The following is a 72,089-nucleotide window of genomic DNA, read 5'->3' on the forward strand; positions in this document are numbered from 1 at the left end:
AAGGATCATCATTATTTATATCAGAAACAAATAAGTAAGTAAGTAAGTAAGCTTTATTCGATTTCAAAATGCATAAAATCATAAAAGCAACAGGTTAATTTCATATACACAGCATATATCCCACACATGTACAATAAAAGAACTCAAAGCATGCTATCTTAAACGTTAATTAAGCTTTTCCTTTTAAAAAAAATGCTTTTTAAAAAGCCTGTCATTACGGCCGCACAGTGTACATCATTTAAAGATAATAAAAACAACAGTGCCGGGCGGCATTGGCGCCAAATGCCTTGTTTTTTTAAAAGTGGTTTGATCCACCTAGACCTTTCTTCATCATAAAATGTACAAAAGCAGATCACATGCAGTGTGGATTGCTTGGATAAGTTATCGCACGGGCACTTACAAAGGGTTCTGCTCCAATCATTCGGTGTTGGGAATGTAATTAAACGAAAAAAGACATCAAACCTAAATCTTGTCAATAAATAACGGTCAAAGCCCTCCAGACACCAATTTAAATATGGCTGAATTGAATAAGAGACTAGGGTAAGTTGATGTTGTATTACAGTTTTTTTTGGTAATTCTACTGCTAGTCTGAGAGCTTCTAGGTGATGCCAGCACAGCAGTTTAAAGTCCTTCCTTGATATAGTGCACATCGAATCAGGGCAGTTAAAAAACTCCGGCCTTCCTAGGTCCATGGTGAATTTACAAATGTAGGATAACCAGGGTATCTTGGTGGCCTTTTCCAATCTCAGGCAGTCAATGATAATGTCACTGTTGAGCATAAGATCCGGTGATGCCCAAACTCTATGCCATAACAATAGAGGTTGCATACTGATAAGATCACTCACATATCGAATGCCCAACTCTGAGTGACAGTTAAACACAGATGAACTTTGGGGGCATGCCAAGATAAATCTCAAAAAAGCATTCTCTACCTTCTGAATAGGGGAGGAATCAGATATACCCCACACTCCTGCCCCGTAAGTGGCTGTACTAATGCACTTCCACTGGTAAATCTTTAACAGAATTTCGGGGGGTCTTTTACCCATTTTATTAGAGAAACACATCAGTGCTGCCGTAGCTCTTTTAAACATCATTGCCCTGTTTCTTATGGCGGGCCCCAGGACCCAGTTTCTTCTAAAACAATACCAAAATAGGAGAAGGTTTTTGTTGTGGCAATTTTTCCCTTCCCAGCAAATAACCGGCACTCTTTCTTCTTATGTCTACCACAGGTCATAACAAAAGTTTTGGTTACATTAAGTTTTAGACCCCTGTTATCCATAAAATTTAAGTAGGTGTCTAATGCCGTTTGTAAGCCTCTCTGTGTACGTGCCATAATCACGGCATCGTCCGTATACAATAGGGACACAATTTGTTTATGATTAACCTGGGGTGAATCACGAACTTCAGCCACCAATTCCTTTTCCAAATCATTTGTATATATATTAAAAAGAAAAGGGGCGAGTACACATCCTTGCCTTACTCCCCGCATCACATTAAATGATTTAGTGCATTCCCCATTGTTGCCATATCTCACTTTCGCCCTTGCTCCTACATAGAGTTGCCTTAGGGAGGAGATTAGCACCTCATCCACCTTCAGGTCCCTTAAAATCTGCCATAAACGGCAGTGGATTACACAATCAAATGCAGAGCTTAGGTCAGCAAACACTGCATATAGAATGCCAAGCTTAGCCTGGGTGTATTTCCCTAAAAGCATTGTGAAATTTAAGACCTGTTCGATGGTACCCCGTCCCTCCCGGAAACCATATTGTACGGGGGATAAGATATTAGCGTCTTCTGCCCATTGTTGCAGGCGATTCAAGATTACCCTCCCTGTAACCTTCATGAAGGAATCCAGGAGGGATATAGGACGATAACAGGAAGGGTTTTCCTGGTCCCCTTTTTTGAATATCGGGATGATTATTGAATCTGACCAAGTATTAATAAAACCCAGTTCACAACTTGCCCGAAGGACACGTGTAAGTAGCGGGGCCCATAACTCGATCGAATATTTAAATAAATCTATCGGAACGCCATCCGCTCCTGGGGCTTTATTTCCCTTACTCTGTGTAATGGCCTCTAATATTTCCATAACTGTAATCTCTAAATCAATTGGGACAAATTTTTCCCGATGCCCATACGTTTTTTTTCCCATGACTGCAATTTTGCTTACCCCACCTGGGTTATATACTTCCGCAAAGAAGTCGATCCAGGTATCTTCTGATATTGCCACCTCCATTCTCGCCTTCTCTGCAATAGAAAAAAACGGTGCCTTAACTGCTTCCCAAAAAGAGGAACTATCCCTTTTCAACGATGCCTCGTACAAATTCCCCCACGAGGTCTTTCTTGCTAAGTTGTACTCATGCCTGCATTTTTTTATTTCATCCTGATTTCTCGGATTTTTATGCAAGGCCCCCATTAATTGAGCATGAGTCTTCGTGCAGGTTGTATCAAACCAACCATTTTTACAAGGTTTCTTGCCTCTAATATGGCGCTCTAAATTAGCTTGAATAATCCTTGTAATATCACCAAAGGAATCTAATACTTCAGGGTGTGTAGCCTCTTCCTGGAGGCATTTGGTGATAGATGCTAGGGCTTGGTTTATAATTTTTACACTAGTTATCTCCGGGTTGCAATTTGACCATCTAAGAGCATAACCGTTTTGTCTATTCACTGTGCAGTTAGTGGACCATGCCAACCTTTCTACCAGTGTACTTTCTTTGCTTTTAGGAAGTTGAATACAAAAGCTCAATGGGAAGTGATCGCTTATTCCTATCATATGGGTTACAAAGTCGGTTAGCCAAGTTGCGTGAGTATTTGAGATGGTAATAAAATCGATCAGTGTACTATACCCTCTCCCCGAATATGTTGGGCTGAACTCCACTATAGGTGTGCATAACATATTAGCAAATCCCAGGTCATATGAGGCCATCATCTCATTAAAGGAATCGCCGCCCATATTGTGAGAAAAATGGGGTTGAGGCTCAGAATTGTCGGCCAATTGATCTCCACATCCACTATGGATCTGTTTACAGAGGCTATGGTTAAAGTCACCTCCCCAAATAAGGATAGAATCCCTCCCCTGTTTGTCCATCAAGATCCTTACCTCCTTATTAAGGGTATTAACCATGTCACCTACTAAGGCCTTATCTAAGTTGTTATACATATTAATAATGATTATCTCGACCTCGGGGGACACCTGTATTAGAATAATTTGATAATTATTACATGACCTCACCATTTTCAATGATACTACCCCCAATAGGTTAGTTACATACACACTAATCCCCCCCTTGCTTCTCCCATGGCTAGATGAACCAGCTGGTACATGATACGTTTTAAAACCATCTATATAGATTTCCTCGGTGGTCCAAGTCTCTTGCAGGCATAGTATATCTACATCTTTGATAAAATCTACCCAAATTGGGTTATTTATCTTAGAACGAAGCCCCGCGATATTCCAGAATGTAACTCTCAGACCTTTCATAGTAAGTGCCCCTGACAGGGCATTTGGAGAATTTCCAGGGCTAAGATTGCAAGCGCGGGTCGAAATTGCAGTACTATTATGAAAGGAGTTACGCCCCTCTAAACAAACATTATTTTCCTCATAATGGTAGGGGTACAACGCAGTATCTTGCAATGTAATAAAGTCATGGGGCACAGTACCAGTCCCTAGGCTCACAATCAGATCTATTTTTGATACACTAGGATCCCCCCTCATTACTTGTGAGGGCTTAGATGAACTGTTTATGGGGATAGATCTAACACTTGGTAGTTCATTAGCTATTTTACAATTATCCGGCCGTACTTCAGCGCTTCTTATTTTGGGAGCAGAGGTAATGAGTCATCTGTTTGTGTCTAGGCCAGAGAGGGGTTCAAATACATTGTGTAGTGGAATGTCCCAATACGCATTCCGATTATTGGGATGATATCTGTTGCCATAGGGGAGGAGAAACCTGTTAGTGCACTGAGGTGGGAAAGGAGGGGGAAACCTATTTACATGCTGGCTTGGACCAGAGTGGCGCGAATTACAATAAGGAAATTGCAAAGAATCGTAGTGAGCCTGTGTTGGTAGATGATTAGGGGGCATCATCAAAGCCTCAGGATAAAAATAGCTGAGGTTGCGAGAAGATACGCTGCCCTCGCCTCTCCCTGGGAACCAGTCACTAATAAACGTAACTACTCTATGGTCCCTGAAATTTACTAGCACCACGTCCCCCTCTATATCTTTAGGTCGAGGGCCAACCCAGTTACACCGCCTTACCGATATTATATCACGATGTAAATGAGGTGGGAGTGGTCTATTGTTTCGCAGCCAGTAAATGACTTTATTTTTTACGCTAATATAGGATTCTGTAATTCCTGCTGGCAAGACCGGAACCCCTGTTAAGATGATAACGTAGTTAGAAGATTCTGGTGGTAAATCTACGTTAATACTAGAATTTGATTTTGCTTTGTTCATTTTAGATGGCTGCGCTACAAGATTTCTGATGACAGGAACTTTCGGGGGACCTAACTTAGGTCTCTCTTTATGTAGATCTTGTAAGGCCATCGGTCTGGAGGAGTTAGTATTAGTAGTCGGTTTTTTAGGTAAAGGGTTATCCTCTTTAGACATTTTTTTTATATGAGGTTGTCCACTTGGGGCCTAGATGTTATATGTATCGGATGTTTAATTGCTGGACAGGTTTCCCCTGGCTTTGATTGTTTTTGGGCCTCCTTAATATTGGAAGCAGCCAAAATGCAATCCATTTTTTCCCCCAACCTCTTAACTCTCTCGATAAGAGGCAACAATAACGATTTTAGTAGGTTTTCAATCCCCTCCATTATCCCTTTTCCCGACAGGGGTTCTGGAAACATACTTGTTTTTGTTATAGGGCCCATTAGTGTTTTCTTCCCTAGTTTTTTGTTTGGGTCCACAGGTGGTAGAGATGTATTTAAAATATTTCCGCCTTCTCTAACCCCTCCCTTCCTTCTCCTTTTTTTAGGTGGAGAACGGTGTAATCCCTGGTGCCTCTTATTATGTGACTTTTCAGTGGGTACATCAACTACTGTCGATAATTGCAATCCCGTATCTACTACAGCCTCCTCTAATAAGTTGGGTAAGGGGAACGGGAACGAGGCGTCTATATTAGGCTGAGTCTGGGAGTTTACTTCAAGAACTGTTGGGGTATTTAGATCTAATAAAAGGTTCATTGCGGTATGCCGCCCATTGATAGAATCTTCAGGATTAATATCGGTGACCGATCTTAATGGTGACCCATCCTGAAAAATTAGAGGCATACTTTCCGTACTGAAAAGCTCCGCATCTGCATCTGCTGACATGTTGTTAAGTATTTGTGGAGTTTGTACATCCTTCTGGACCAAAATTGGGGGCTTATTTTTAAGTAATTCGATAGAGAAACGGCGCTCAGCACGTTTCTCAGCCAGCGCAATCTCTCTATCTACGTCACTTGTGGCTCTGGCGAAATACTTATCTAGGGGCCCAAGTATAGATACCCCAACGCTAGAGGGTAGGGAATTAGGAATGCTAGTAGACATCCTAGATCATAAAAACAATAACAATAAAGATATAATCAAATCAAATATGGGCACCACTTACAGATATTGCTAAACAACCCCGAAGAACAATCACTAACAGGTAAGAGAAAGTGGGGATCAGCCCTAATAAGCTTACTGTCATAAGATCCTCGATACACAATGGGGTATGAAGCTAGACGTTAGAGGGAGGGCCCAACCCAGCCTCCTCTTGCCTCAGACGGCCCGCCCTTTGCCCGGGCTTAGCCCGGCTTGCCCGTGCGCGTCCCGCGATGCGCGTAAGTGGGCAATCCTTAATACGCCTAGAGGAGGGGCGGGAAGAGTCCCAGGTGCGCTTGATCACTACCGCGCACTACCGCACCCTCGCACAACCAGGAACTTCCAGGCAGAGTCAGTATTTACAAATCTCAGTGGGCTTGGCAGGTCTTCAGTCACCACGCTAAACACAGAATGTCCCAACAGCAAACGGCTACGAGCGGCTCCCGCAAAGCGGGGGCCGCGAGCCGAGAGATGGAGCCGGGAGGAGGGGGGCGGGAAGAGTCCCAGGTGCGCTCGATCACTACCGCGCACTACCGCCTGGGACTCGCAGTCCTGCACCCTCGCAGAACCTGGAACTTCCAGGCAGAGTCAGTATTTACAAATCTCATTGAGCTTGGCAGGTCTTCAGTCACCACGCTAAACACAGAATGTCCCAACAGCAAACGGCTACAAGCGGCTCCCGCAAAGCGGGGGCCGCGAGCCGAGATATGGAGCCGGGAGGAGGGGGGCGGGAAGAGTCCCAGGTGCGCTCGATCACTACCGCACACTACCGCCTGGGACTCGCAGTCCCGCACCCTCACAGAACCAGGAACTTCCAGGCAGAGTCAGTATTTACAAATCTCAGTGGGCTTGGCAGGTCTTCAGTCACCATGCTAAACACAGAATGTCCCAACAGCAAATGGCTACGAGCGGCTCCCGCGAAGCGGGGGCCGCGAGCCGAGATATGGAGCCGGGAGGAGGGGGGCGGGAAGAGTCCCAGGTGCGCTCGATCACTACCGCCTGGGACTCGCAGTCCCGCACCCTCGCAGAGCCAGGAACTTCCAGGCAGAGTCAGTATTTACAAATCTCAGTGGGCTTGGCAGGTCTTCAGTCACCACGCTAAACACAGAATGTCCCAACAGCAAACGGCTACGAGCGGCACCCAAATAACAAATAATGAAGCTTTAAACATTTTTTACATTATCATGCATATTATATTACGCAGTCTTACCTTTTAAGTAATTTAGATACATTACTCAGTAGAACTATTTTAGAGTGGTACTCTCCTAAACAGCATTACAAACTTCAATATTACCTACTATAAAGAAGAAGAAAAACTGTTATTTAATGATAATATATTACAGAAATTATAATTTTATATTTTTCAGCACTCAACATAAATTTAGAATTACATAACAATCAGATTCCACTTAACTTCACCATACACAGTGGTTTCAATGTAGTATCATTGAACAGTGGAGAAAAAAACAATCAAATTGATTGTAGAAACAAAGATCAGCATAGAGTATCATTTCTAATATGTGTACTATGTGTTGTCCTATCTACACTTTGTTAATTACTTCCTTCATCTACATTAACTCTATTATTTATTTCAAATACATTTTCCAAAATGTAGACTCTCATTTACATCTGGTACAATATAGATAACAAATATATGAAGTATTTCCTTTTTTAACACATTTTTCCATATGCAATATCAATTTGTGTAAATAATATTCCAAACACTAATTATAAATAGTAATAGTTTGCACTCCTGTCTACTTTCTTTTCACATGTTCCCAATAGGCCGAATGATGTAGTCAAAACCTTGGCTTCAAAAATAACACTTTTTTGTTTGCAATTTTCTTCCATTTGCTCTACAAAGTTGTAGCATTAAAATGAGATATTTTCCAAATCTTTCTATATGTAATGTAGACAACATCTCTGATCTACAATGCGAATATCTCATGTCCTGATTAGCTGTGTTTATCAATTTCTTAAAAAGTATTGAATTACAGTCTGGTATTGTCAAGTATATGAATTGTTCTGTTTGTATTTCAGTGGTAGAAGTAAATGAACACACTTCACATTTATGATCCCATCTGTAACTTAGTCCAAAATGTTTTCAATCTGTATTCCTTGATCATCTAACACTCCAAGCATAAGCATTAGACATTCTTGTGCATCTTGTTGTATATTGACAGTAAATGTCAAAGAACCAGTACATATATCTAAAAGATGCAGAACACCAGAAGCAGTATACATTCTTTTTCTATCAGTTACCAACTGTTGAAAAACATGACGTAGTAAAGAACAGAATATTTTTTCACATTTTCTCATGATTTCATGATGAAGATCTTGTAGATAAAACAGAACATTCAGAATCACATTAGCATAACAGTTCATACCTGAATTTTTTTCCAACTGGTATCCTACAACAGTTTCTGTTTTCTTTTTCTTTATGCTATCAAATTTCTCATCATTTGTTTTCTTTTTTTTTAACATCAATTGCGTCTTTGACATATTTCTGTTTTGGACACACTTCACGTTTCTCATATATGGGATATTCACCTAAATCAGGAGTATAAAGTCTTCTTAAATGGTTGTACTCTCTTACACAATTTGCATCAGCACTAATCCTATCCTCATCAAAATCCATTAAAAACAAACCAGACAATGTTCTTACTTGAGACAATGCAACCTATGCCATTCCCTTTTTGAACACTGTACTTCCGATATTTGCAAAAAAAGTGTCTATATTTAAACCTTGAAATTTATGAATAGTTTGTCTATATGCTAAAGACGGAGGAAACTGTTTTCTGTGAACATACAAATCTTTTACAAGCAAAAAACGTACAACACAACACCCAATCTGTCTTACCTCTTTAATCTGATCAAATTTTATATTCAAAAATTCTATTCTATCTCTGTTCTGAAATTTTATAAAATCAACAACTTTTCCCATTGCTCCACTTACTAATCCATCTTCTACTTTCAAATTACGCCGTAAAATTACCCAACAGTTCATACATACATGTAAAGTCTTTTCTAAGCCTGCAGTTCAAGATACAGACTTTTCCAAAGAATCCAATTGAACCTGAAGTTTCTCTGTAAGAAAAATAGTCTCTCCCTGGTGTTCAATTTTATCAATAGCTTGAATTTCCACTATTTCTTCTTTTTCCAGCTTGAGAAGTTGGTGATTAAATATAGAACAATGTAGCAGTGTAGTCATTAAGCAAACTATAGATTGCTTTTCTCCAAGCATATTGCACATTACTTTAGCTGCTGTGTTTCCAGCTGTAAACAAGTTCCTTAGTAATCAGATTTCAAAAGCTTGTTTATCATGTTTTGTTAGGACACCAATTCTTATGTCTTGAAGAATATTACATAATCGTCATCACTTGCTTGTCGCATATTCTTAACAAATTCTTTATATTCAAAATGTAACCAAATGTTCACATTTCAAATACTTCCTAAAGATGTCCTAGTGTTTTCATAGAGAAGTGTTTTAAAAACAGGTTTTCATTTTACTGTAGTGAGTTGTAGTAGATCTCCAAATACAATTGAATGTTTTCCTCCTAACAGATCATCGTAATCTGTTTTTAAAATCTGTTGCATTCTTAAATGTAAAAGGCAAGCATTAAGTTTGAGACCATGCTCACCTCATCAATGATTTAAAGTTTCATTTTCTTCAGAACTATTGAGACTTCATAATAAGCTTCTCCAGATAGCTTCTGATATTGCAATTTATCATCATGTTCAACTGGTAGTATTAGTAATTGATGCAAAGTAATCCCTTTAATGTGGTGTGATACTAATCCAGTTGGGGCTGTTATAACACAGGATAAATGTGAATATGTGCTTTTGTGTAGATAACTGATCACAACTTTAATTAAGAAACTTTTTCCAGTTCCAGCTTGACCACTGATGTACATTATAATAGGTTTAAATGATGAACATTGGCATTCTTTTTTGTGTGCAGCAAATCATGTATTTTTTGTTTGACTTTTAGATATATTTCTTTCTGTTCAATATTTAGTGGTTCTTCTAACTTTTCCAACTGAATAATATTCTGTCTTACTTGTTGCATTGCAGTTTCTACCTCATTCATGGATATTGCGGCTTCATTTTTGCCAATTGGTTGTCCCAGTGGATCTTGGTTCAGTGAACCAGAACTTTGACTATCTTGAGAACTTTCTCTAGCTGTTTCAGCTGCAATGATAGTTTCTTATTCAATATCATCATTTAACATTTGTAGATATATAGGGAAAATTGTTCACTGAATTCTATCTTTACTGGCATTAAAAGAATCTTCATAACAGTTGAAATCTCCAAGTAATTTCATTTCACTATGCCAAGGTTTGCAGTTGCAGCAGTGCTAAATAGAAATATTCCCTCTTATCTGGACTTTCAGAACAGAGTTTTCTGTGATTAATAAGATTTCCTTTTGCATGTTTTACCAAACTTCCATCACATCCGATTACTGCATATTTTTCTTCATTTATATTTTCTGTTACTTTTCTTTTAAAGTTGTCATGTTGAAGTATTTCATACAGAGATAGGTTTTCGTGATGTGGACTCCTTTTGGGATAGTATGTACTCTTCATTTATATTTTAACAATATCTGTACTTTCTGGTTAAATCTGTGCTAATTATTCGATTTCTTGTAATGTTTTCAATACTCTATTTCGTGTGGAGGCAAGACCTAAACTTACCCAAATGATTACTCTTGACATTGAATATAAACTGGCAGAGCTCGAACCGAACACTCATAGGATCCAATTTCTCGATGGTAAAGCATTTTCAAGCTAAAACTGTACAATTTCTTGCTAAGACTCTTCTCGTGAAATTTCTTCCCAAATTCCTTTCATCTCTGTCTTTTCAGATTTGGTTACATATGATGTAACAAAGCAAGGAACAGCAATTGAATTATCTTCAACATTTCGAATATCCATGTTTGCATTCAACATTTCCAAAATAACTGGATTGTAGTCATTAATATACTTTGAATCTTCGGTTCTTTTTAAGTTGTACATTCATGGGAGTTCCCTTTGCAGCCTTCATTTGAAATAATTCAATAATATTTCCTATCACTTCTTTTGAATGTAGAGGATGTATAGTATAAAGTTCATAAACCTCTTCTCTCCTAGACTTGTTCACTTTTTCTATTTGGCCACTTGAAATTTCTGTTTCATCTTCTAAGCATATTACCTGTTCATCAACATTTACATACTACTAATAAATATTATTCTGTGCCAGATTTAATGTAGGCTTTTGAAGTTTATTAACATCTACAAATTTATTTTTTGACTCTTTCTTGGTGCATCATTAACTAGAATAACTACTTCCTCCTTTTCCTCCCTGTCTACATCAACAGTTTCAATATTTGTTTTAAAACCTAAGATAAGTACACAGCTCTTCCTTTCAGACCTCTTTGTAAATCTGTGGGGGCAGCTTACCTGTTCTAGGATCTATACGAACTATAGCCTGAAATGGGTGCACAGATTGAATAAGAATGGACACATATACATTGAAATCAGTCAGTTCCAGACAAATAGCTACCAAATCTAAGTTGTTATGTACTGCTCTAGCTGGTACTTTGTTCTCTTCTAATTTGTTGTAACAATATTTACAAATACATTGATCAGTAGCCAATTCAAACCGACCGTCTACCAATAAATAAGCACCAAATTGCTGCCACGTCATTGTTTTCCTTTTCACTTTTTAAATATAAATCAACATTTCTAGTTTGACTTGCATAGTAGGTTTGTCTATAACAAATACAAACGTAGTTTGGTTTTTCAGATGAAACTGTTTTAAACTTTGTAGTTTCTTATGCAAACTCATCAATACTAATCTCTTTTACCTGTTCTTCAACACTTACACTTATCAAGCTCTCAATTTCTCTGCACTCCTCTTGTGAAACAAAAGAACAAAACTGTATATCATCACAAACTTTTTGTACATCTGATACTGAACCATGTAAAAGAGCTGTGTTTATTTCAATTAAACATAATGCAGAACTATTTGCAAAGTAGAGGTTCCTTACCAACTTCAGCATTTTTGAGTGGTGTACTGCTAACATTCTTAAATGATGAAAAGTACTTTGACACACTTTTCTTGAAAGACTAGCCAGAGAATGACCCTGCAAGTTAGTATATTTTCTTACTTTACATGGATCCAATCCTTGTAACATCTCTGTTTAAGACTTTTTTTGGCATATCTTTGTAAAAAAATCATAATATGTCAATAGATTCCTGTAGAATACTACAAATACTACTACAATCCCACCTATATACTGGAGATTGTGTACGCTTCCCCTGAACTTCTTCAGCTATTACTTCTTCTAACAATCATTTTTGCTTTTGGAATGGTACAACCAACTTTCATCTCATAGCATCGACTACCAGTATCAACTGTATGAACTACTGTGTTCTGTTGAAAATATATTTCTTAATTAAAGAAAGGCTCAGTACTAGAAGTGTGCTTCCATTCACCAGTACAAGTTTTACTTCTATTAACCTGTCTTTTTCTTTTGCTTTTCTCCTTCATAAAGTGCATTGTTTTATTCAACGTTTTCATTCTCTTCAATACTAATATAAATAGTTTTTCTTTCAATTCAAAAGCAGTATCTACTACACTTTCAATGTTTTTCTTCTTCTTATACCCTACTGATCTTCTTTTACACTTTTTACAATCTTTTAATACATTTTGAATTACTCTATTTGGAAACATTCATACACATATCTCTTTAAATATATTTTTTTTTGTGACGTGTTGTTTTTCCAAAAATGTATGTTTTTTCCATTACATGTGTTTGTTTCCTTGTGCTTTGTTGTAAAAAATGTATTTTTACTTACATTACTATTGTCTTTCTTTAATCCCTCTGCAACTCTTTTAAGAAATTGTTTAGTACTCTTACCAGAACAGACTTGATCCTGAGAAACATTTTGGTCTTTTTGTAGTCCACTCTTTTTACTTTTTAGTTTAAGTACTTCAGTTTTCTTTGTTGTCTTCTCTTTTCATGTTTTCTTGCCATCTTCAATCTCTAATCCAAGTAAAATATTTTTCTAAAAAAGAAAGAATCGTTTCAATAGTTTTGTACATCATGTCAACATTAATTGTAACTAAAAACAATTAATTACAATTACATTGCTATTCTCTTTATAAATAATAAAGAAAGGTACTGAAAAAACAAAAGTAGTATAAAAAAAGCAACAGAGATAAGACGGGTGCAGAAAGATGCAACATAAATGTAGAAAGAAGCAACAGAAGTAAAGAAACAGTCAATAAAAGTGCAGAAAGAAGAAAGAGAACTCCAGAAATGCAAAACAGCAATATTTGCAATATTACTATTATAAGTCTCACCATGTTCCTAAATATATGCATACATGCATCTCTACCTTTTGCTGCTGGTATTACACATAAGAGAAACATAGAGGTCTATACCTGTGTTACACACATCTAGAAACTTAAAAGGCACCACACAAATGAGAATATATGTGCAAGTACACATACCTCAGTCACAAGACCATGCAGACATCAAGACGTCACAGATTGCACTACCCATTTCAAGCAGACAGGTAAAATTATGCAGCGTATTTCAAGTGTACCTTTCCACAGAAGCAAACAAAGTAGCCTAATTAGTAATTCCTCTACCAACATGTCTTAAACCTCCGTTTTGAGATGCAGCTTCACCATTCTGCAACCCCCTAGGGTGTTGACACTAGCCAAAAATGAAGCCACAACCCTTCCCATATGTCTGTTGAAAGTCTCACCATATTTCTGAAAGCAGTATGCATGTGTCTATACCGTTCGCTAGTGGTATCATAGATAAAAGAAACATACAAATAGATGTATACCTGTGTTTTATATGTCTAGCATCTTCAAATGCATAACACATGTGAAAATACATGTACAAGTAGAGACATACCTCAAGCAGTAGACCATGAAGTCCCTTAAACTTGACAAACTGCATTTCCCGTTTCAACCACACACCTAAAATTATGCAGCGTACTTCAAGTGTACCCTTCTATAGACTCATACAAAGTAACATTAAAAAAAGAACCTGCATACCAACATGTCTTAAACATCACTTTTGTGCTGCTGGTTCACCATTCTACTACTACTCAGGGTGTTGGGCCTACCCAAATATAAAGCAACAACCCTTCGCATAACTCTGTTGTACGTCTCATCATATTCCTAAAAGAAGACATGCATGTGTCTGTACCTTTTGCTAGTGGCATCATATATAAAAGAAACATACAAATAGATGTATACCTGTGTTTTATGCATCCAGCATCTTCAGATGCATAACACGTATGAGAATTCATGTGCAGGTAGAGACATACCTCAGTCACCAGACCATGCAGACCTTAAAACTTCACAGACTGCATTTCCCATTTCAAGCAGACACCTAAAATGTTGTGGCGTATTTCAAGTATACCTTTCCACAAACTCATACAAAGTAGCCTAATCAGTAATCACTCTACCAACATGTCTTAAACCTCAGTTTTGAGCTGCAACTTCACCATTCTGCAACTACCTAAGGTGTTGGCCCTAGCCAACTATAAAGCAGTAACCCTTTGCATATGTCTCTAGTAAGTCTCATCATATTCCAGAAAGCATACATGCATATGTCTGCACCTTTTCCTAGTGGCATTATGTATAAAAGAAACATACAAATAGACGTATACTTGTGTTTTATATGTCTAGCATCTTCAGATGCATAACAGGTATGATAATACATGTGGAAATAGACACATACATCAGTCACAAGACCATGCATACCGTAAAACTTTACAAAATGCACTTCACATTTCAAACAGACACCTAACATTTTGTGGCGTATTTCAAGTGTACCTTTACACAGACTCATAACATATAAAGTAGCCTAGTAATCACTAACTGCTCTGCTAACAAGTCTTAAACCTCACTTTTGTACTTCAGCTTCACCAATCTGCAAGTACTCAAGGTGTTGGGGTTAGCCAAATATAAAGCAGTAACCCTTTCCATATCTCTTTTGTAAGTCTCACTATATGCCTGAAAGAATGCATTTATTTCTTGGAACCTTTTCCTAGTGGCATCATCTGTAAATGAAACATACAAATAGATGTATACCTGTGTTTTACACGTCAAGCATCTTCAGATGCATAACACGTGTGAAAATACATGTGCAAGTAGAGACATACCTCAGTCAGAAGACCATGCAAACCTTAAAACTTCAGGGACCGCGCTTTCCATTTCTGCCGACACCTAAAATTTGAAGCATATTTCCAGTGCACCTTTCCACAGACTCATACAAAGTAGCCGTAATCACTAATCCCTCTGCCAACATGTCTTAGACCTCACTTTAGTGCTGCAGCTTCCACATTCTACTACTACTGAAGGTGTTGGGCCTATCCAAATATAAAGCAGTGACCCTTGTATGTGTCTGTTGTAAGTCTTACCATATTCCTGAAAACATGTAGACATGTGTTTATACCTTTTGCTAGTGGTATCGTAGATAAAAGAAACATGCAAATAGAAGTATACCTGTGTTATATGTCTAGCATCTTCAAATGCATAAGATGTATGAGAATACATATGCAAGTAGAGACATACCTCAGTCACAAAACCATGCAGACCTTAAAACTTCACAGAATGCAGATCCCATTTCAAGCAGACACCAAAAACTATGCGGCATATTTCAAGTGTACCTTTCCACAGACTTGTACAAAGTAGCCTAATCATTAATCCTTCTACCAACATTTCTCAAACCTCACTTTTGTGCTGCAGCTTCACCATTCTACTACTACTCAGAGTGTTGGGCCTAGCCAAATATAAAGCAGCAACCCTTTGCATATCTGTGATATAAGTCTCACCATGTTCCTGACAGCATGCATCCATAGGTCTGCACCTTTTCCTAGTACAATCATATATAAAAGAAGGATACAAATAGATGTATTCCTCTATTTAATACATCTAGCATCTTCAGATGCATAAAACAAAAGAAAATACATCTGGAAGTAGAGACATACCTCAGTCACAAAACCATGCAGACCTTAAAACTTCACAGAATGCAGTTCCCATTTCAAGCAGACACCAAAAACTATGCGGCATATTTCAAGTGTACCTTTCCACAGACTTGTACAGAGTAGCCTAATCATTAATCCTTCTACCAACATTTCTTAAACCTCACTTTTGTGCTGCAGCTTCACCATTCTACTACTACTCAGAGTGTTGGACCTAACCAAATATAAAGCAGCAAACCTTCCCATATCTGTGTTGTAAGTCGCACCACATTCCTGATAGCATGCATGCATATGTCTGCACCTTTTCCTAGTGTAGTTATATATAAAAGAAACATACAAATAGATGTATACCTACATTTAATATGTCTAGCATCTTCAGATGCATAACACGTGTGAGAATACATGTGGAAGTACACACATACCTCAGTCACAAGATGATGCAGACCTTAAAACTTCACAGACCGCACTTCCCATTTCAAGGAGACACCTAAAATTATGCATCATATTTCAAGTATACCTTTACTCAGACTCCTACAAAGTAGCCTAATCACTAATCCCTCTGCCAACATGTCTTAAACCTCACTTTCAGCTGCAGCTTTTTATGTTTATGTTTATGTTTTTGGCAATTTTTATAGCGCGCAACTACCCTGGGGTGTCTCGGCGCTCAATGAACAGAACGATGGCTATGGCAGATTTTATTGTGGGAAAAGCCAGGTTTTTAATTTCTTCCTGAAGCTAAGGAGCGTTGGGGCCGTTTTAATGGAGAGAGGGAGTGCCTTCCAAAGTCTGGCTGTGGAAATCACGAAGCATCTGTCACCCCAGGTAGCCTTTTTAGTTCGTTGGACTTTGAGCAGATGAGCTGAGGAAGAACGAAGCGTTCTTAGGCTTTCTAGCGGACAGAGGGCGTCCTTGAGAAACTGCGGGCCTGAGTTGTTGATTGCTTTATAGGCAATACACAATGCCTTGAATTTTGTACGGCTCCTAATTGGGAGCCAATGAAGCTGTTGGATATAAGGGGAGATGGAGGTGAACTTGGGAATGCCCAGTAAGATTCTGGCTGAGGCATTCTGTACTAGCTGAAGCCTATAAAGAATTTTTTCCTGAGCATTAGGAAGGAGGGCGTTACAGTAGTCTGTTTTAGCGAAGACAAGAGTGCTGATCAGGGTTTTACCGGCTGAAGTGGGAAGGTAGGGAAGAAGTTTTTTGATTTTCTTCAAAGTGAAGAAGGAAGTGGAGACTACGGAGTTGACATGATGGTGAACAGTCAGTCTGTCGTCGAATATGACTCCAAGGTTACGAACCTTGGTGACAGGTTCTGGTGGAGGTCCCATCTCAATGGGCCACCATCGAGGGGCCCAGGTAGGTTCCAGTGTCCTGAATGTCATGACCTCTGTCTTGTCAGAATTTAATTTTAGACAGTTTGATGACATCCAGGAACTGATGGCAAGCATTCCCTCTTGAAAGTTTGCTGCGACTGTCGCTACGTCGTTGTGTTCGGATAGGACCAATTGGGTGTCGTCGGCATAGGTCGTGAGAGTAATGCCGTAGGACTTAATCACCCTCGCTAAGTCCGAAACATATATGTTAAACAGGGTCGGACTTAGCGAGGAGCCCTGTGGTACTCCGCAAGGAAGGGAGAAGGTGTGGGAGATGAAAGGGCCCATTTTTACTGCCTGTGAACGGTTGGCCAGGAAGGAAGCGAGAAGTTTTGGCCTTGTTCTGGATGCCTATTGCTGAGACACGGGTGGCATGATCGACCGTGTCGAAAGCTGCAGAAAGATCTAGCAGTATTAATACTGCCGCTCCTCCTTTGTCCAATGTCATTCTAATTTCATCTGCCGCTTTTATTAAAGCAGTTTCGGTTCCGTGTCCCTACCTGAACCCAAATTGGGTCTCGTCCAATAGATTATTTTCATCTATGAATTTAGAAAGTTGTATATTCATTGCCCTTTCGAATACTTTTGCTGGAAAGGGAAGACATGCGATGGGTCTGTAACTAGATGGGGAGGAGGGGTCGAGAGTGGGTTTTTTCAGGAGTGGCTTAATGATGGCCTTTTTCCAAACTGAGGGATATGAGCCGGTAGTGAACATAGCATTACTTCACCATTCTGCACCTATGTAGGGTGTTGCGCCTAGCCAAGTATAAAGCAGTAACCCTTTGAATGTGTGTGTTGTAAGACTCACCATATTCCAGAAAGCCTACATGCATGTGTTTGTACCTATTTCTAGTGGCATCAAATATAAAAGAAACATACAAATTGACGTATACCTGTGTTTTGTATATCTAGCATCTTCATATGCATAACACGTATGAGAATACATGTGGAATAAGATACATACCTCAGTCACAAGTCCATGCAGAGCTTTTTCACAGACTGCACTTCCCATTTTAAGCAGACACCTAACATTTTGCTACGTATTTCAAGTGTACCTTTCCACAGACTCATAGAAAGTAGCCTAACCCTAATCCCTCTGCCAATATTTCTCAAACCTCACTTTTGTACTTCAGCTTCACTATTCTGCAAGTACTCAAGGTGTTGGGCCTAGCCAAATTAAAGCAGTAACCCTTTGCATGTGTCTGCTGTAAGTCTCACCATATTCCTGAAAGCATGCATGTCTATGTCTGCATCTATTCCTAGTGGCATCATATGTAAAAGAAACATACAAATAAACGTACACTGTATTTTATAGATCTAGCATCTTCAGATGCATAACACGAATGAGAATACATGTGCAATGAGACACATACCTCAGTCACAAGTCCATGCAGACCTTAAAACCTGACCGACTGCACTTCAATTTGAAAGTGACAACCAAAATGATGTGATATACTTCAATTGCACCTTTCCACAGACTCATACAAACTACCATAATCACTAGTCCATCTACCAATATAAACATATTACTATGCGCAAACTATTTCAACCATTTCAATAAAATAAAACAAAGTACAATACACGCCTGTACATTTCATTACATATTTAAAAAATCACACTTCTATAATAATTTCAAAACTTAGAAAATAATGCTCTTCCAATCTAAAAATATCACTACAAAGAGTGACGCACTACTACATAATATGTAACACAGAGTACAACTTTGTAACTCACATTTCAATTAGTATTGCAGACTACGAAATATCAGAAACTCATAAAAGATTTTCCTTTGCACACATTAAATGTAATGCACCACTCTCAACTAGGTAAAACCAGTAGTGGCAAACTTTCCCTCTCTTTATGCACACAAGTAAATGTAAGTAACAAATAACATTTATTTTTACATCATTTCAAATAGTAAAACACATCTCTATTGGTTAGACATATTAACCCTTTCTAACTGTCTTCTAAAAGTGCCCAAACTGGTTCTGCCATCTTCTTGAGTCGTGACTCCACTGCGGTGCCACAGTGTAGCGTCAAAAATGGAGCCACAAATCCATATGGGAGTTCAAAAACGTATTTCTAATAACACTAGTATTTTTTTAAACAACAGACTACTTCTACACATGCAATTTACTTAGAAAAACTTAATTTAGTAACATATCACTTATATATAAGTTACCATTTCACATTTTAAATCCACAGTTAACTTTCAACCCTTCCCCCATTCTGCATAATCCCAGGTTCGATAGTAACAGTTTCTGCAACATTCAATTGTACTGACAGGTCACAAGTTCACCATATTTTCAGGTTCAGTACAGTAGCTTACAAATGCAAATAGCAGGGGTGGTTGACTTTTGCAAAATATAACCTTAACCTACACACTGTACCTTTCAAATAATTTTTACTAAACAATAAGAAACATGCTTCTTCAGGAAAATAACATGCATCCTATTTTAAGTGCACAATGTTAATGAACAGCCAATCACTTATCTGCTTTTTCAAAAAACAGCGGGGCATATTACCAACAAGTAGCGATAATTATCACTAAATAGGCTTAGAAACGATTTTTTTATCGCTGCCTAACGCTGGATATGTTAGCGGAGAAAACATGCTATTAGCAACGTTTTTCTCCATTGTGCTAAAATATCCAGCGATAGCGGCGAAATGCGTGAATATTGCTGAGAATACAGCGATATTCACGCATTAGCGACGAAATGCGCTTAGCCATGTTATCCACCTCCCATTGGAGAACATGGCTAAGAACTGGTCTGAGCAGGCGTTGGTTTTTGGTGATAGCGGGAATATTTCCATCGCTACGCCTGCCTTGCTAATAGGCGATAGCGACGTTAGCGACTGCTTTCAGTCGCTAACAGGATGGGTACGCCCACTTTGCATGTCATTAGCGATAAATATCGCTGACATGCAAAGCGGGTCCCAAACCGCTTGCTATCGCCTAAAAGCTGTCGCTAACATCAGTTAGCCCCAGCTTGCTAATAGGGCGATAGATTTTTCGCCGCTTAGCGTCCGAAAACGGCCGCTAAAGCGCCGATAATTACCTATCGCCCTGCTTGATAATATGCCTCAGCTTTTTCTCCACCATTTTAGATACCTCTCATTCTACCAACTGACTACCTGATCTATAGATATCTTTACATTCCTTCCAGACTAACCTTCAAGATGCTTACAGTATGGATTGTAGGGCACAGCTATGTTTTCTGATGCAAAAAGTATGCTGAACACGGAGGTTTTGACAAAGACCTAGGTTTGCAAAATGTGGATGTTAAAAGAATTGCACAGAAAGGATTAAAGTGGCACCAATTGATGCCTTTCGTTAAAACTTTTGCATCTCCAACCCCCTGACCAAATGCTTGTGCGCTGTGGTGGCAATGGCTTAGGCACATTGACTCTGGTAGGTCTGGAAATGATAATGAAGGATACCTTTGACAATTGATGTTGCTTTTGCCTCAAACTGTCTTTGTATACTCTCATATATGCCAAAGACAGAAATGGTGCAGAATACTCTGAGACGGAATGCGGACGAAGGAATACACCAGGCTCTGGTGCTACTGGACCTCTCGGCTGCTTTCGACACGGTCGACTATAACATCTTGGTCGACCGTGTCGAGCAGGCAGGTCTCAGGGGCCCGGCGCTGAGCTGGATTCGCTCATTTATCACTGGGCGCACTCAGGCTGTCAGACTGGGACCTTTCACTGCCCCCACTATACCTTCCACCTGTGGAGTCCCTCAGGGCTCTTCGTTATTACCCCTGCTTTTTAATTTGTATTTACGTCCCCTTCTGTACTCCCTTAGGAGGGCCAAAGTGACAATTTTCAACTATGCAGATGATTTGCAGCTCATTTTTCCTTTAAACACCAAGGACGCTGTGGTTGAATTTCAAAATACTATGTCCCACATTTTGAACTGGATGAACTGCAGTCATCTGAAACTTAACCCTGGCAAGACCGAATTGGTCTTGCCGGGACAGAGTGCTCTCAGTTGGAATCCCAGCTTTTGGCCTTCCAGTATGGGAGCCCCTCCATCCAAGTCCTCCTCGGTCAAGAGCCTGGGAATACACATTAGCGAGGACCTTTCTCTCAAAAAACAAGTAGGAGCAGTTGTCTCAGCTAGTTTTTTCCGGCTGAAGAAAATCAAGAAAATCGCCTGCTTCTTTTCCCCTGCTGCCCTCACTCAGATTGTCATCTCCCTGGTTCTGTCCAGATTAGATTTTTCCAACAGTCTTTATTTTGGCATTCAAGTTGGAGAGCTAAAAGGCCTTCAGCTGGTTCAGAATCAGGCTGCCAGACTTCTCCTGAACCTCTCTAAGAGGCAGTCTGTTAGACTCGGCCTGAAACAGCTACACTGGCTGCTCGTGGAGCAGCGTGTGGCCTTTAAAACAGGGTGCATTTTATTTAAATCTCTGCATGACTCTGGCCCCCTTTTCATTAGAGACATGTTTAAGAGATACATCCCTCCCCGCAACCTCCGGTCTATCCACAAATTCCTTCTGACTGTCCCACCCTACAAGAGGAAACGTCTTGGAGGCAGCTGTTTTGACCATCTTGCAGCTGGCTTCTGGAACTCTCTTCCCCTTCACCTGAAACTGAATGATAACATCCTCAGTTTTAGACACTCCCTGAAAACTTGGCTTTTCACTCGGGCGCATTGCTGAGCTGCTCCCCCTCTTCTGTGACCTTTGCGTTCGTTCCTTCCTACAGCGCCATGAAGCCCCCGGGCGTACGAGCGCTTACAAATACATACTAACATTAACATTAACATTAACATGGAAGTGTTCAATTCAATTCTGTCCACAGTTTGAGAAAGCTAGAATGTCAATGAAGCTGTTTCTGCTTACCTCAGAGACCATAGGATGGGCTCCATCTATAAGAACAATCTACATTTTGATATGGATGACATCTACAGAACTGATTGAGGTCACTTCACAGATGAAGGAAACAGAGTATTTCTCAACAGTCTTAAGCTGTGTGTCCGCACTGACATGTAGCTCCAACAAAGTCATACTGAAAACAAGGGCTCTTTTTAGAGCCATCCTATAACCCAACAGTGAATCTTTTTGTGGATTCGTGAACCCATCGTGAATCCGCAAAACAAAGGCACAAATTCAATGTACTACAACACAATACACTTTTCAAGTTTACATTTTTAAAAAAATATTACTAACTCTATCAAATTGTATGTGATTATTAACTTTAATCTCACTAACTCTATAATAAAAGTTCAGAAATTCAACACTACCTTCTAAATTAGATACTAATACATTATTTATCTAAGGTAGATCCGCGAATCCATCGCAACATTACACTGGGAGGCCACGCTGAAAGCCGCAAAGGAGTTGTGACTCCTATGACGAGAGAAAAAAAAATGTTATGCCCCCCAGTTCCATTACCCAATATCAGCCCCTGGGACCCCATCCCCCAGGGCTAGACCTTTCTTTTTTTTTCTTTTTTAAAGGGGAGGGGAGCCACCCTCCCCCAAGACGATTTTGGCCTTGGGGATCCTATTCTCCGGGGCCCGGCAAAAATGTATTTATGGAAGGGGGCCGTGTGGCCCCCCTTCCCTGGGCCTCTTTTGGACCCGGGGACCCCATCCCGCTGGGCCTGCCCAGCCTTTCCTTTTTAAATACATTTTAACGGGCACCCCATGGCCCCCCTCCTGAGGCTAATTATACCCCCTGGGACCTCATCCCCCAAGCCTTACGTTTAAGAAAAAGGAAATAAAAAAGGGAGGGGGACCACATGGCCCCCTCCTGGGCCATTTTGAGCCCTGGGAACCCCATCTCCGGGGCATGGCCTCTTTGGTGGGGACCACAGGGGGAGCCCCATGCCCCCGCGGTCCATGCTGGCTCCTCACCTCCAGTTGGAGATGTCATTGCTTTTGGACAAAGGGAGCTGCTGACATGCAGCTTCCTTTGCCCAAAGGCACTTCTGCTTCGCTTCTTGGAAGCGAGAGCAGTTTTCCTGCTCTCGCTTACATGAAGTGAAGCAGAATTTTGCTATGACAGGGCGGGAGCAATGTTCCCACCCTGCCATAGCAAACTGCAATGTCCCGGGGTGGGCACCCCGGGACATTGCTGGAGCCGGTCCTGGGTGGTGGTGGTCCCAAGGGCCATGGAGGGCTCCAAGAGGGGGACCATGTGGCTCCCCTCCCATCACCTTTAGAGCACCGGGAAGTTGGTGGTCCCCGGGGCTGGAGGTCAGCTATGGACCCCCGTATTTTATTTGATTAATGCCCCGGGGAGGTGTTGGTACCTCGGGCAGTGTGGGGGGGGCAGGATCCCACCCACACTTAATTTTAAAAATTGAAGCCAAGGGAGCTGGCCATGAGGCCCCCAACCCTAATTAAGGAATGCCCCGGGAGGTGGTGGGCCCGGGGCAGTGTGTGGGGAAGGAGCCCCCATGCGTTTTCCTTATTATGAAGCCCCAGGGAGGTGGTGGTCCCCTGGGCTGCAGGGGCCAGCACAGCCCCGAATGTATTTTAAATATTGCCCCTGGGATCTGGCCCATCAGGGGCTAAATTAAACAGAGCTTGGGAGAACGCGCTTTCGGTGGGATTCACAGACCCTATGTGAATCCCGCTAAAACTACTTTGTTTTAACTCTTTATTGGGCACTGGGGGTCCCTGTGGAACCCCCTGAGCTAACCCTGGGCATAGTTTGCGGAGGTTTGCTAAGCGGAACTCTGAGAAGTTACAAAAAAAACTCTGTGAAGTTCCACGAGTGGCAGAGTGCAGTGTGAACTGCAGTTTGTGCTGGTATTACTGCCGCTCGAGTAGAAATTCTACCCGAGCAGCAGCTAGTGCTCGCGAACTTAGTGTTTGCAATTGTGAGCGGGGAAAAAACTCTGCTGCACATTGCGAAGCAGAGTTTTCTGCACTCTGTGAGCTCCGCGGAGTACGGAGTGCAGAAAACTCTGCGAACTCCGTGAACGAAGCAAACTTCACCAGCTGTAGCTGCAACAAAAATTTCCTATGGAAATTAACATGGAGAAAACGTGTTTTGGGACTCCCCTTTTTTCTCAGCCCCCGCTTTACAAATCACCCCGAAACTTTGAAGACAGCAGCTGACTTGGGCGGGCCATTTAGTTTTGAAAAGAAAAATGCTTTTTGAATACAAACAAAGGTCCTACCCATACCTACCTACTGGCGACCGCCAGTAGGCAATATATATATCTTTTATTCTAGAGAGAATTGTTAACGGAGAGGCAAATTATTTGAATACCCAACTATGGTTACGTCTCATGTAACAATGAGGTCTCACTTGAGAAACCAGTCCTTGTGATCACTGTGGTATACAAGAGAGAGGTTTTGGCACAGAGGCCATTGAATCCTCATATTGTACTATGCACTGATATCAGTTGGAGGAAATGCAATAGTGGAGAGGGCAGTTCTTTGCACATGTTACTATATATGCTTGTGACTCTGGAGAGAAGCTTCAGTGGAGAAGTCTGTCCCTGTGCACAACCTACCGTGCCTTATTGTCCTCATGAGGAGAAGTATGAAGGAGAGGTGAGTATGTCTCCACATTTAACTAACCAACCAGACCAATCAACCAAAACACAATTCTCACCAGAGGGGATACTCCATGTCTACACCCTACTACCCAGATAATTTTTTTGTATATACATGTTACTCTAGAGCAGGCATCTCCAACCTTTTCTGTAATAAGAGCTACTTAAGGTAAATAAAAATCATTCCAAACGTCTAATATTTTTAGTGTGGTAATAGTGACTACATCATGCAAGATTAGATTATTGGCCACCCCAGGCAAGATTACAAGCAGTGATCATCTCATTGTATATATGACAGCCATAGCTGTAATGGTCCTGACACAAAAGTAATAATATCCGTAATGATTCTCCCCAATGACACATGCTTGAACAATAAAATAGCAACCTATTATTTTTGGGATACATGCATTCATTGAACCAAGCAAAGGTTTTTAATTGAGTAGAATGGGCTGCACACTGGAAAGCAACTGACAAGTAGCTGGAGAGCTACTAGTAGCTCACAAGCTACTTGTTGGAGAAGCCTGCTCTAGAAGGATGTCTCAGCTGACAGGACAGTGTGTTACCATATCATAGTCTCAATAGCAGACCTCTCAGGATAGACGTAATGTCATCCCTACACCCTACTTTTACATCTGTCAACTTGAGGAGAGCTGTGACCAGATGTAAGTTGTTTTCACATCCATATTTTCACACCCATCATCAAAGAAACTGGTCACAGGAGAAGGACCATTCTCTCACCACACTGTACTAGGCCAGGTTATCATGCCAGAGAGATGTCAGCAAACAGGGCACTTTGACCCCACAGTCCACTATGCATGAGAAGGGGTATGAGCACAGAGATACATTTTTCCTAAACCTTAATGCAGACACTTCTCACCCTGTCAAGTTGTGTTATTTGACAAGTCACTTTCTTCCCAGACACCACCGAGTATCCCTGCTGGTCTCGACAGAGGTGACAACCTAGAGGCCACTTCTTGCCAATACTGTTTTGCACATTCATGTTATTCTGGAGATAGGTGTTAGTGGAGAAGAGAATGTTTCCCTGCACACTAATGTATATATATATATATATATATATATCTGTCATCCCGAGGAGAGCTGTGACTGGACAGTCAAATCCATTCTCACATCCTAATAAATATGGTTATTTTCTTGGCAAGAGGTCCCAATGGAAAGGCCAGTACTTCTAATACTTACTATGTAATAGTAACCTCTTACTTGTGAGGTGTGTACCTCCCCCACCCTACTGTGCATACTGCTGAGCCTGGGAAAAGGTGTGAGTGGAGAGGCAGTGTCTCTTTACACCCTACTCTACACACTGATTACCTTAATGCAAGGTCTCACTTAAGAGGCCAGTTTCTCCCCATAGCCTACTATACACAGTTGTTAGGCTGTGGAGAGGTTTTAGTGAGATACAAGAGTCTCCTTACACTACACGTTGCACCGTTGTTATACTGTGAAAAGGTCTCATTTGAGAGTCTACTCTCTCTCCTCACCTTACTAATGGATACTATAAGGTATAAGTATTTTAATAAAGGAAAGTGTAAATTATTCCTCCTAAAAAAAGTTTCCTATTTCACGAAACTCTCGCGGGATTGTAAAAAAGTAATGGTTGAACTTTTCCTAATAATGAAAAATGGAGCTATGTTCCAATGTTCATCACATGCAAATAAAACAAGTGGGGGTTTTCCAAAAATCTAAGTGATTCATATTTCTAGACAATTAGATAATGAATTGGATTTTTTTTAAAATAAACACACTGTTACTATTCTGGTGTATTTATATTATACAGACTACATCAGGATATATTCTGTGTAAATGCAAAGTCCATTATAAACACTATGGGGCTTATTTATGAGCCCTTGTGTCACTTTTGCGCAGCCGGTGCGTCACTTTTTGTGACTCACCAGCGGCGTACAAAATGCGCCTTGTTACACTATATTTACAAAGTGACGCATCTAGGTAGATGTGTCACTTTGTAAACCCCTGTGTCACATTATACCTGCGCCAGGTATAATGTATGTAGGGGGGGGGGGCGTTCCTACGCAAGAAAGGGTCATAGAGGTGATGCAGTGAAATCTATAAGATTTCACTGTGCCGCTTCTAGGACGCAAATGCGTCAATATCTTACGCCTGCCTCATGTCAGGCGTAAGACTGACGCAGGCCATGTGAAATGACCCATTGCTGGAGTTGCGTCACTTTTGTGACACTCCAGCAATGCGTCATTTTTGCGCCTACAGATACGTCAGAAATACTGATGTATCTTTAACTCCTTGTGACATGATGCATCATACTGTATATATGACGCATCCAGCTTGTCGCAATGAGGGCGCAATGAAAAGTGACGCAGCGCTGTTTTCACGCAGGGATGCGTCACTTTTCATAAATGAGGCTCTATGATCTCACGAGAGGCTCGCAAGGGCAAACCAGGAAGCACTGCATGCAAGAGATTGCCTCCCTAGGTCTTGCAAGAGTCTCACAAAAGTTTTGGAGAAGGGAAACATAGTACAAACAACATAGATCATGAAACTATAGGGTAGCTCTGAAAGCCGTTTTGCTTAACACTTTTGAACAACAATAAAAAACAATTGTGTTTTGAAACATTTTTAATATTGTTTGGGTAATTTAATTTTTTCAAAAAGGTTAGAGAAAAAACTGAAAAACGATAGTGTTAAATGAACATGAACAGCATCTCCTTAAAAAACAAGAGAGAAAAACTTACAATAATTTTTTTTTTTTTTAAACTACTGCCTAAGGGTGCACTTGTGCAATTGGGGCAAGCTTATCCTGTGCAGATCTGCTCGTCACAGATAACAAATTGTTTGCTTGCATAGGCAGAAAAATAGCACTTTATTTAAAAAAGGAGGGTTATTGTCCTTCTGTGCAGTAGGAAGCTGTGGAGGCACAGTATCACCTGGAGCAAAAACTGGTGAAGCCTCAGTAGAGTTGCCTACCTTTGCAGCAAGATCTAACTCTTCCTGTGCAAGCGTTTGAGGATGCATAGTCCTCAGGTATCTCCACATACCTGTGGTATTCATACTATATTGTTTATTTCTGGTCCCCTGGCTAAACGCTTTGCTGCAAAGTTTATAGGTCGCGTTCTTCACAGATACCTTCTTTGCACCTGCCCTCTTTTAGAAGAAATGCTTCATCAAGGATTTCTCGGGTGACTGTGGCAGCTGAGATGGTGCAGAAGACCCTGGCTATTCATCTGAATCAGATAAAGACATCTTTTTGCTCAAAAGCAAACAGGATAGGAGAGCAATCCAAATATGTCTACTCACCAAAATGCAACAGTGAAATTCAGAAAATAGGGTGGAGTGTTCTCCTTCTAAAAACAGACATTTGTATGAATCAATCACAATTCGTTCTTAGGATGTGGTTCCTCTGCCAGACCTCTCACAAGACTCCTCCAAGCATCTCAACGGATAAGAAAAATGATTGCTTTATTTATTTCATGGAATAATTCATAATCAATTTTTCCAAACTTACCAACATCTCTAATGTCATAATTCGAAATGTATAAACTTGTGCATATATTGTGAGGCCGAACAGGTAGTACATCCCCCTCAGAGTCCATGCAGAGATTGTGTGTTCAACTTTCACGAGCTTATTGCAAGATTGTAAAAATATGATTGTTTTATTATAAGTTTAACATTACACATCATTATCAATTTTACTAACATAATCAAGTTCTGTAATCTGTTACTTGGTTCAGAATTACAGGAAAACACTGTTCTTAAATGAATCCCAAATGTATGATCTCACAAGAGGATCCCTGGAGCTGGCCAGGAAGTACATCCCCTTCGTAGACCACACAGGCGATTGTTTGTTTGACTCCAGCGAGCGTCTTGCAAGATACACCACTTCAAAGAAAAAATAATAATATTAAAACCGTATTTTAGTGACACTCTCATTACAGATTAATATTAAAAATGACTGGACACATAAAAAATAACTCTAAACAGCTGATTAAAACAAAATATAGACCTTCAGTGAGTAATTGCACACTTAAAAAATATATTTATATAATAAAACATAATACTATACAGTATTCAAAAATCGAATTACTCTCTTTCTGAATTATAATTACAACTTTAATGTAAAAAGATAAAAGCTGTCTGTAGTCGGTTATTTGTTTTGGAATTAAAATTCACTATTTTCGCTTTCTTAGAATAGTGGTATACTGATTGAACACCGTACTCAATGTGGGTTTCTCATATATCTGTGGTTGTTTGTACCATGCTATGTGTAAAGCCATAGCAATTTATACAGCAATATGTGGGAAAATGAAGCTTGGATGATGTGATCAGCGATGTCATCAATGATGTACTAAATTATGTCATAGAACACGTCATGAGTAATGTCATATGTGAGGTCATAAGCAGTTCATGGTGGAGGGGCAAGTTATAGTTAGCGGTACTAAATATAACTTGTGAATTGGCTGAATTCTGATGAAATCACCTAAAACGTAGCCCCAAGTTTAGAATGACATACAAATTAAGAACAGCTTTCAGGGACGGACAAGCGATTCTTTAAAAAGGCGTTTTCAACTGATCAGCTTTATAGTGGCCTGAGATCGCAGCTACAGAAACATATTTCGCATTGCAGAATGTTATCATCTCCCTCACTGGTTTGTTGCCTAACTTGGTGGCAAAATTCAAGAGCACAGTCACAGGTTTACTAAAAAGGCAGCTTCCTATCATTTACAGCTGAAGACCATGTTTATCAAGTAAAATACCCAAGAAGGTAAAACTTACCTTAGCATTGCCAACCATGAAATCCCAGCACTTTCTGACTCTTCTCCTACACGTCAAATTAAAGGTCTTACCTTTGTTAACAATTAAACCAACTTCTGATAGGTAATTGATGAAACAGAGTAATACCTGCAAAACCAGTGGGATTCGTGACAAGAAGGTGGCATTGTCGGCGTAAAGAAGACAAGGAATGGGTCTATCATGAATTTAGGGAAGATCTTTACAGTTTGTAGTTATGTTATGTTAGGTTAGTACAGAACCCAAGTTGTTGATGTACAGGGCGACCCCTCTTTCGAGTTTAAAAGCACCAGGACATTCACCACTATGGCCAAAGTGCACCTATGTGGACAATTATCTAAGGATCCCTTCTTCTCAGATAAAATTACCCACAGTTTGCTCCGAAGGACCCAGTAAAAAACACGTGACAGATCGAAGAAAGCAACGAACAGCTGACCTTTTTCGTTAAAGTTGATTTACCGATAATCAAATTAAGGTTTAAACAGTGCTCAATTGTTCCCAGGCCTCTGCTGGATATGGGCCTGTAACAGAGGGGTTTTGAGAGATCCCCTTTCTTAAAAATGGGAATGATAACAGACTGTGTCCAGGAGTTCACTATGCCAGAACAGCAGGAGGGCCCTAAAACCATGCTCAAAATTGGGCCTGACAGAGGTAAGCTGGCCTTAAAAAGGTCGATTGGGGCGTGGCTTGAAGCGTCAAGATGGCAATATCACTGGCAATGGTGCATAGGCAAAATTGGATGCAGGAGGTAATAAAACTATCCCGGCAATTTTTTCAGCTGTTAAAGACAAAAGAAAAGGCAAAAGGTTTGCGCATAAGCTGACTGAGGGCTCTGAAATTACGGAAGCCATGGATGGATGGGAGCTGAACATGGAACTAGCGTCTTCAGTATTAACCCCGGGGAAGGGTGATGAAATTTTGGCAGAAAACGATGGGGGACAGTTAAGCGGTCGTGATCGGGTGTCATTACAAAGCTTTATTGGCCCTGTGGGGACAGGTCTGACAACGGGAGGTACAGATCTTGGTGTTACAGACAGCAGTGTGTCAGTCAATATGCAGGCTGCAAATGTCGGAGGAGACAAACAAATGCAGGAAGTGGAATCCGGAGACTTTTCTCTTTGTCAGAGCAGTCTACCTCATCTAGTGAGGATTTGGTGGTACAGTACCCCGAGCAGATAAATGTGGCCGGTGGCAGCGACCACAGTAGCATCTGCTTGGAGGACTCAGGTGATTTCATAGACTGCAGCCTGATGAAGCGAGTTTCAGAAATGCATTCATTTCAGCTCGTGAAGTTACACTTCCATAAATAATTAATATTATTAATAATGATGTGTGTTGTGTGTTTATTAATTCAACCTAGAATAAAGTCGCATTCACGAACACATGGGTATAACATTATGTGCTTTATGTTGCAGTAAGTACGTTTTTGAAAACTAATTAACTAACCTTGTTTGTTTGTCTATTTGTTTTATTAATTGCGGCTATTTAATTAATGGCATGTGCCTATTTTATGTATGCTTTTGTCTACGTGGTGTCTTATATTTTATACAGGTATGTGGAGAATCCTGCTGGACTAAGTGAAGAATGGTAGATATATATGCTGCTTTATTTGTTTGCTTCTGCTAGGTAATATAGACTAAATGGGTTAATCATTAGCAATGATGGGTGGGTAACAGAACGAATTTCATTTCTTGCATTAATTATTCTTTTATGTTTGTTTATACAATAGTTAACGTGAAGGCGTTTTTGAGGTCTAGTGTTTTCGTGGTTGGCAAAAATTCTGCTCGAAGAAGGCAAGAGTCCAAATGTGGTCGAATTCTCTGCCAAACTTATTGACGTGATGAAAAATGAAACGTGATGAGCTGACTGTTCTTTAGTCAAGCAAGGCCAAGGCCAGGAACCGGCAGAGGAGTATGACAAGCTGAGGAAGCTATGAACCCTGCTATATAATGTTGCAAACTGAAGGAAGCCTCACAATTCGAAAAGCGAAGGACAATGGAATCTAAGAAAGAGACGGAACTAAGGTTCTGAAAATTGCAATAACATGATGGCCTGTCACTTGACAGCCAATCAGACTTCGACTTGAGCAGAAAATATAAGTTTTCATAGATTAGTTTAGCGTAGAAAGGTATAAAAACTCTTTCCACAGGGAAGAGAACTGCTGCTTCTTGCTGACCTTTAGATGGGAGTGTCGTGCTGACGGACATTTCTTGGAGCACGTAAGAGACTTTTTAAGCCATAGAGATTTTTTTACCCTTTATCCTTTTATATAGCAAGAGTAGTCAGGAACTTAGAATTTCAATGATGCCAAACTACTATTTCCTATTTGAATTATGCTTTTAAAATTTATTGAAACTGTCATTACCATTTTACAAAGACTTTAATAAAAAATGCTTTAATAAAAAATTCTAATACACTTTCTAAATATTAGTTAATAAAACATTCTTTGAAAATCAAGCTGGCCTTGTTTTTTTCATGAGTTTAGGTTACTAATAGCAGATCCTTTCGCCACCGTGGCTTAATTAATCATAAGGTTTGTTAAGGTGTGATGAATTCGTTTTACTGCAGTTGTATATAAATGTATATATTTTGTGAATAGGTTAATTAGGTCACATGATTCAGATGGTCAAAATATGTCATGTTAGTTTATGGGCTTATGAATAAAATTTTGGTGAGTATTGTGAAGTTGGGTAGCGTTGTTTATGACATATTTCCTATAGGCCGCTGGATCAATTTCCTGGTAGCAGAGGATGGTTGCTATGGTAACCAACATGCTATATGGTAGTTACATAGGATCAATGCTAACATATGTTGAGTTCGTTCACTTGTGTTACGTGTAGTCGAAAGGTTTTTTTCTGCAGTGTGAAAAATCCTAGTTGTACCGGTACAGAGTGGTGTGACGGGAAGTGAAGTTACACAGTGCATTTGATCTGTTTCAGAATAGTGGTATGATTTTATATCCCAAGTGTTGTGGTCGTACAACACGTCTTAGGGATTTAGGTGTGCCAGATTGAGTGTATGTATAGTGAGGATTATCTATGAAATTTTGGCTTTGAGTATAGGGACAGAGAGCCCGTTTTTAAAAATTCACTGTGAAAAGAGTAATAGATTATATTCGAGCTTGTGTGAAGGGTGAGATAACGTCGTTTATTTTACTAGCGGTTCTGGATTTCTATGGCTGGTAAAAGTCCTGCCAGGATTTTCGCGTGCATGTAGTTAGGGTAATTTTCCGTTTGAAAGTGCGTAAATGATTTTGTAATTACATTCGAGTTAAACTTTGAATTCCTACTTTATGTGCATTCAGAGGGAAATGAGTTTGTTATTACCTGTTAGAAGGGTAGGGTAAAAGTTTACTTTATCGACAAATGTATATTCTGTGAGAATAGCGTTGTCTATTCCAGGCAAAGAATTCTTGCATGTCTGTAAAAACTGTCACTTTAATTTAGAGAAACAGACAAATGGTTTGTTCTTTTTGTCGTTATTAATTGAGTTTCATTGAAAAAGGTGTTTTTAAAATGGCGCTGTGAAAAGTTTTTGTGAAGGAGGGGTGAGCGCTGAGAGTGAGACGCGAGAAACCGCAGCGGCTGTGTACGTCACATGTCCACGCTGTGATTGGGTAACATACGTCACAGCTAGTACTCTGATTGGCTCACGTGATTTAGACGAGCTAGACACTGATTGGCTTTTGTGGAAAGCTCCGTTCTTACTGGTTGAGCAAGGTGGTGACGTAGCTCGAACCTCATTGGTCTGTTTGTGTGTTTCGCGCACGGATTGGCTAGTTTAGCGGAACATACAGGAAGTATTTACGAACATTTCAATTAAGTGAATTTGATTTAAAAATTAGTTATTTTTACAAAAAGGTAGAGAAAAGGCTTACGATGTTTCAAAAATGTAACATTTTTATTTTACCCGATAAGAAAATTGAAACGCGAGGTGTAAAATTACTTCATAAATACAAAACACCTGCAGCGTATATGGAAGGTAAATATGGTTATCACACCTGCCTATGGTTTGATGTTTGGAAATATTACACCAAAGATGACGGAGTTTTAGCTTGGCCGGAAGATGGTTCCTTTAACATGAGAATTTTGAGAAACTTAAGAGAAAAAATGACAGCTCTTGTTCCAAAGCCTAGACCGACACAATTTGAAGCATTAGTTGAATGGGAGGATGAGATGTTTCAGCTTCAGAAGGAAGCAAATGGCTTAATAAGACCTCCTAAAACATCGATTTACAAACGAGAAACACATGAAGATAGAATGCGTATGTGGAGACAGGCAGACATGTGTGAGGGTCTTTATGTAATTAGAGAAATGGTTTCTGGAACGCCAGGTGAAAAGAGTACTCAAAAGAAAAATAATGCTGTTGTAGAAAGTGAAACAGAAGATACAGTCCTAGAAGAAATTCATATGAAAAATAAAAAACAGACCCCATTAAAACCAGCTTGTTCATGGTCCACTCCGATGGTTTCTCCAGGGACCACACCGAGTGCACCTCCATTAAATGAAGAATCATCCAGATTGTATCCCAATAATTCTGAATCTTTTGAAACCCCTGAAAGGTTTGAAACAAGAACTAATTCTAGTGTCTACAATGAGAGTAGAAATTTTTCTGAAACTCCAAGGAGAAGGGAAGCTCCTAGTAATTTAATTGAGACTGGGAGAGATGAGGAAGTTGCAAATACATCAGACTATTTACGATCAAAAGAGGAATTAATTCGGCAGTTATCTAAGGGCATGAAGCGGTAACAGTTCCAGTAACGATTGGTCCTGTCCAGCCTGTTTTTGATAAAGGAGAAATTAAACAACCAGGTCTGACAATTCCATTAAATGCAGAAATTCAGAAAGTAGCTGAGAAATTTTATTCGGAATTAACTGAAATACATCGTGAGAAAACAAAAATGCCTTATTTAACTTTTAATGAAGGTTCATTAAACAGAACACCAATGGGTGCAGAGTCAGATACAGAATCATCAGAAAAAACAGAGTCCACTTCTAACCTTGTTGTGACAAAACTAAAAACAGATTTAGAGGAGTTAATAATTGGCACAATTGGTCCTGACAGTTTGAAGTTTTATCGGGATCATGAACTTCTGTTCATCAGCAAAAGCATTCAGTGGAAAACTAAAAACAAATATGATCAGTTGGAGGAATTAGCTGCAGAGTTGGATTTTGATTTGAGTAAACAGAAACATTTTGGAAAACATTACAGATTAGATTTTACTGAGAAAGACATCGGGAATTTCAATACAATGGGAAGAATCATGCATATAAAAGAGCTGATTGTGTACATCAAAAGGTTAGGTGATCTGAGTAAATGGAGAGTGAAGTGGACCAAAAAGAAGGAAGACGAAAGGTTAGAAAAACTATCTAGACAGCTTCCAATGAGGGAAATTGCTGGGGGTGGATATGTTCATGTTCCATGGTCAAGACAAGATATTCTGCTTTTTACAAATGATTTTCCTCGGCTGAGAGAAAAGCCAGTGGAATGGTATCGACAGGTGGACAGATTCATTAAAGTTTCAAAAGTTCTGTGGATTGATTTAGATGGATTCTTTGACATAGTTGTCCCATCAGATCTTTGGACAGAATGTAAAATTGCTGTGAGTTGGCCCAAGTCAGAACCAGACCGTATCAAGGAGACAGGTGCTCCAGCACCAGTGGTCATGGATCTTTATGACAAAGTGATTTATTGGTTAAAAGAAAAAATTCCACCAAAAGAAGTTGATTGGGTAAAAATAGACAGAACAAATCAGGAGCCAAAGATCAGTTCATTCATTTTATGAAAGATTACTGTTGGTTTTCAAGCAGTACAGTGGCTATGAAAAATTAAATGAATAGGACATGAGTCACTTTATTTACAGATTTGTTTATGGTCTTAGACCTGAAATTGGAGAAATGATCAGGAATAATATTGTCGGATGGCAATCAAATTCAGTTGATGATATTTTGAGAAAGGCAAAATACTGCAGTGATGAGCTGGAAGCAAAGCAAAAGAAATTAAAAGAGAAGGCAATGTGGGCACAGGTGAAGGTAGCTGAACATCAAATTGCAAGTCTTGAAAATAAAAATTTTAACTTTGTTCAGAACCAGAATCAGGGTCAGGGAAAGTTTAAAAATAATTTCAACAAACCAAAATTTAATGTTAACATTGAGGAATTAAAACAGAAGTTACCTTGCTTTAATTGCGGCGAAATCGGACACTGGAAGCGCAAGTGTAAAAACCCGCTCAGAAATTTTAAAAATGCAACATTAAATCCACAGATGCAGAACGATGTAGATCTGCAGCAACAGCTACAGCGACAGTTGAACGACTTGAGTCTTCAGCAACATCTACAGCGACAGTTAGTACATCAGCAGAGTCAGATTCCACAGCCTCCTCTTCCAAACTGCGGGGGTGGTCAGAGGTATAACCAAAGTACAGGATTCAGCGGAGGTGATCAGGTAATAAGAGCTCAAAGACCAAATGTGCAAAATGCATCAGGACAATTTTTGATAACAGGAAACCAAGGAAGCGATTGTGATGACTGCTTCTGACGGTGCCCGAGAGAGGAGGAAGAGTGTGTAATTGGAGCCACTCTTGAGGTTGACCAGTCTGGTCCATATGTAAATGGAAAAGTGAATGATGTAGAAATCACTTTTCTTGTGGACACTGGTGCTACCCGTTCTACTGTTAGATCAGTGGAAATTGAAAACCTGCCTCTTTCTGGGGATTCCATCCAAGTAGTCGGTGTAAGTAATCAGCAGATTAAAACAGATCTGACGGAACCTGTTAAGGTGGAAATTGGCAATTTTAAAGACAAACACAGATTTGTAGTTTGCAACAGCAGTCCTGTAAATTTGTTGGGGAGAGATATATTGTGCAAGATGAATTGCAGAATATATTGCTCACCAGAAGGAATTGAATTGCAAACTATGGAGGAAGATGGGCTGTACAGATTAACAATGTTAATGGTTGAAGCAGAAGAAGCAGAACTGTTTCCTGTGTTTGATAAAGAAAATTTACCTGAAGAATTAAAAAAGACAGTCAAAGCTGAAATTTGGGATTTGACAGGAAATGAAATGGGTCTGATGAAACATGTTGATCCAGTCAAAATTACAGTGAAGCAGGGAATAGAATTTCCAAACATTCCACAGTACAAAATGAAAGCTGAAACAATTGAGGGTGTCATTCCTGTGATTGAAAAATTCATTAAGCAAGGTGTTTTAAAAGAAATTGAGAGCAGTCCTTGTAACTCACTGATTATGGGGATCAAAAAACCAAATGGAACGTACAGAATTGTTCAGGATTTGAGAAAGGTTAACCAAATTGTTGTTCCTTGTCGTCCAGTTGTTCCAAACCCTGCAGTCATTCTTTACCAAATTCCACATGATGCAGAATGGTATACTGTCATTGATCTTTGCAATGCGTTTTTCACTGTTCCATTGCATCCAGAAAGCCAGGAAATCTTTGCATTCAGATTCCAGAGTAGGACCCTCGCATGGTGTAGAATTCCTCATGGGTATACAGAGAGTCCTTCTATCTTTAATGAGCTGTTAAAGAAATCTTTGGAAGATCTAGATTTACCGGGTCGATCAACTTTGGTCCAGTATATTGACGACCTTTTAGTGGCAGCAAAAACAAGAGAAAACTGTGTTACAGATACAATTACTCTTTTGAATCATTTGGCAGAAGAGGGACATAAAGTGTCTCCTGCAAAATTGCAGTTTTGTAAACAAGAAGTAAAATATCTTGGTCATAGAATTGCGAAAGGAATCAGACAGGTGACAATTGAGAGAATTAAAATGATTCAGGGAATGCAACCTCCAAAAACACAAAGGCAAGTCAGAATGTTTCTGGGAATGGTTGGTTACTGTCGTCAATGGATTAGTGGATTTTCAGTAATTGCGAAACCACTGCAGAGATTGACAAAATCAGACATAAAAGATCCAATTGTTCTTACTGAAACTGAGTTGGAGGCTTTTGAAAAATTAAAAAGAAGCTTGTGTGAAGCTCCAGCTTTGGGCATGCCAGACTATGAGAAAGATTTTGAGCTGTATTGCAGTGAAAGGGAAGGATGTGCATTGTCTGTGTTAATACAGAGACATGGAAATTTGAGAAAACCAATTGCATATTTCTCAGCAGTACTTGATCCAGTTGCAAAAGCATTACCAGGTTGCTTAAAAGCAGTTGCAGCAACTAGTGTGAGTCTTGAGCAGAGTGAAGGAATCATAATGGGATTTCCTGTAAAAGTTTATGTTCCCCATTCAGTTGAGATTCTCCTTACAAGGAGCAAAACGCAACATTTAACAAGCAATAGACTCACAAAATACGAAAAAATTATTCTGGGATCAGATAATATTTCGATAGCAAGATGTGTGAATTTAAATCCTTCCACGTTGTTGCCTGATGGTACTGTAACTGAAATTGGAAATGAAAATGATGCAGATCATGAATGCTTGGATGTTCTAGAATACTGTACCAAGCCAAGGCAGGGCATTAAAGATGTACCTTTGCCTGTTTCAGATCATGTCTACTTTGTAGATGGTTCCTGTCTGAGATCAGAAGGAGATGTTTTAAGAGCAGCTTACTCAGTCTGCACAGTTGCAGATGTTGTGGAAGGATCATGTCTTGAAGGAATTCGTTCAGCACAAGTAGCTGAGTTGATTGCTTTAATTCGTGCATGTGAAATAGCAAAGGGCTTGAGAATAACGATAATAACTGATAGCCAATATGGGTATGGAGTTGTGCATGATTATGGACAGCTCTGGTCTCAGAGAGGCTACATGACATCAGCAGGTTCACCAATCAGAAACGCAAAATGTATCAAAAGATTGATTGATGGCATACAGTTGCCGAAGGAAATTGCAGTAGTAAAATGTGCTGCTCATCAGAAAGGTGAAGATTTTATCACCAAAGGAAATGCTTATGCTGATGAAATTGCAAAATATTGTGCAAGAAACAATTTTGCACTTAATCGGGAAAAGGTCAATGAACATGCTTCGAATTCATTAATGCTAACATCAGTAGTTGAGACATGGCAGGAAGTCAAAGATTTGCAAGATGAAGCTGATGATGAGGAGAAAAACACATGGTTGAAAGCAGAATGAGGATGGAGTTTGGACTTACAAAGATGGCAGGATAGTTTTACCAAATTGTATGATTGCTGACATGGCCAGAATGTACCATGGTCCAGGTCATATTGGAAGAGATTCGATGATTAGGCTTTTCAAAGAAACTTGGTTTAATACCAAATTCAGAACAACTGCAGAATCTCTTTGTCAAAGGTGTTTGATCTGTCAACAAATGAACCCAAACAGAAAGACGGTTGTGGGAACGGGAACCATAGGACGGAAGGGTGGTCCTTTCACCAGGTTGCAGATGGATTTCATTGAGATGCCCAAACACAACAGGTTACAATATGTCTTGGTAATTGTCTGTTTGTTTTCAAGGTGGGTAGAAGCATTCCCCACACGTCACAGTGATTCAATTACTGTAGCAAAGTTACTTTTGAGAGAGATTATACAGAGATACGGATTTCCTGTGACTATTGAGAGTGATAGAGGAGGTCATTTTGATAACAGACTGTTGAAATTAATTTGTGAAGCCTTACACATTGAGGAGAAGTTGCACTGTGCATACAGACCAGAGGCATCTGGAGTTTTAGATCAAATAAATGGAACGATCAAAAACAGAATAGGGAAAATGTGTCTAGCTACAGGTATAAAGTGGACAGATGCTCTTCCACTTGTTTTGATGACCCTAAGAAGTACACCAGATAAAAAGACAGGGTTAAGTCCACATGATATACTCATGGGCAGAGTCATGAGACAAGCATTTATACCAGTGGGAAAACTGTTGAGCATTAATGACAGTGCAATTTTGGAATCCTGTAAGAAGCTGTCTGACGTCGTAACTTCTGTGTCTAATCAGGTGGGAACTAAAGTGCAGTCAAGAGACAAAGTGCAAACGCATGATCTGAGACCTGGATATTGGGTGAGAACAAAAGTTCACCGAAGAAGAAACTGTCTGGTGCCGAAGTGGCAGAAACCGAGACAGGTGATACTTGTGACAACAAATGCAGTAAAGTGTAGAGGCATAAAAAGGTGGATTCATCCCAGTCATACTATCCCTATACCTACACCTGAAAACTCTGATGAAGAGAGTGATACAACAGCTGATTCAGATTCTGAAGAAGAAGCTGAAGAAAATCCAGATATTGAAGATCGACAGGAAGGTCGACATCTGGAAAATTCATCTGTGAATGGGGATTCGACTGAAAAAGATTTGAAAATCATTGTCGTAGACTTTGAGGATGATGAAGATCTGCTAGAAAGAGAAATAGCAGAGGGATCTGAAAGAGAAGCGGAAGAGGCAGAAGAGTCTGATCAGGTTCAGAAGCAGGACCAGGAGAGTATTGAAAAGCAGAAGAGAAGCTCTGAAAGCAGGAACAAGAAATCTGAAGCTGGGAAGTTGAAGGTAATTGAAGAAGAGGACGAATTGCCAAGTACCAGTGGGGGAAGTAATGTTCCTAACGGAGTGAAGCTGCCGAGTAAAGAAATACCTGAGTCAAGAATTGAAATTTCTTACAGTGACTCTGGAGAAAGTGATGAAGATTCTCAAATAGGCAGATTGAGAAAAAGATCTTGGAGAACGGAATCGAATGTGACTGAGCCAAAGAAGAAAATTCTAAGAAAAGGTGATATCTGGCCAGGTGAAAATAGAGGGCTGAGATACAGACTGAGAAACAGATCAAAAGAACAGGTGAATGAGATTACTAGTCAGGGGGACCCTGAAAAGAAAGCAGAGGTAGGAAAGAAAATAGAAGTTGTCTCTAGAAAAACAAAAAGGGTTTTAAAGCCAAATCAAAAGTATAAGTCTCCTGAGTGGGCTTATATAATCATTCCGCCTGTAGTTGAGATACATAGTAGCAGTCAGGAAGAAGTTGAGGACTATAGCGACAATGATTGTTGAAGTACTAATTTGTTAGAATTTAGGTTTCTGTTTTTGGCATAAGGCTGAAGAAATTGTGTTAGGTGACACAAGGTCGAAGAAATTGTGTTTAGCTGGAAAATAACTTGTGACGCAAGGCCGAAGAAAAGTTGTTAGAGGGTTTAAAAAAAAAAAATTAAAAAGGGGGTGTTTAAAATTGTAGGTTTTACATTTAGACATATTTTAAATTTTTGTTTTCTTTTTTCTGTGACAAGGCTAGTGAAAATGTCTTTAGTTCTGAAACGTAGTACCTCGAAATGTTCCATTTTTAAAAATTGCTGTAAGATTACTCTGATGTGTGTGCTCATATTAATTCTGCTCTGGTTAGTTTTAGCCGTCATCTTTCCTTTCAGGATCGATAAGGAGATGTACAAGGTCAATATGACAAGCAAACCTTCAGTTAGTCAAGACAAACATAGTGCAACAGGCAAAGCTATCAAGGTTATTGATCACAGACCAGAGGCTCATCAAGACAGGTCTGTTGGTGATTTTTCTAGCAATACATTTTCAAGACTTTTGGGTGAATATGTTAAGGTTATGGGTGCCAATGATTGCTATATTTGTGTAAAGTTGCCTGCTTCTGTTTCTGAGGGAGTGACATACAATATGCTTCCTCTTACTTATGGCATGACTTGCAGTGTGATAGCTAGCTTATTTTATCAGACTGGTCGTTTAGAGTATTATTACTCTAACTATGACGAGATTTTTGCTAATCTGAAAATTTAAAAGGCTTTAAACAAACACAAACAAGCTAAACAGATGAGGGAATTCTTTTTAGTGACTAATGAACTTACCTATGAGTATGTTTACAGAAATAATGTAACTTGCAAATTGAGAGCTGAGGAAAAGTCTTTTCTGAATCTTGTTGAGGAGAGAAGGGCAATTTATAAAAGAAATGAGATGGTCAAGCAGACCAAATCCAAGTTCTGGCAGAAGGACGAAAAGTTTAATGGCAAATCTTTTGATAATGTTGCAATTCACATAGACAAACCAATTAGTGGCAAGCATTGCATTAGAAGAGATAACACACTTTTTTACCATTATTTTGTGGGAGCTAGCAATTGTGAAGACACTTATCAGATCATGGGGGGTTGGGGATTCAAAGGTGGTAAAGACCCAATCTTTCCTGGAATTTATTTTATCTGCGGAGACAAAGCCTATTATAACCTCCCGGACCATTGGTATGGGACGTGTTTTGTTGGTCTTGTGTTTCCAAAGATTTTTCACGTTGACAGAAATGCAGAAGGCTCATTTGAAATCAATAATCATGTAAATAGATACAAAAGAGAAAGTTTCTCAGAAATTTTGGGAGACATTTTTGAGGCAGTGATACCTTTAGTAGGTATTACCCTGAATGCAGGTAGAATCAGAAAATTGTCCACAATAGTTGATAGATTATCAACTGAAACAGGTGGTGGTTTCCAATTAGTGGATACCGAGGTCATTGCAATTAGATCGATGGTAATGCAAAACCGTCTTGCTCTAGACATACTCCTAGCAAAAGAGGGAGGAGTCTGTGGCATTTTACATGTTCAGCATTGCTGTACATATATCCCAGATGAAAGCAGAAACATTGAAATGTACATTAAGAACATCACAGAGATGCATTCGGAAATAGTTCCATTAGAAGAGGATGATTTTTCAGAACGTCTTTCCAAAAGATTTCAGGCTATCAAAACCTGGTTTCAAGAGATTGGTGGTTCAGTTCTTGGCAAGATTCTAACACCTTTGTTTGTAATAATTTTTGTGATAGTTTTGATTAAGATCAGTTGCATGTTGCACAAGAGAAAGAAGTACATGAAAGAAAAGAGAAGCATTTACAAAATCAGAAAGGAACAGGAGAGAGAAATAGAGCTGGAGGAGTTTCGTAGAGCTCAATATGATAGTTGCAAAGAAACAGCTGAAACAAATCTTTAGAAATACTAACAGTGAAATCAAATCATGTTCATCCTAGATAAAATTTGTTAAATTTTGGGTGTGGTGTGGTGATTTGGAAATCACCAGATGAGGGAGTTGATGAAGCGAGTTTCAGAAATGCATTCATTTCAGCTCGTGAAGTTACACTTCCATAAATAATTAATAATATTAATAATGATGTGTGTTGTGTGTTTATTAATTCAACCTAGAATAAAGTCGCATTCACGAACACATGGGTATAACATTATGTGCTTTATGTTGCAGCAAGTACGTTTTTGAAAACTAATTAACTAACCTTGTTTGTTTGTCTATTTGTTTTATTAATTGCGGCTATTTAATTAATGGAATGTGCCTATTTTATGTATGCTTTTGTCTACGTGGTGTCTTTTATTTTATACAGGTATGCGGAGAATCCTGCTGGACTAAGTGAAGAATGGTAGATATAAATGCTGCTTTATTTGTTTGCTTCTGCTAGGTAATATAGACTAAATGGGTTAATCATTAGCAATGATGGGTGGATAACAGAACGAATTTCATTTCTTGCATTAATTATTCTTTTATGTTTGTTTATACACTAGTTAACGTGAAGGCGTTTTTGAGGCCTAGTGTTTTTGTGGTTGGCAAAAATTCTGCTCGAAGAAGGCAAGAGTCCAAATGTGGTCGAATTCTCTGCAAAAACTTATTGACGTGATGAAAAATGAAACGTGATGAGCTGACTGTTCTTTAGTCAAGCAAGGCCAAGGCCAGGAACCGGCAGAGGAGTATTACAAGCTGAGGAAGCTATGAACCCTGCTATTATAATGTTGCAAACTGGAGGAAGCCTCACAATTCGAAAAGCGAAGGACGATGGACTCTAAGAAAGAGACGGCACTAAGGTTCTGAAAATTGCAATGACATGATGGCCTGTCACTTGACAGCCAATCAGAGTTCGACTTGAGCAGAAAAATATAAGTTTTCATAGATTAGTTTAGCGTAGAAAGGTATAAAAACTCTTTCCTCGGGGAAGAGAGCTGCTGCTTCTTGCTGACCTTTAGATGGGAGTGTCGTGCTGACTGACTTTTCTTGGAGCACGTAAGAGACTTTTTAAGCCATAGAGATTTTTTTACCCTTTATCCTTTTACATAGCAAGAGTAGTCAGGAACTTAGAATTTCAATGATGCCAAACTACTATTTCCTATTTGAATTATGCTTTTAAAATTTACTTGAAACTGTCATTACCATTTTACAAAGACTTTAATAAAAAATGCTTTAATAAAAAATTCTAATACACTTTCTAAATATTAGTCAACAAAACATTCTTTGAAAATCAAGCTGGCTTTGTTTTTTTCATGAGTTTAGGTTACTAATAGCAGATCCTTTCGCCACAGTGGCTTAATTAATCATAGGGTTTGTTAAGGTGTGATGAATTGGTTTTACTGCAGTTGTATATAAATGTATATATTTTGTGAATAGGTTAATTAGGTGACATGATTCAGTTGGTCAAAATATGTCATGTTAGTTTATGGGCTTATGAATAAAATTTTGGTGAGTATTGTGAAGTTGGGTAGCGTTGTTTATGACATATTTCCTATAGGCCGCTGGATCAAGCCCACATACTGTTCGGAAGAGACTTGAGCATTATGCAGGCAGGGTGGAGGTTGATAAAATGCAACAGTGTGCTGATCAGTTGCAAAACACTCAACCCGTCGAAGATATTGTTTTGTCACTAATCTATCAATCGATTATGTCTCACCGGGAGGAAACAAGAGACGAAAGCCAGAGAGTTCAAAACCTGTGCCGTAAACTACAAAACTCGCTGAGGCGGCTTGCTAAATCTTCCGCTGACTTTACCTCTAGATTCAATGAAGCAGAAACACATATTTCCAATTTCGAAGATGAGCTGGTTGCACAGAAGGCAGTGACTGAATCATCTCGTTCTATCAAGGAAGATACACAGTGGAAAATGGCTGATATCGAAAACCACGCACGTAGAAACAATTTAAGAGTACTGCAGATTACGGAGGGAAGGGAAGGGCAGGATCCCTGCAAATTTATAGTTGATTTGTTTACAAATGTTTCCCTGAGCTTACTAGATGATATTGGGACAGGGAGATTGAACGAGCTCATAGGTTTCCTTTTAATATTTGTCTTCGAGCAGGTCAGACAGATGATAAACCTAGAGCTTTCTTAATCTCATTTATTAGTTTTCTGGCTTGAGAGGAGGTTTTTCACTTAGCACGTCCCGACAAGAAAAGAGCTGGGAAAGATTTCGAGTTTTTTGTAAGACCGGATTTTTGTCAGTACACAGTAGAGAAATGCTGGCAGTTACGACAGGTCATCACATTGTTTCAAGGCAAAGGGGCTCAAGCATACTTGATGATTCCGGCAAAATGAAAAGTGATTTTTCAGGAGTGCACTCGAATTTTAACAATGAAGGGTCTGCTAAGGAGTATTTGAATTCAATTTAGGGATTCTTTTACTGCAGGAGCGAGCTATAATGGGTGGGAAGTGAGGTTAAGGTTGAAGGTTTAAGGTATAAGGTATAAGAAGTTTTCTTTTTTGTTTGCTAATTGTATTGGCCTGACCCTCCTCATCCTTCTTCTTAGGTTTCTCTTAGGTATGTGGTTATACTCCTTCTATCCTTTGTAGCGGATAGTTAAGGTCATGTGTTTCTCGTCCAACCATGGGGGAGGGAGGGTTCTCCTCTCCTATGACTGGAGGGGCTTGCTAGCGGTGGCAGGACATACACGGAAGCTAGGCATCTACAGGTCCATGGGTCCTAACGCCTCATTAAAGGGGGGAGTGGGGGGCTTGGGCAGTTTAAGGGATGTTTGGGCGGGTGGGGCTTGTGGGGGGGTTTGGTGGGGGACACCTAGTTGAGGTAAAATGGAAAAAATCCACAGTATCAAAAATGATAATACAATAACGAAACAGTTTCAAGGATTGTGTTTGGTATATCTAAATGTAATTTTAACCAAAATGGGTATTGGCATAGTTTTTTTGGGTTTTATCATGGGCTCCAAGGGTGAGAAAATGTGTTCTTTAAATGTTTCTGGCCTAAATAATGTCAATAAGAGAAAAAGGGTTGCTGCTGAACTTCGTATTATCCAACCGGATTTGTTATGTGTCCAGGAGACTCACATACCCTGGAGCAAACGTAATATTTTAAAAGACGTAGGGTTCTCCCTTTTAGTGGCTTCTACGCAAACTTCAATGACCCGCGGTGTTGCAATATTAGCTAAAGCGAATGTGCAGACTACTGAACGCCGTCTGGCGGATAAATTGGGCCGATGGGCTATAGTTGAGTGTGTGTTTGGTAGTAGTAAATGCACACTTTGTACTATTTATGGGTCTAATTTAGATGAGGCGGCAGTCCAGGAGGATTTAACTTTGGAGCTTGCATCCTGGCCAACTCCTCTGATCGTATGTGGGGATATGAATATTAAACTGGCTAATAAGGAGTTGCAGGAAGGATCACGTGGATACAAGGGACATAAACCACCGGTCTTCAGCTCTTTATACAATTTTAAGAATGATCATGGTCTGGTTGATGTGTGAAGAGACTTGAGCATAATGCGGGCAGGGTGGAGGTTGATAAATTGCAACAGTCTGCTGATCAGTTGCAAAACACTCAACCCGTCGAAGATATTGTTTTGTCACTAATCTATCAATCGATTATGTCTCACCGGGAGGAAACAAGAGACGAAAGCCAGAAAGTTCAAACCCTGTGCCATAAACTACAAATCTCGGTGAGGCGGCTTGCTAAATCTTCCGCGGTAATTTACATCCTATGGATCCGGGGTATATGTTTTCTTCTTTCCCCCCTAAGAAATTGGTACGGCTGGATTTTTTTTTTTTATCCACAGCATGTTTACTAGGGGCTTCGGTCCAAACATTTCCTAGGATTTCATCAGATCATGCTCCAATTACTTTAGAAATATCGGCAATTGGTCTTAACTCTATACCTAGAGCTTTCTCTTTTGATCGGAAGCTTTGCTTGGATGATGGTCATATAGAGCATATGTCTAGTTGGATTAAGGAATTTGTTTAATGTAATAGACACTCAGCTCATGTGGCCATCATATGGGATACTTTTAAGGCTTGTTTTAGGGGTGAAACATTGAGCTTTGGTCTATATTATGTGAAGAAAACTAAATTAAAGGTACCGGAGCTATATTCCAATTTGATTTTGGCTGAGGCCAAATTGACTCAGGGGATAGCACAGCGAGGAAATATATTGGACCTTGAGAATGATGTTGCTAGATGTCGGGCCAATATTAATGGGTTGTGGAAATAGGGAAAACGCAAGAAAATATTTTGTCTATAAAAAGCAATGCCACGAATATGGGGAAGCGGTTGGTCGGTGCTTAGCATTACGTTTGCGTATGAAAGAATCTTCCCATCGAATTTTGGGGTTAAAAGACACTTAGGTGTATTGTGTCAATATCCTCAATGGATTTTTTCAATCTTTCATCAGTTCTACATGGAATTGTACACACATCAGGAATTGGCGGAAGTGTGTAATAATATATTCATGGGGGATATACCACAACTAGACCCAGATGAGGTGGAGCTGTTAGAAAGACCACTCACTATGGACGAATTAGAAGCTGCGGTTCATAGTCTGGTGATGGGGAAAGCAGCGGACCTGATAAACTTCCGGGAGAGATTGATAAGGTATTTTTTAACCAGATTAAGACTGAAATGTTGGCCACTATTAGGGCAGCACAGAATGGGCAAGCTCCCAAATCATGGGAAAAGGCTACTATCGTGGTCTTTAGGAAGAAGGGGAAAGTATCTGATTTGCCTGGATCATATAGTCTGATATCTTTGCTGAACTGTGATGGCACAATTTACTCAAAGATTCTGGCTAACCGTTTGGCAAAGATTATTAGTCCATTGGTATAATTAAATCAGCATGGGTTTATACCCGCCCGTAGTACGGTTACCCATGTGAATAAGGTGGTGACGCCTGAGATATAGCTCAGGCTGAAAAGCGGAAATTAGGGTTAATTTTTTAGATGCTGAAAAAGCATTTGACCGTGTGGAGTGGGACTATCTGTGGAAATTGATGTATCGGGCAGGATTCGGGAAGGGGTTTATGACTGCTTTGCAGGTATTGTACTCTGCTCCGGTCGCTAAAATTGCTGTAATGGGTATGGTTTCAGAGCCAGTGAGAATCACTAGAGGAACTTGGCAAGGGTGCCCCTGTTCCCAATTGCTGTTTGCTTTGTACATAAATCCGTTCGTAGATATGCATGGAAAAAGTCCTCTAATTAAACCCTTTATAGTACAGGAGATTTTACATTCTGTCTTAGCTTATGCAGATGACATAGCTATTACCACGGCAGACCCAATTACAGCACTTAAGGTTGAGGTTAAGCATCTAGCGAATGAATTCGGTCAGCTATCTGGTTATAAACTCAATGTAAGTAAAACGCAAATGCTATGCATGAATAATTGTGTCAAATGATGTTAGATTGGTAAAAGAAGTTAGGTATCTGGGCATCAAAATTAGAACATCGATGTTAGAACTGGTTGAAGCTAATTGGTTGGCTATATTGCATTGCATTAGGGAATCGCTAGAAAGATGTTAACCCTTCCAACATTGGTTGGAAGGGGCAACATTATTAAAATGAATATTTTTACCAAGGGTATTATACTTATTCAGATCTGTTCCCCTAGAAGTGACGTGGGTCCAACTTCAACCATTAGAATCTTTGTGTGCTAAATTTCTTTGGGCCCCAGGCAAACCTAGGCGTTCCTCAAGATTTATTACTTTACCAAGAGAGAGGGCGGGTTGGGCGATACCAGATTTTACATTTTACTATTATGATTGTTTTTTATTAAAGATGTGAGTATTATTGACTGGGGAGGATGTCAGTAATGCAGCCGAGGTTCCCTCTATATTTCAGTTGATGTTGGGGTCTGAGGCAAGAAATTGTTTGTTTAAAGAAATTGATGGCAGCTACTTTAAAAGGACACGGTTTAAAGTATTGGAAGCTGCTTTTAAGGCCTGGAGAAATATACGGAAATTACTTTTGTAGGAAGGACTAACATATTACACCCCCACGAATGCTTTAAAGATTCTTCCACCCATTTTTTGGGATATGTTGGCGTTAAGCTGGAGGAATAAAGGCATCCTACAGATAGGAGATTTCTATGAGGCTGGGGGGCTTTTTCCCATATATACAGATTTAGTTAGACAATATAATTTGCCTAAAACGCAATTTTTTAAATTTCTGCAAATTCGCAACTTTCTCGGTCAGAAATATTTGGTATTGACACCAAACCAATTCATTGAAGGTGTAAGACGGCAGGAGAAAATTGGGGTGTTATATAAGTTGTTATTATCTTCTAGAACGGATGGTCTGGAGAAACATAATGCTCAATGGTCTATTGTATTGGGTGAACATAATATATCTTTAGGGAAAGCTATTGCAATGTCTCTCCTATCCGCTAATTTGAAATCTCAATTTTTCAAAACTGCTTTTAATTTATATTATACTCCAGCACATATGGGGGGCATTTTGTGATCATATGAATGTATCAAACTATTTTTTTTTGTATCATTTTTGTCTTGATACTGTGGGGTAATAAAATAAAATTCAAAAAGATGGTGGTATCACTCTAAGGGGCACATGCATTAAGTGAGTTTGTGATCACAAACAGTGCGGTTCGTGAAAATCAGATGTTTGCGATCGGAAAATGGCCTTTTGTGATGCATGAAACTTGTTGGGATGCGCAATTACGGTAATCGAAATTTTTGGCGATTTCCCAAATTGCGATTGCAATTAAGAAATTGCAATTTGCGATTCCTTAAATGCAATGCTTGAAACACTTTGAATAGCGATTTTGCTATTTGGGGCTGCAAATTACAGCAAAATAAAACTGGTCGTTAATTTGTGAAAACAGTGAAAAATACGCTAAAGTGCATTTTTCAAAGTTTTATGTTACACACACACACACCCTTGGGGCATTTGTGTGTGCAACATGGGTGCACAGTACAATTTCAGGGGTGCAACAGGGTGTCCTTTTGACACCCCTACACCCTTGAAATTGCATGAGCAATTTACGAGTACCAATTGGTACTCGCAAATTGCGCATGCAATTTCCCATTTATTCCTTTGGGCCCGTAGGTCCATAGGAACGAATGGGAAGCCATTCCTTAATTGTGACTCGCAATTTGCGAATCACAATTAAGGAATGTTTAGGAATCGCTATTTTTATACATGCATAGGCTTTTGCGAGTCCTTAATTGCGATTCCTTAATATTCGCAATTAAGGACTCGCAAAATCCTACCTTAATGCATGTGCCCCTTAAGAGTGCTCTGGACCCTTCCCTCATCCGCTCTAAGCTAAATGGCCCATCAACAGATTATTACCACCCCCAGTGGCAGACAGTAATCCACCAACGTAAGTTGCAGGCTCCTAGGGTGAACGAGATCTCTGGGATGACCACCCTCGACCGGATCAACTTTGCAGACAGCGTGGCAGCCTCCAACAAGATGGTGGATCAGACGCTTTGAGGAGCCCCAAATGAAATTCTCATTGGCACCCTCTGGAGATGAGGTACGCAAAAGCCTGATATCCTGTCAAAGGCTCCCGGTGCAACTGGGAACACAGAGAAGCTGGCGCGGCAGGTCCTGGCTGGAGGTAAGGCCTCGGGCCTTGAAGATGTGGACCCTGGGCTATTTCACACCGTCCGAGAAGCAGGCGTCCCCAACCCACATTCAACACGACCGAGGCTGAATCAAGGCGATTCTGTCTATCAGACCGGTGAGTTGGGAGATCCTGGACCCCAGGTGAGCTATCGGCGATGACCTTGATTGCACCAGGGGAGGCCAAGCTGAAGACAGAGGGGCCACCCGGGAAAGCCCCGGCAGAGAGCGTGGAACACAAGCGGGTTCCCACTGTGGAGCCTTACCACAACGCAATCAGGCCCTGGATGTAGAGCCCCCGCCATGGCCTTCAGTAGCTCCGAAAGAAGACTGGCCCGAGCCCTCTCCCCCACCTACTGTCTGCGGCTCCTAAGCGCGGCCCACAGAGATCCCCTGAACCAAGAGGCTTAAGTCCCAGCATCTCCCCAACAGGACGACGCAGCACCCAAGGCCCAAATAGCAGGCCACAACACCCAGGAACATTGGCAGAATCTGTCCGGGCCCGGTTACTATGCAACAATCGATCAAGGCGGTGAGCTAGGGCCATGGATCAGGCCTTAGGGCGGAAGTGTAGGGGTCCGGGGGATGGACTTGAATGAACTGGGCCAACTCCTTGCCCCCTGACTCCAAGACTCTGCCGAAGAGGCCAAGCTCAGGGGCCGAAGCGGTCTGACATGGGTCCCCACAGTATACCCTGCAGAAGACCCATACACGGACCAAAGCGGAAACAAGCTTTCAACAAGCCTGGCACATATCAAGATTGAAGTCCACCCAATGCAGGGACAATATAGGACCCACGGTTGCAGTGGCTGAACACCGGGAGTGCCTCCCAAAGTGAATGGATGAACTGGCACGAAGGGCAAAACTCCCCTTGAACCATATCAATCCACGGGCATCTATCAGAGTTGAGGCTAAGACATTGGTGGCGCAGACTTTCATTCACCTTGGTCATTCAGGGAGAAATCATAGGTGCAGCCCGGATACTCCGGCCTGGACAAGACAGAAGGCACCACGCCAACCAAAGAACTCAGAAACCCCCCTACGCCTCTCAAACAATAAAGCAGAGGTTGGCCCCGGCCCCAAATCAGTGACTGACCAAGAGAGCTTGAGACAGCTATGGCAAAGAGTCGCCCTTTCCTCCAATAAATATGGGGAAAGACCGAGGCCCAAAGCCAGCCGCAAAGGAAACCAAGATGGACCAGTTCACCTTGAATGAGCCTAGACCCACAGAAGGGGCTGTGGAGAAGCCAGCTCTTCCCTTGGGAGACCTCACCACAATTCTTCAAGCTATCAATTTATCACAGGTCTCAGTGGAGAGCAAAATCGGCGCGGTCCAGTTAGACATGGCTCTTATCCGACAGGATCTCCGCAACGCCGAGGCAGAATCTCGTATTTTCACAGTCGAAGAAACGTTCGTCAGTTGAAAGAGCAAGTAACCTACCTACAGACTCACACAAAGAGTTACATAGAAGGGCTGAAGATGCCGAAAATCGATCAAGGCGCAACAATCTCCACCTGGTGGGATTCCCTGAGGGGTTGGAAGAGGACCAAGCGGCAAACCTCATAGAAAAATGGCTTGAATCATGGATGCCTAAAGACACATTGTCAGCATGGTTTGCAGTGGAGCGGGCTCATAAATTCCTGGCACCCAGACCACTGCCTGGTGCTCCACACTGCCCCATCATTGTCGGGATCCTTAACCTTAACGACTGAGATGTTATTTTGAGGGAAGCTCGAGCTCAGAACACCCTGACCTACCAAAACCGTACCATAATGGTTTTCCCAGATTACACAAGGAGGTCCAGGCCCGATGACGCTCCTACACTGAGTCAAACAAAAGCTACATGCCCTTAATGTCGAATACAGGCTGCTCTTCCCAACCCGCCTCCGGGTTGTATTCCAGGACAAAGCTCATTTTTTTTAATCCCCAGAGTCAGCCTGGACCTGGCTGACCGAAGAACGTCCCCTCAGATTCTGGACTATGACTTCGCCCTCGAGACCTCGAACTGAGGCGGTTTCACCGACATCCTCTTGTTCGCGTAGAAGATGCACACGGTTGCGCAGAGGTTGTGGCAATCGCAGAGACATATCACGATCACCTGCCTCAGACATCCTAACCCCCAGAAATCAAACTGATCTGACTGGCTCTCATTCCAAACAATGGAGCTGCCCCCTAAAAACCCCAACTGCTTAGGGGAGCCCCCCAGGACTCTGGGCACCGAATCCACACACACAAACCTTTCCCGAAGCCCAGCAATCTAAAGAAGAATGGTCCAACTTGGGGAACATGGGAGGCTGACTAGAGCTTCATCAGGAACTCGGGACAGTTGACCCAACGCACTAAAGAACTCCGATAAGTCTGCCGATGCTACAGACATATCCTAATTAAGAGAGGGGCATTCCTAAGGTAAGCATTGTAGTTTAGCATTTTACCCTTGAATTTAATAGGGCGACAGATGCTTCCATTCCAGAAGTATAGGGTGGGGAGGGAGAGTTGGGACTGTTGTCCTAGGTTTTGTTCATCACTGTTACCTGTTCACAGCACTCTATCCTTTCATCAGCAATAATGCATGACAAACACACAGATTAGAAGTAACCCTGGGCGAAGCACTACGCTACGCTCGCGTAGTTTGCGAAGTTTGCGCAACTTCGCACTACGCGAGCTGCACGTAGCACAGTGCGAACACGCATAGTGCAGCGGTCATTTTTTGCTTGTTCGCAGTCCTCAACGTCATGTTCGCGACAGCGAGCAAGCAAAATGACATCACAGCGAGATTCTCAATGAGGATAGGTCAGGTTTCTTGTTGCGAATGGTTGCGCATGCTCGCGACCGCTCGCGATGAGAAACTACCAGTTCGCGTTGAGAAATCTGCCGCTTGAGTAAAAATCTACTCGAGAGAAGAAAACTACAGCTCGCACTGTGCAAAATGCCGTTTTCAATGATTGCACAGTGCCGGATGCTTGTCCGCACTGTGCAATCATTGAAAACGCATCTTGCACAGTGCGAACATGCTACTACGCAGCTCGCGTAGTGCTACGTGAAGTTTGCGTAGTGCGAAGTGCACTTCGCGTAGCTTCGCGAACTACGCCCACCCTAAATTAGAAGACAGAAACCCAGACCACAGCTGACTCCTGGTCCTGTCCGGTCCCTTAAAGGAGTGGTACCGCATATCTCCATGGCCCCACACATAGGTCATGATCCAGACATTAAATAGGAGTGATCCCCTTTAAGTTCTGTCATGAAACGTCAATCGACTGCTCAACAGAGGTAAATGGACAGCAGTCCTGAGGTATGCCCAAAGACACACTCCTGACATACTCTTACTCCAAGAGATCCACCTCCTGAGTAACCACTGTGATATGGGTTCAATATAGTATGGCACTCCAGTTTTGAACTGGGCTCACGGACGGGGCTATACTCCTGAGACGCATTCTCCCCTTTGTACTCACTCACATCACCAGAGATCCCCAAGGCCGCTTCATGGCCCTGTCAGGGACGCGAGGGAGAATATCTGTAATTTAATCTCCATATATGTTCTGCCCGCTACACTCACATCGACCCTGAGACAGGTTAGCGACGTTATCTCCACCCTGCCCATGTGAAGGAAAGTGATAGGGGTGACTTCAATACAGTCATGCAACCAGACTTCAACACTACAGGTATACCTTCCTCTAATAGGACGTTATGTGCAAAGTGACTGGTAGACTGGGTAACCACCCTGAGCTTATGTGATGTCTAGAGAGCGTGCACCCCAGAGCCACCCACTACACCCACACTTCAGCAGCACATCATACACACACACGCATTGATATGATTTTCACGTCAGCCCGTGAATGCCAGAGTGTCTGACATCAGCATCCTTCCCCGGGGTATCTCAGACCACAAACCCCTTCTCCTTTATCTAGGCGACCCCTCTGACACTCTGCCCCATCTGGAGACTGAACGCCTGGTTCCTCCAGGATAAATTAATCAAAAAGGCAATCGGGGAGGAACTCTGACTATACTTCCTTGCTAATCAGGACTCTGTCCCCCCTCCAGTTACTGTCTGAGAAGTAGGTAAAGCCATTATATGCGGCTGTGCCAGGGGCCAACTCAAGGTGAAATGAATAGCCCAAGAAGTTCTTTTACCCTCCTCGAAGTCCAGGCAACTTGCCTGGAGAGGAGCTTGGCTGATGCGACAGACGAATCGCGTGAGTGGCAGCTCGGGCTACTGAGGGAAGAGATTAAACAAATTTCATCAGAATCAGCTAAGCTGTTATGGCTGGAGGGACAAAAACGGAAGGATATTGCACAGACTGGTGTCGTAACCTTTAGCAAACCATATAGTCTCCGAAGTTCTGGACTCAGCCAGTCAGTCAAATTCACTTTATTCGCTATTACATTTTTTAAGATCATAAAAGTACAAAATGCACAATATACGTTTAAAAAATACAGCTTTCATGAAGAGAATGGTGACAGTAATTTGATAACAGACACAGATTTAAAAACAATGTTAAAAATATGTGATTTGTAATTCATAAAGCAAAGTGGTCAAGAAATATGAGGCCACAGAAAAACATACTAGTTCATTAAGTAGTGATTGTAAAAAATACTAAACTGGGCGACATTGAGTAAAATATTATTTGTGCATAAGCAGCCAAATAAGTCTTTTGCCGGGCTCCTTATAAAATTCACAGAAGAATCAGATATGTTGATTTGATTGGAAGGAGGAGCCTTCGCATGGACAAGGCGGCAGATCGGCAAAAGAATAGGTGTCAGCCGGGTAGGAAAATATAGAAGGAATAAGGTTCAAACGAAACCGTACCAGGATAAATCGATGGTGTGAGTGCGACTCGAGAAATAAATATCCTGGGGCTCCTTTCTGTTCGATAGGGCTTTCTAAATATAATTTTACAGTTGTTTTTGAGCAGTCTACTTTAGAACGCTCCAATACCCTTTGGTTAAGAAATAATGTTTTGATTTGTTTTTTTTTGATACTGTGATACAGGTTGAAGGGGATGTAAATAGTCGACCTAAACCGAGTGAGGTGAGGCTGTTTTTAATGTACAATAACCATGGGTTCCTTAGCGCGTGTGCCAGCGTGAGACAGTCTTCTATTAGTCTCTGTGAAAGGTTTACTGAAGCTGTTCTCCAAATGGAGTGCCACAACAATATAGGTGCCAACCTAATTATGTCATCAATATAAGGGACATCCAACTCGGCATGACATAGAAAATTGGAACAGCTCACTGGAAGGCTAATGAGACTTTTCCAAAAGGAGTTTTCAATAGTCTTGAGAGAGTGGACATTAGTGTATCCCCAGTTCCTGCCGCGTCGGTTGCCACTGATATTGACTTGGCAGAGTAAACCTTTTTATCATCTCGAGGGGCTTCACACCCAGTTTCTTTGTAAAGGAGTTAAGTGCTATTATACTTTTGTCCAGTGCTAGGCCCCTAGTTGTGATCATATTAGATCAAGATAGTTGTTTCTCAAAGGTTATTCTGAGATACGAGAAGGTATGTGTGTGGGCTAATTTATGTAAAAATGTAGGGCCCTCCTCTCTCTACGTCCAATTATTAAGACAAGAGACTTTGCCTCGGTTGTTTTTAAGCCTAAACTACTCATGTAATTTATGTAAGTACCTAATAGCTGTTGTAGGGCTCAGCCAGTGCGGGCAATCAGAACAGCTTTGTCTGCACATAGCAGATTTGGGGTGTGCATGTTCTTAATCGATGGGACGTCCGGTTTGGAGCTCAACAGGGGTGTTTCTACCCCATTCATATAGATAAAAAAAAGGAATGGGGCACTCCCCTCAAGTTTGGGAATGACCTAGAGCACTCACCCTGGTTTCCATAGCGCATAGTTGCCAATGCTGAGGAATAGAGCTGTCTAATAAAGGTGGTTATCGCATTGTCAATACCCATTTCGGCTAATATTTCCCAGAGGTGGTGATGGGCTACACAGTCGAATACTGCTGAGAGATCCATGAATTCCAGGTATGCTTTACTTTAGTGTACTTGTCCATTAATAGGGTCAGGTTGTGGCTTAGATCTTGGGTACCATCCACCTTTTTGACCCGCATTGTACCAGGATGATAATGTTGTTGTCATTGGCCCATTCCCCAAAGCTGTTGAGTAAAACGTCACGCATCAGTTTAGCAGTGCCATCTAGGAAGGAAATTGGCCAATAGTGTTTTCCACGATTCGGGTAGGCCCATTGTGGCGATTTAATTAAGAACGTTAGTGAGCACCGGCCCCCACGTGTCGGGGTGCTCCAGAAAAAAATCTACTAAGGTGCCATTCGGGCCTGGTAGAGAACTGTGAGGAGGGCCAGTCTAATTTCCTGAAGGTTAAAAGACAAAGGCAGATTTGTGGGGTGACTCTTTGATGGCAACTGACTAGCCAACGCCTCTGAATGAGAGTTAAAAATAGAGGAAAATGTGCGATACAAGAATCCTCGTCCACATGGCAGGCAGTACTCGGATCTTCAGAAGATTTAAGAAATGGGGCATTAATGACTCTCCCCTGAAATCCCTAGGGTTTTTTGATAGAGCCACTTGATGGAGTTTCTCCCAAGCATCGTCCTTGAGAGTGATGGTTCATCACTTCCTGGTCTCTGAGACGGAGTAGCGATGCCGTAGGGTCTTGACGAGTGTTGCATCCCTTGGGGTAGATCTAAGAGCTTGGTGTAGGTTTGAAAGGGACTTCGTGCAGGACTGGTCGAACCATTTAGGACCTGTGGTATTAGGGGTTCTTCTTTCCCTAATTAATGACTTTGTAGCTTCTGATAGTATCCTGTCAAAGGCTGTTATTGTGGGTATTGGAACAGGGATTGTTGATAGACAGATCATGATGCCATCAAGACTGTTACCAGCCACCTCTGTGATAAGTTTCTCTTTATCTATGATCTCCCATTTTAGAAGTATCCCATTTTCCTTGCAATCACTTGGTTAATGTGTCTTGAATGCTCCGGAACAATTACTCCCCATACCAGGTTACCAGTTATAGCGTGATGGTTACTGAATCCGTATGGCATGACTGCAATGTTAGAGATAGATTTGCTCAGGGGCGAAGAGATCAGTAGATAGTTTAGGGTTGAACCCTGGCTGGTCGATCCAAAAATGTATTGAAGAGAGCCAGAGCTAGGGTCAATGGGGTTCATAATTTCCAGATCGTTAATAAAAAATAACCTGTTCAGAGCATCGCCATCGGCATTGTGTACAAAATGGGGAGTTGGATCACCTGAATCATTAAACATGCTGCATACTGTTTTAAATGGTAAGGTACAGCAATGTGTGTTGAAATCACCTACCCAAAGGATTTTTGGAGGGTGCGTAAGACTCTTAAAAAAAGTATTATTATCTCTTTCCAACATATCAGCGATCTCTTTCATGTTTGCATTGAAGTTGTTATTATAATAATTGATTAAAAGAATGTTGTCATCACTTGATTCTATTAAATAGAGAAAATGGTTGCAGGGAGAAACATTATAAAATTATAAGACTGCTAATTTGAAGGTATTTTTTAACAAAGTTAAAATACCTCCCTTGGTGCGTCCGGAGACAGAAGAGTGGGCTGGAGTATAAAAGGAGCGATAGCCGTCTAAATACATTGGTCCCATTTTCCATGTTTCCTGGAGGCAAACCATGTTGTGGTTATTGATGATTACTAACCAATCTAAGTTAGACACTTTGGACCTTAGTCCAGCAATATTCCAAGAGACTAGTTTAACATGGTCGCTGGGAGTGGGTGTGTGGTTGGAAGTTGCCACAGGAGATTTAGGGACATTGGGTCCCAGGACCCCTTGGACTTTGAGGTAGATTAGAAATGGTCCCACTCCCACCCTGTCAATCACACCCGTCCAAGTCTGTTAGGGCACTAAAGCGGTTGTTCATGGGGAGGTGGGTAAAAGGGCGGCCTGGGGCAAGATCAGTAGTATCCTGATAGTTTTTACTATCTGAGGTTAAGTAAGGTTGGGCCTTGCTAAAGGGTCTTTTGGGTCTATAGAAAAAACCAAGGGGCATATTACCAAGCAATAGCGATAATTATCGCTATTGCTTGGTTAGAGACAAAAATTTACCGCTGAGCTGCGGCGCTTTTTATCGCAGATAAACCTTGGTATTTCCAAGGTTTATCGCAAATGCGATAAAAAACGGCCGCAATGCATGAATATCGCTGAAAAGCCAGCGATTTTCATGCATTACCGAGCTAATGCTCTTAGCCATGTTATCCACCTCCCATTGGATAACATGGCTAAGAACTGCTCAGGGCAGGTGTTAGCTTTTGGAGATATTCGCGTATAGCGCGAATATCTCCAAAAGTTGGTAATAGGAGATAGCGATGTTAGCGACTGTTTCCAGTCGCTAACATCTTGGCACGCCCACTTTGCATGTCATTAGTGATAAATATCACTGACATGCAAAGTGGGGCCCAAGATGGTCGCTATCTCCTACTAGCTGTCGCTAACTGGTGTTAGCGACAGCTAGGTAATAGGGAGATAATTTTATCTACGCTTTCTTGGCTTTTAAAGCCAAAAAAGCGGAGATAAACCCCCTTGATAATATGCCCCCAAGAGTCAATGCAAGCATCTGGGTTTGCTGAGTAGCTGTTTCATGTAAGCGCCCAAACAGTTGCTGAACCAGATGATGCGAGTTAAAATAAACAACCACACAGTCCCCCTGAAAGGTTTTCTTGGCATTCCCTACACATGCCACCCATCTTGCCAATAGAATACACAATAATAACTCCCCTCGACCCCCCCCATGTTGACTGATCCAGTGACATACCTTGGTAATAGGCTGATCTGTGGTTTCTGTCTGGGTGACCGCTAGCTCAGGGACTTTCGCAAGGACTATGACGTAGGGGCAGGCAGCGGGGGGAAGGTCCACTCTTGAATCACAATGTATGTTTGCTCCATTTGTCACTTCGAAGTCAGAGTCTCTGGGGCATGCCTCCGTCATATGAAATGAAGGGATGGGCTAAGTGCCCCCTGTAGTCATAAAGGTTGTGAGTAGGGGTGTTGAGGGGGATAAGTGACTTGCAGATTTAAAGGTTGAAGATGATTCTGAACTTCACCAGCCCTCAGGCCCACTGATTGTCGCACACTATCCCATGTGGTTGAAGATTGCTGAGGTATTACAGTAGACTCAGAGGGCTAGGGTGTCACCAGAGCCCAAGCCCGATTGTGACCGTTGGTGTTTGTAGATTGAAGGACTCCAAAATTGCCTCAATTTTACATAGTCTGTCTGTAAGGGGCTGAAATAGGCGGGTGAAAGACTGCTCCATTTTTGGTAGCAATGTGTCCTTTAAAGGTATAGAGGCTGTTGCGACCTCTTTTAAGATAGTGGAAGTCGGTTTTGTGGCTGATCTTCAACCCCCTTTTTTCCTTTTTGTAGGCGGCTCGAGATATGCAGGTAGAGAGTGAACTCTGACAATAGCACAAAAGGTTTGGCATTTGGAGCGAGTTACAGTTTGTTTAGGTGATAAAGAGGGGGGCAAGTCATCCACAGGTGCAATCGGAGGCCCATTCTTAGTGCTATCAGTCATACAATCAGGCACTGCTAAGTCACCCATTGATAGTCTACGCTCCACAGTCTGAATCTCCTTGTTCAGGGTGTCAGAGGCTCCTGTGAGTAAGGTATCTAGAGTGTTAGTTGACTCACCTCCATTGGTGGTGGACTTCCTTTTACCCATCTGCATCGGCCAGGCCAAATCCACGTCCAGACTATGATAGCGGATGATGAAATAGGGTAAGTTAGCGGGGGGCCATGCCCAGCCTCCTCCAGGCTCCGACGGGCATGGACGGGCCCACCTTTTGCCTGGGCTTTGTCCGGGTACGTCCCTGCGCATGTCCTGCACCGCTGGTGAACAACCCACTTTTGGCGTCAGAGAGACTTAAGCAGGAACCAGTAGCTGACCGCTGGGGGGAGATGGAAATAGTAGTCCACTCCCCAGCAGTACTCCGAGTAGCAGGCTCTCGCCTGGACTTCTCTGGGCACAGCAGGTGATGCACTGCTCTCCCCGCAGGTCCCCTCAGCAAACAGTATGTATCTGGGTAGATGAGTACGGGGCCGCTGGTGCATGACACGCTTTTGGCGTGGGGGAGGCGGAAGCAGGAACCGGTAGCTAACCACTATGGGAGATGGGAATAGCAGTTCACGCCCCAACAGTACTCCGAGTATCAGGCTTTCCCCATGACTTTTCTCGGCACAGCAGGCAATGCGCGGCTCTCCCCCCAGGCCCACTTAGCAAACAGCAGGTATCTGGGCAGATGAGACCAGTTTATTTCTTTAAACTGAAGGTTGCACTGGGTCGCTCTGAAGTCTCATAATCTCAAAGAAACGGCAACCAACCCTGATCCATGGGCTGAACTTGAATTAATGACCTCGAGGCAAGAGGCTCTCAACATTCTAAAACAATAAAAAAAAAATGGAGCAGCGATCAATCTCATAGACAGTAAGTAATCTCAAGAGGCAAAGAGCTGAGGGTGTGCGTGGCGGATGAAGAAAAAAGACAAGTTTGGGACTCATCCGGAGTCATCCACTGCAAGCCAACCACAATAGCCAGACCTTTGTTGAATACTTGGCATTCCCTACACATGCCACCCATCTTGCCAATAGAATACACAATAATAACTCCCCTCGACCCCTGATTTAAATTAGATCACTTCTGGAACAAGAAACCTTTCGACTGTAAGCTGCAGGAGTTTGGACTGCCCCTCTGCCAGTGTGCTTTATTCAGCCCAAACACTTGAAGCCCCGCTTTCCGATTTTACCAACCTGGGAGATTTTCACCTTCCCCACCTCACTGCGGGCGAAGCGGCCGAATTAGATCTACCCATCACCCAAGAGTAAAAAGGTGATGCCATCTCCCTGATTGGCTTTTGTAGTCTGGTCTGCCCTGTTCCCATGATGCACTGGGCCAGGGACAGACTAATTTGCATACAGCCAGGTTCAGAAACTGGGATGGTGCAATGAGCTAAAAAACGGTGTTGGATCTAGCCCAGATCTCTTGACTGGGTGAGAGTATTCTGCTTAATTCAGAGACTCTGTCCCTCACCACCCCTTGTTGTAAATATTTTTGTCCACCCTAAGCGTGGAAGGGTATACTCAGACATGAGTCCCTTGCTCATTGCACCATCAGGATTCAAGCAAGCCGGGCCGAAGACGGCTGTAATGCCAGAAACCGGTCCCCGGAAGCTTGTTTCCTTCCCAGTGTAAGAATTGGCTTTTGTAGTCTGGTCTGCCCTGTTCACATGATGCACTGGGCCAGGGACAGACTAATTTGCATACAGCCAGGTTCTGAAACTGGGATGGTGAAATGAGCTAAAAAACGGTGTTGGATCTAGCCCAGATCTCTTGACTGGGTGAGAGTATTCTGCTTAATTCAGAGACTCTGTCCCTCACCACCCCTTGTTGTAAATATTTTTGTCCACCCTAAGCGTGGAAGGGTATACTCAGACATGAGTCCCTTGCTCATTGCACCATCAGGATTCAAGCAAGCCGGGCCGAAGACGGCTGTAATGCCAGAAACCGGTCCCCGGAAGCTTGTTTCCTTCCCAGTGTAAGAATTGGCTTTTGTAGTCTGGTCTGCCCTGTTCCCATGATGCACTGGGCCAGGGACAGACTAATTTGCATACAGCCAGGTTCTGAAACTGGGATGGTGCAATGAGCTAAAAAACGGTGTTGGATCTAGCCCAGATCTCTTGACTGGTTGAGAGTATTCTGCTTAATTCAGAGACTCTGTCCCTCACCACCCCTTGTTGTAAATATTTTTGTCCACCCTAAGCGTGGAAGGGTATACTCAGACATGAGTCCCTTGCTCATTGCACCATCAGGATTCAAGCAAGCCGGGCCGAAGACGGCTGTAATGCCAGAAACCGGTCCCCGGAAGCTTGTTTCCTTCCCAGTGTAAGAATTGGCTATTGTAGTCTGGTCTGCCCTGTTCCCATGATGCACTGGGCCAGGGACAGACTAATTTGCATACAGCCAGGTTCTGAAACTGGGATGGTGCAATGAGCTAAAAAACGGTGTTGGATCTAGCCCAGATCTCTTGACTGGGTGAGAGTATTCTGCTTAATTCAGAGACTCTGTCCCTCACCACCCCTTGTTGTAAATATTTTTGTCCACCCTAAGCGTGGAAGGGTATACTCAGACATGAGCCCCTTGCTCATTGCCCCATCAGGATTCAAGCAAGCCGGGCCGAAGACGGCTGTAATGCCAGAAACCGGTCCCCAGAAGCTTGTTTCCTTCCCAGTGTAAGAATTGGCTTTTGTAGTCTGGTCTGCCCTGTTCCCGTGATGCACTGGGCCAGGGACAGACTAATTTGCATACAGCCAGGTTCTGAAACTGGGATGGTGCAATGAGCTAAAAAACGGTGTTGGATCTAGCCCAGATCTCTTGACTGGGTGAGAGTATTCTGCTTAATTCAGAGACTCTGTCCCACACCACCCCTTGTTGTAAATATTTTTGTCCACCCTAAGCGTGGAAGGGTATACTCAGACATGAGTCCCTTGCTCATTGCACCATCAGGATTCAAGCAAGCCGGGCCGAAGACGGCTGTAAGGCCAGAAACCGGTCCCCGGAAGCTTGTTTCCTTCCCAGTGTAAGAATTGGCTTTTGTAGTCTGGTCCGCCCTGTTCCCATGATGCACTGGGCCAGGGACAGACTAATTTGCATACAGCCAGGTTCTGAAACTGGGATGGTGCAATGAGCTAAAAAACGGTGTTGGATCTAGCCCAGATCTCTTGACTGGGTGAGAGTATTCTGCTTAATTCAGAGACTCTGTCCCTCACCACCCCTTGTTGTAAATATTTTTGTCCACCCTAAGCGTGGAAGGGTATACTCAGACATGAGTCCCTTGCTCATTGCACCCTCAGGATTCAAGCAAGCCGGGCCGAAGACGGCTGTAATGCCAGAAACCGGTCCCCGGAAGCTTGTTTCCTTCCCAGTGTAAGAATTGGCTTTTGTAGACAGGTCTGCCCTGTTCCCATGATGCACTGGGCCAGGGACAGACTAATTTGCATACAGCCAGGTTCTGAAACTGGGATGGTGCAATGAGCTAAAAAACGGTGTTGGATCTAGCCCAGATCTCTTGACTGGGTGAGAGTATTCTGCTTAATTCAGAGACTCTGTCCCTCACCACCCCTTGTTGTAAATATTTTTGTCCACCCTAAGCGTGGAAGGGTATACTCAGACATGAGTCCCTTGCTCATTGCACCATCAGGATTCAAGCAAGCCGGGCCGAAGACGGCTGTAATGCCAGAAACCGGTCCCCGGAAGCTTGTTTCCTTCCCAGTGTAAGAATTGGCTTTTGTAGTCTGGTCTGCCCTGTTCCCATGATGCACTGGGCCAGGGACAGACTAATTTGCATACAGCCAGGTTCTGAAACTGGGATGGTGAAATGAGCTAAAAAATGGTGTTGGATCTAGCCCAGATCTCTTGACTGGGTGAGAGTATTCTGCTTAATTCAGAGACTCTGTCCCTCACCACCCCTTGTTGTAAATATTTTTGTCCACCCTAAGCGTGGAAGGGTATACTCAGACATGAGTCCCTTGCTCATTGCACCATCAGGATTCAAGCAAGCCAGGCCGAAGACGACTGTAATGCCAGAAACCGGTCCCCGGAAGCTTGTTTCCTTCCCAGTGTAAGAATTGGCTTTTGTAGTCTGGTCTGCCCTGTTCCCATGATGGACTGGGCCAGGGACAGACTAATTTGCATACAGCCAGGTTCTGAAACTGGGATGGTGCAATGAGCTAAAAAACGGTGTTGGATCTAGCCCAGATCTCTTGCCTGGGTGAGAGTATTCTGCTTAATTCAGAGACTCTGTCCCTCACCACCCATTGTTGTAAATATCTCCCTGATAGCAGCAGGGAAAACACCGAGCCCTCACGGTTTCCCACAGGAATACTATGCTACATACTGGGACATATTAGTGCCCCACCTCTTCGCCCTATTTACAGAGGTCGCAGAGACAGGAGCATTTCCTCATGAAACAGATGCAGCAACCATTGTCGTTATTCACAAGACCTCGCCCGTCTGCACGGACTACAGTCCAATCTTACTTATTAACATGGAGGTCAAAATATACGCCATGATGCTGGCCCAATGCATACGACCATCCCTCAGCAAACTGATCCATCCGGACAAATGCGGCTTCATTCCTGGCGCGTAGTAGAAGACATTGTCTGTGATGGCTCCATCTGGCCCTAGCAAATCACCAGTCACTCACTCCTTAATAGCACGCCTCCTAGTTGAATTTGAAAAAGCCTTTGACAGGGGTGATTGGAAATACCTGGATGATGTGTAGGCTGCAGTGGGTCTGGGGCAACACTTCTGCCGCTTCCTCTCGGTCCTGTATTCCAAACCTAGAGCGAGAGTGCTTGTTAGACCTGGCATCATTGGCGTGAGTCTCCCTTCCATTTATGACGGATTGCCTCCTCTGTTTTGATATGTTTTTGATCGATTTATGCATTGGGCACTGTGCCACTGCTAATCAGTGCCACAGTGCAAGTGCTCCCTATTTTAAATCGATATACTGATTGTATTCCATAATTGGGTTATTTGATTTATCTGTCAGCCCCTAGTACATTGTACCATGTGTACCCAGGGCTTGTAAATTAAATGCTACTGGTGGGCTTACAGCCCTAGTTGTGCCATCCACAGAAGCAGCTTGTAAAGTGTGTCTCAGGCCTGCCATTGCAAGGCCTGTGCGCAGTCTAGCACTGCCATGTCGACCTGGCCAAGTGCACCCACTTGCCAGTCCCTAAACCTTCCCTTTGCTTCATATTAGACACCCCTATGGTAGGCCCAAGGGCAGGGTGCATGTATAAGGTAGGACATGCTCTGATGTGAGTAGCATGTTCTAATACTGAATTACAGCCATTTTCGTTTTTCACTATTGAAGGCTACCTGTTCTCATAGGTTAGAATGGGCATTTAGATTATTACATTCTTATAATCCTAACTGACTCAGGGAACACAGTAGAAATAGTATGCCTGAATAATAAAATACATATTTTAGTAAAGTTTTCTTAATATTCAGTGTTTGCAAATACCACTTTTAGAAAGTAGGTATTTGCTTTCCTAACCATTTGAGCCTGCCTCTGCTTGTTTGTGTATTGCTTGTCTGGGTTTGTGAGTGACAGGGCCGGGGAATTCCAGGAGACAGGCTGGGGCAGCCCAGTGGTGAATAGAGAGATCTTCGTCTAGATGGGAGGGAGGAGTTGAATCTGGGACCTGAATAGGGCTGGGCCTTCCCTCTACAATGCTGGCTCCACCCCCTGTGGCTTGTCTGATGTCTCTGCCCTCCACTGTGAAAGGAGAGGAGGAATCATGTCAGCCGAGTGCTCCAGAGCTGTATCTTCCCTCCCCTGTGCTGGCTCCACCTCCTGTGGGGCGGCTGATGTCCCTGCCCTGCACAGTGAAAGGAAGAAGAGAGGCATGTAAACAAAGTGCTTAGGAACTGGTTTGGACTAGGCAGATGTCTCTCCGCCTTCAGAGAACAAAGGATTTTGGGGTATAAATATTGGGACCCTGATCCCAAGAAATTAGATCACTTCTGGAACAAGAAACCTTTCGACTGTAAGCTGCAGGAGTTTGGACTGCCCCTCTGCCAGTGTGCTGTTTGCTGGGTTGGCCTGCAGTGCTTGCTTCATTGCCAAGGGAAAGGAGAAGGAACTTTGTAAGGACTTTCATCTACAGAATATTCACCAAGGGCTTGAACTGTGCGTGCCTCCTGCTGAAGTCTCAGGGACAAAAGACTTCACCTCCAGCTCCCTCCTGAATTTCCTTGCTGGGAATTCTGACTCCAGTCACTTGTGTGCCGCTGGGAGCTGGAAACGCGACGCTTCGAGAAGAAGTGTGTCGCCGCCGCAGCTGAAATTGTCGCAACACCGGAGAAGCGAGCCTTCGCTGCATCTCCCTGGAAGAGTGTGTTCATCGAAGCTGCCTGCTGTCGCATCACCGGAGAAGCGTAACGCCTTCGAGAGAGTCGCCATTGCATCACCGGAGAAGCGCGTTGCAGGTCCATGTCGCGGCTCCAAAGTACAGAGTCGTCGCAAGGCTGCCAGGGCGTCATCGTCATCGCATCGCCGCCTCAAGGGTGCCATCTTCTCGCATCACAACCGGATCGTTGCATCGCATCAAGGCGCCATCTTGCGCAATGCAACGGGCCCACAGGCCGAGAATCTACGCATCACCTCCGCACCGGTAAGGCTCACAACGAGTCCCCTACTCTGCGCAAGCATTGAGGAAGGATGCAACAGTTCCCCCGGGTCACGGAACCGACGCATCTCCCCTTTTGCGAGCCTTTTGTTCACTTTGCGTTACGCATACAAGTACTTTGTTGAGAACTCTGTCGCATTTACCAACAACTTGAACTAAGAGACTTTAATCATCTTTTAAGTAATTTTCAGTCTAGTATTGTGGATTTTTGTCGTTTGTGGTCTTGTGTTAAGTCTATATAAAGAATACTTATTTTTATAAAACCTGTGTTGTGTCCATCTGTAGTGTTTTCACTGTATTACTGTGTTTATTCACAAATGCTTAACACACTGCCTCCGAGATAAGCCTGTCTCTCGTGCCAAGCTACCAAGGGGTTGAGCAGGGGTTCCCCTTATCCTGACTTAGAAGTAAGGGTCCTTATTTGGACAAAGGTGATAACCATTGCCATCTAGAGACCCCCAGATGTAACAGTGTTCATAAATTGAGCTCTCTCAGAGACATTCCCAATTAGAAGGGGAAAGCGGCAGGGATGCCCCCTCTCTCCTCTCCTTTTTGCCCTGGTAATGGCACCTTTGGCATGCCTCATCCGGGTTGACGACCAGATACAGGGCTGGAAATGGAAGGAATCCCACAAATACAAAATTGCCTGTTATGCAGACGATGTGCTGCTCTTCCTTCCGGTGTAGTGTAGTTCCTATTATCCCAATAGGCTCTGCGCATTGGAATAATACCTTCAATAGTATAGGCCTAGACCAGACGTTAACTAGGTCTACTACTGTCGATATTAGACTTAAAGTTTTGGGTTTGCCAGCTAGCTCAGAGTTCACTAGAAACTTTCTCGAATAGGCAAGGAGGAGTTGAACCTCCCTGGATAGACAAGAAGGGATTTAGTTTCTGACAACCATAGAACATGACAACTTTGCTCTCCCCTAATCAAGAGTGTATCTCGAGAGTCGTGTGAACAAAAGGCAATTTATTTTACTCAGTCAGTACGTGCAATCTTAGTCTCATCAGATTGTAGAGAAAAGGAAGAGACGGGCGTGTTCAATAAAAGATGTTATTTATTGATCAGTCTCTTTTCTCATACAAGAGAAATGGATCGATATTATTGCAATACTTATGGTTAAGTAAAGTGCATACATTAAAAGCAGAAGTATAAAATAATACTGTAAAAACATTGATATGGTTTCTAAGCCATATGAAGGTTTAAAATGAATAAAATATATTACATACACATATACATTTGACTAATCGTACTCAACTGGTGTTTCTAACTACGCCTACCCCGTGTACCTGACCTAAGCCTAATACGTGGGCGGGAATAGAAAGTTACAGTTTAAGTTAAGTTTGTTTTGCCAAGTGACTGACTAAAGAATTCTCTGCAAGGGGTTATTCAGTTCTGTACCTGGAATCGAGGATGGATGAGGGATGGTATCTCTCGTCTCTGGTCTCGATATTCCAGGCTGCCTGCGAGGGCTACCCGGAAGCGCCGGTGCTGGATTTCTCGGCAGGAGAAATAGGCAGCTGCTCGTTCTCAGCGCGTCAAGAAGGCGGGGCTGCGCCAGCGGGGTCTGCTCTACTCTGGGCTTCGGCAAGTCTGTCTGCTCCGATCTCGTCACCACCGCGTGTGTTTGCATAGGGCAATATCGGTAATATTTATACCTTTAAGGTGCCGAGATTGACGTAAGGATGGACATAGATACGTCAATAAAGATGTCATACGACCAGGTCGTTAGCACATTCTTTTGCTGAAGTTCTCGGTGAAATCAAAACAATGGCCGCAGGGTTTTTCCCAGGTCTGTCATAGGTTTGATTTGTTTTGAGAACTCCGTATGCCTTATCAGGGGCTGGAGGAATATCGCTTGTCTAATTAGATGGCAAGCGTTATGACCTAATCAGATAACACGTTCCTGTGCCGTAGTGTGGCTTTATCAGATAACGGTTCCTGCATCATGGGGGTTTTCTGCCTCATGGGATGGCTGCTAGTTAACTTGTTAGTTTGTTAACCAGAATAGGGTCAGGAATAGGGGGATCGATACAGAACCTATAGGAATACATCACACCCACTCCACGCTAACTATGGACATATTTACTAATCTATGCATAGTAAAACATACTATAGAGTATTGTGTATACCTTACCACCCCAAAATACATAAATGCATTTTGAAATTGTCAAAAACACGGAAAAAAACAGTCACATGTATTGTATGCACTCAAGCTGTAGAATAATGCTAAAGTAATCACGCATATCTATACATTATCACTAATTTGTATATGAGAATTTACACATGAAATGGCTCTTAATACAGAAAAAAAGTTCGAGACCATTTCATCACAGAATAAAATATTTATGAACATACCAGCGGGCAGTTAATGTCTATAAGCTATCTAAAATTAGAAATTTTAGTTCTCTAAGAATAGTTCTTACTTTAAGCAGAAGATAGTGTCCCGAAAAATATGCAAAAATATTTTGGGGCTGCTGAAAAAATCGCTGTCCGTGAACTGGAGGGAAAATTGTTCATGGTATTTTGCTTTTCTAGTTGACGGTCAAATTCAGGGAACGCCGTGTACGAGCTTGCTCAAAAGTCTCTATTTCTGCTCTGGTGAGAACATCATATCATTTAGACTCTCGAAAAAGTTGTCAACAGCTTCCTGGGAGAGTTCCACTAACTCGGAAATAGGTGTAACCATGCATTCGTGAGCATGATTGTCTCCATTGACATATTGATTTGGATTGCTGACAGAAGGTCGTACCTGATCGATGCTGCTTTCATCTTGAACTTCACTACCCCTTAATCGTAGTGGTGAAGCTTCCACGAATGCCGTCATCAGGATTGGTAGCTGTTGAGGGCAGCACAAAGCATGAGCCTTTGTTGGACTCAACAATGTTTCTGCATCCATTGGCGCATCCGATTGTAGCGTCAGACAGGTGTCTAACACGCATTCTTCTCCGCATAGCAGGCACCTTAATACAGGTAAAACACATCGTTGCCACATTGGTCGAAATGATAGAAACCAAGTCATGTTCAGGTCTCTAAGCCGGGATAGTCCCAGGATTTTTGATATCCGGTCCCGGTATCCAATGGCTAGGATTGTTTCTTCCCTTGTCGCAGGTGTTCTGTCTGTGACATGGTTTGCCATAACGAAATATAAGGACTAGGAATAGGATTCCTGCAATCAGTCCTAAAATGAGGGGAAGTCCGCCAAAAATCGAATGGACGAAATCTGGAAAAATACCCAGTATGGCTTTGAATGGTGTTAAAGCCATCGAAAATACTGTCTTAAATACTTTTGAGACTCCACTGGTATCAGAAATATTTAAGATTTCATTCAGGATTTCTGCGAAATGTATGGGGGAATTAGTTGATAACAATGAATGTATCTCTGCAGTCGTCCTTGCGACTTGGAGATCATACGTTTCTTTTGATGACGTGAGCCTTGTCGGCGTCTGAAGAAGCACTGTTTTCATTCTGCTTAAAGTATCTATTCGAATAGAAGTAATTTTCAAGTTGGGCCATGCCCTTGCCTCCCTGTCTGGAAAGGAGCTGGGGAACAATAAGCGTCCACAGCACTTGACCTTCGCAGTCGTAGTTACGAGATAAGGAGTCCCGGGCATAAGACTACAGCATCTGCGGTCCACAATTAGAATGTAACTCCCATTATAGAGTCTTTGAAAGAATGGTTCTATTTCTGTAGCAGGTGTGCCTAGCTGGTGACATGAAAGGTTATTTGAGTTCCCTTCACAGGCTCCATGCAAACTAATTCCGTTACACAGAAGTGTACCGCTTAGTGACATCGCACAATTATTGCCACTAAGAAACACTTTCTGTCCTTTATTACTGACACATGCATGTGAATAGGGCAAGTTCCATGTTGTTTTAATGTACCCTTTTCCTAATTTTTCATACATGCCAGCCTGTATATATTTTTGGCAGTATTGAAACCTGAAGGTTGATATTGGAATATTAATTATCCCATGTATTATCCATTCACTGACAGGTCGTTCTGACATTGTCACTGGTAATCTTTCGAGTTTCTCAATGCTCAGGATTGTATAATCAGCACCCTTTTGTGCCATACTGATTTGTTTATCAGTAAGGTTAAAGATATTGAATAGTGACGTTGTGTTGATTAAACGCCAAGGCACATAGCCTGAACGCAGATTCTGTAACGTCCAGCCAAGCTGTACTATAGAGCGCAATTGGGACTGACCGTGTTGTAATAACAGTAAGTCTTGCGATAATATGTCGATTGCTGAAGACACAATGCTGTCCAAAGAAAAAATTCTGGAGGACAGAGTCATTAACCCATTGTCCACTACAGAAAGTGATTTTTCCAAATTAATACGGTCAATTTCCCGTATCCTTTCTGCTGTCTCAATTTGAGTAACCTTCCAGGCCTCATTGTATGCTGCATATACAGAGGCTGCTATGAAACGCTTTTGACGCTGTTTGCGTGGTCCCATAATGAAATCACGCAAGTCAGCACCATCAGTAAGTAAAGTTAGGTGTTGCTTAATTTCTGCCAGTGTGGAAGTTTGTAGCCATTGAAGGCATAATTTGCCCACACTGTAGGTGGTTATTATCCCTGGGTGATGTCTTTGGGGATATCTAGGGTCTGGCCTGGTCATTTTGAACCCCTGTGTTTTGTTCAGGAATCTGTTTTGACAGTTATTAGTATCTGTGGGCCAGATCAACCACTGTTTCCAATCTGGATGTGTTCTGTTTTGGTTTAATACATAATTTACGTCTATCTCTTCATCTGTAGAGCTATTGCTGTTCATTGTTGGTTTTGGAATAGACGGTTTATTTAAGTCTTTGATTTTGGCTAAACCAAGACAGGTAGTTTGTTGAACAGTGTCATTTAAAAATATAATTTGTTCTGGGATCATGCAGGCTCTAAACAAAGATTCTATACCCTGTACTTGCCATTCTTTTGTGCCCCAAACACTTTTCAATTCAACATTTTTGTCCCAATAATCAAAACCAAAAGTATTCATTTGTTCAAAGAATGAGTCTGAATATATCAATTTCGTGTTTGTTATCATGGTCTTTGTCCCTGTCTTATTTGACAATTTGAAATAAAATGTTTCAGCATTACTTATGTTAAAACCTGAAAAGTATGAATATTTGTCGTAAACGGTTCTTGAGCTTCCTTTTGGAGGGGTTGCACAATGTTCCCATTGATTATAATTTAAAACATTTCTAGGTTGTGCAGATTTATGTAAAAAATGGTTGCCATAGTGGTTATAACAATACATACTATCATAATTTGTAGAACCCTGCAAATAATCATGTTTGGTAAATTTAGCAGACATTACTAAGTCAGACATCATGTTATTTATACTTTCGAAGTCCCAATCATCAGCAAATGAGCTTGGTTTTACAAAGTCACTCAATGAGATCTTAATTTGGTGTGGATATTTCAGGATTTCAACCGGACCATAGATTTCGTAGACAGTGTTGTCCCATGCTACCCCACCCGGTATAGGATTGGCTGTGAAGTTGACTGAAGAAAGTTCTCTTTTCTCGACGTGTGAAGATGTGTGTGGTTTGAGGATCAAGTTGATTTTCTGACTTGCTGTGTCCATTTTAGCATATTTTCCCTCAATGAAGCGTCCCAATGTTAGTATCATGATGAGCCAAAGTATGAGGATAAATGCACCAAAACCCACCCAAAATTCGATCCATGGAGAAATTAGATATGTTTCTTTCAGTTGTTTCAAAAGTTCTTTAGCTTTATCTTTAAAGGTTTTTGATGATGGCTGTGTCTTTGATTCACTGAAGCCTTCAGAGGAATCATCGAAGTTTATGAAGTAGCCGGATGCAGTTCTGTCAATTGTTCCAATTGCTTCAGGATTAATGTTCCTTGCATTATCATTTGGTACTTCATTATAGATTGGTGTGTCTCTGCTAAATGTTTTTATTTGGGTTTTCAGAGGTCTAAGTTCCATTGCATTGTTGCATAGTCCTTGTTGTTCTTCTGTAGGCGTTTCGAATGTGATTAGCCTCTTTGTTAGGACCTCTGTACTGGTAGCAAACCTTGGTGTTCTGCTACTTATGGGGAGTCCACTTGGCCTACTATTTGTTATCGGCCACATGATTGTGGTTTTACCA

The sequence above is a fragment of the Lissotriton helveticus genome, chromosome 6 (assembly GCF_964261635.1).
Source record: "Lissotriton helveticus chromosome 6, aLisHel1.1, whole genome shotgun sequence".
NCBI lineage: Eukaryota > Metazoa > Chordata > Amphibia > Caudata > Salamandridae > Lissotriton > Lissotriton helveticus.